Here is a 50,884-nt window from a genome sequence, read left to right as displayed (position 1 = left end):
TCCCTGAAAGTGGCCCGGGGGCATTCGAACATGGCTCTAGACCCCTGAATAGGGTTTGGAACAAAGATGTGCCTGGGGAGAGGAGAACGCAGTGCTGTGTATGAAACTTTGGGCACGTGCACACAAGAGCACACACAGCAACTTGAGCAGGTCATTCCTTTTGATAAGGATGACAAATACACATACCAAACCCTGTTCCCCTCACCCACGCCAAACCAGTACCCCCAGGATGATTCCGGATCAGCTCTGGAGTATTTGCATCAAGGGCCTGCAGACTCACAGGACCTACTAGAGCAAAATATCAGTGTCTCAGACCCCAGTTTTGGCCTCAAATACTGGGTTTCTTTGCCTGGAGAAGTAGCTGCTAGTCTGGGAAATGCTGGGCCTTGTCCAGAAAGATGAGGTTTGTGAATACGGGGTGTGGGGCTGGATGGGGAATTAAGGCTGATATATCTGGAGAAACTTCAGTTGGGCTGGAGGCAACTTCTGCCCTGTTGTATTCAACAGTTCCCTCCCCTCCACTACCCCATTTAATCTTGCCACAGCTCAGCTACCGGTGTATAAATCCTTGATCTCTCTCCTATTTCCTTTCTACCTTCCATGTTTTCACTTACTTGAAAACAGTTTCCCTCTCCTGTCTGTATTTTTTTTAATTGAAATATACCAGGCATTTAGGAAAGGAACACGAAACCTAAGTGTACAGGTCAACAAATGATGACACAGTGAACATCCCCCTATGACCACTATCCAGATCTAGAATGAGATCATTATTGGCATCCCAGATACCTTCCTTCTATCTGCTCCTGGTGACTATGCCACACTCCTTCTCAAAAGTAACGTTTACTAACACTACAGGTTGGTTTTGCTTGCTTCTGAACTTTATATAAATGGAACCATTCAGTAGGTATTATTTTGTGTCTGACTTCTCTCACTAAATACTATGTTTGTGAAACTCATCAAAAATATTGTAGTAGCAGTAGCTTATTTGTTTTCATTGCCGTATGGTGTGCCATTAAATAAATATACCACAATTTATCTGTTATTCTGTTGATGGACATTTGGGTTGTTCCTACTTTGGGGTTGTTATGAATAAGGCTGTGATAATGTTTTTGTTCATGTCCTTTGGTACACTTACGTTCATATTTATACTAGATATATACCTAGGAGTAGAATTACTGGGTCATAAAAGGATAGGCATATTTTTAACTTTAGCAAATGCGACTAAACAATTTTTTCAAAGTGCTCATATTAATTTACACTCCTGCCAGCAGCGTCTTAGTGTTCCAGTTGCTCTATATTCTCATTAACACTTGATATTGTCAATCTAGAAAAATTAAAAAATTTAGCCACTCTGGTGGGTGTATAGTGGTATTGCAATTTAAATTTACTTTGTCCTGATAACCAATGAAGTTGACCACCTTTACATACATTTATTTGACCCTTGGATATCTGTTCAAGTATTATGTCCATTTTCTATTATTCTATTCCTTCTGTCCTACTACTTTTTTTTTTTTTTTTTTTGAGATGGCATCTCGCTCTGTCGCCCAGGCTGGAACCTCTTGGGTTCAAGTGATTCTTCTGCCTCAGTCTCCGAAGTAGCTGGGACTACAGGCACATGCCATCATGACTGGCTAGTTTTTGTATTTTTGATAGAGACAGGGTTTCACCATGTTGGCCAGGCTGGTCTCTAACCCCTGACCTCAAGTGATCCGCCTGCCTTGGCCTCCCAAAGTGCTGGGATTACAGGTGTGAACCACTGAGCCTGGCCCTGTCTTATTACTTTGTAGGAGTTCTTCATGAATATCAGATATGAGTCCTTTGTTGGTTATAGGTATTGCAAATATTTCTATAGTAAATAAATATAAAAGCCCTTGGTTTTGGTGTCTTCTGAAGTATCAGGGCCACTGGAACAAGAATATAATCTCTATATCTATTTCGATCACTAGTGTAAACCCAGCTCCTGGCACATAGTAGGTACTTAATAAATACGTTGAATGAATGATGGATGAGGTGGATAAGACTGAGGTAGGTACCTTGCTCTATGTTGTGCTGATCCCTAGAGTCAAACACCAAGAGGACCTGGGGGAAGCCGATTTCCTCTGGCTTAGCCAGCTGTGACCTTGGGAAGAGGAAGACATCCTGGCCCTTCTCTACTGAAAGAGCAGAAATAGCTACAGTCGGTGAAATGACGAACACAGATGTAGGGAGCAGAGGTCACAGATGAAAAGACAGGAACTACCAGCAAGTAGCAGGCCAGCCAGATACTTCAGAAGGAGAGACTCAGTTGGGGGTGTCAAAAAGATAGTGAGGGTCTCTAAGCATCACTGTGGACCTTTGTATGACAAGAACTTCCAAAGGTCGTGTGGACTCTCTCTTGCCTCAAGACATGCCCAATCTTAGAGCTGGTTGGCCAAGTGAGCTCTTCCATGCCTAGAAACACATTTCTTTCTCCAAAGGAGGTCCCCTGAAACTTTGGTTGGAGGGTCTTATTCCTATCCCCCATTGGGCAATTCTTTTTTCAAAATCAGCTTAACTTCCTCATGGCCTGTAATGTCCATCCTGAATATGGAAGACCACTGAGTCAGCCTCTTCTCCATGCACTGTTTTCATAGGCCTGTTGCATTCTATAGCGTTTTTCTCTTGCTGTGTTTCTCTCCAGCATCCTTGACCAGGTCTGGTCAAGAGTCTCTCACTGATTCCTGTTACTCTGGGAGACAGAAATTTCTCCTTGCAGCACCCTAACAAACTCACAGCATCCCCTCCTCATGTCTTTCAGAATATAATGTGGCATTTACCTAGAAGCTGGTAGTAGCACCCCAAATTTTTATATAAACTGAGCTTGGGGATGCCATCTAGTTGGAGAGAGGCTGGGTGACTTGTCATGAAACAGCATTTGTATAGCAAGCACAGTGATTTCACTGAGAATATGAGCATATATTGGGTGTGGGGTGGGAAAGAGGGTTGTGGCAAAAGGAATTGTTGATCACTGGCAGGGCCCTATGAAGGAGCCTGTGTGGGAAGGTCCTCTGTGGGGCAGCATTCTTCAGTCTTCCTTGGCACTTGTCCTAATATGTGGGTAATTTAGCCTCTATCCTGAGGTTCTCTTAGCCCCATGGCCTTCCTTCTGGGCCAAGTACTGTCTACCAATGGCTTCTCCATAAACTACCTGAACACTCATCTTGAGACATCATAAAATTCCAGAGCCCCATAGATCCTGGACCCCCTAACCAGCATGGCTAGTCATAAGACTAGCCTGACATGGCTGGAAACTTTTCTGTGTTTTGTTCTGTGGGGGAGGGTGCCCCCTCCCATTTTTCCCCTTGCTGTGACTCCTCTGCTGCTCCCTCCCTCCCAGAGGTCAACTTCTTTCCTGCTGCCCAGAGCTGAGGTGACATCCCCTTCCGGCTTCATTCAGTTTTAGGAGGATGTAGTGATGGGGGTGGGATAGGGAAGTGTGGCCATCTGTGCTCAGCACTGTCATCATTCCCTTTGCTTCTCTAAAACTGAGTTCCCCTTCCCCAAAGCCCCCTGGATACCCACACCGGGATTCCCTTAGGCAAGATGGTTCCAGGTGTTTTGGAGCTGCAGCTCTGAATTTACTGAGTATAGCTGGGAAGCCTTGACAGCAAACAAAATGGTCTGGTGAACTATAACTGGGGATAGAAGTGCAATCTTTGAGAGGCAGTGCTGCAGAGTGGAATATGCCACAGCTTTGTAATCATATGGATTTGAATCCATGAATGGCTCAGCCATTCGTTAGGTACGTGACCTTGGGCCATGTCTATCAAATGGAGACATAATTCCCTTTCTGCAACATATATTCCATGATGAGCAGTTCTGTGCAAACCTACCCCCAAAGTCTGAGAAAGCTGAGAGGCCAAAGAGGCTGACAAATCTTGTTTCTTAGAAAGAAGCATTTAATAGGGACTTGTGAACAGAAGCCCTGTCTATATCTCGGACAGCAGTGAGACCAGGGCTTGTATATCTTGTAAGGAAGGAATACCTATACCTTACAGGGAAGGAATGTGTAGAGAAAGGCGAGAATGCTATGTGAAGCTGCCTAAGGGCAGGATTTATGGTCAATTGTTTTAACCTAAGAGCAGGATTTATGGTGGGTATGTGGTCTAACCAAGGAATAGTAGATAAAATAGAAATCTTAGAGGCATTTCCGGAACTGGGGTTAATCAGAAGTCAACACGGTGGATTAGCATCCAAGATGGGGTTGCATTAGCCTTCACAGATGATGAGAGGATTAGGATAATATGGCATTTGGAACATTCCCTGCACACAGTAGGACTGTTAAGATTTCACCAAAGAGAAAGAGCCATAAACAGGGATTAGGCATTTGGAATGGGCAGCTCAGGCTCTCTCTGGGCCTCACATGAAATTTTAGACTTCCCAGAGTGTGAGGGCATGCCTACCTGGAAAGGGTCAATGATGGACAGTCTCTTACATAGATGCAGGTGGGAGCTAATAGGGGCAGCATCCCCACAGTGGGTCACAAGCCAAAGATGAGCAAACTTTATCTTGCAAGAGCCAGGAGGCAAAAGGACTGTATCCTTGTAAACCAGATTACCTAGTTTCAAACTGCCCTCTGTGTTTACTGCCTACTGCTCTATGATTATCCTCTAGACCAGGGTTTCCTAAACTGGCCTGGTCATAGGAATCACCTGTTGGGAACTTCTTTTAAAATATAGATTTCCAGGCCTCTTTCCTGGAAATTCTGTTTCCAAATGTCTGGTGCTGGGCCAGGAAACCTACCCTTTTAAATAAGTGCCCCAGGTGACTCCCATGATCCTACCGGGTTGGGAAACATTGCCCTAGTCTGGTGGTTCTCAGTCTTGGCTGCATATTAGAATCTCCTGGGGAGCTTTAACAAAAATATACCTTTGTCACAGGAGGAAACATTGTGACAAAGGTATATTTTGTCACAGGAAGGCAAGGCTCAGGAAGTCTTCAAAGACATGGAGGTGCTTTGATTGACTCTGACTGTGTGGGTTTATATGCGAACTCATTTAATCCTAATAATTACCCTAGGAGGTAGGCTGTTGCAATATATCAGGTGGAAAATGAGGTCAGTGGGTTGGAGAATGGTAAATAGATTAAAAAGTTATTTAGGTTACTTGTTAGAGAATTGCAAATCAAAACCACAATGGGATACCCCTTCATATCCAATAGGTTGGCCATAAAAATAAAAAAAAAAAAGAGAAAATAACAGAAAATGACAAGTGTTGGTGAGAGTGTGGAGAAATTGGAACCTTGTCCATTTGCTGGTGAGAATATAATGTGGTGCAGCTGCTATAGGAAACAGTTTGATGTTTCTTCAGAAGGTTAAACACAGAATTACCATATCACTGAGCAATTTCACTCCTAAGTATATGCCTAAAAGAATTGGGAATGGGAAAGAATTATTCCAGTTAGAGAGAACAGCGTGAAATGGCAGGGAGGCAAGCGAGAATTTGGCATTTTCAAGGAACAGCAGGTTCTTTAACATGTGGTTGATGCATGTAGGGACGTGTAAAATGAAAGATGAAATGGTAGGCTTTGGTGATATGTTACACAGCTGAAGCCTTCTTTAACATGAACTTATTGTTTTATGCTTGATCACAAAGTCCTTGAACACAGAGACTTTATATTTTAAAATTTATATTAATTTCTAAATGCCTTATATTTAAAAATTTCTGTGAGGTTTGCTGACACCTTGTAATTTACACATCTGGGCCTTCTTTCTATCAGACCCTTACATATGGAGTCTCATTCACTTGTATAGTGTCCATTTATGGTGCTCTGTTGATGACGCCCAAATATCTTTGTCTTAGACTTCTCTTCTGAGCTCTGAACTTGGATGTCTCAGCACTTCCAACTTGTGATATCCAAAATGTGCTAGTTATCTTCCAGATGTATATTTCTTACTCTGTCTTCTCCATCCCAAAAAAGAGGATTCCCTCTCTCATTTGATTGTCAGCCATCTGGGAGTCATTCTTGACTCCTTCCTCTACTTCCCTGCCTCCTCGCCCACCACCCATCAATCACCACTTGCCATGCATCGACTCTACCTCCTAAATAACTTTTTTTTGGATTTATTTATTTTTTGAGGTAAAACTCACATAACATAAATTTAAAATGTACAATTCATCGGTGTTTATTATATTCACAGTGTTGGACAACCATCACCTCTGTCCAGTTTTAAGACATTTTCATCACCTCAAAAAGAAATCCTGTATCCATTAGCAGTCAGAACCCACTCTCCCCTTCCTTCCCCTCCCCTCCCTGATTAGTCAACCACTAGTCACTTTTCGTCTCTATAGATTTCCCTATTTTGGATATGTCATATAAATGGAACCATGCAATATGTAACTTTCTGCGAATGGATTTTTTACTTAACATAATTATGTTGTTGTTGTTGTTGTTTTATTTTTTGCCCTCAAATATTCTATCCAAATGTTTTCAAGGTTCAGCCACACTGCAGCATAGATCAATACTTCATTCCTTTTTATAAATAATATTTACTGTATGGATACAACATATTTTGTTTATCCATTCATCCATGGATGGACATTTGGGTTGTTTTCACCTTTTTTGATTGTGAATAGTCCTCTGTGAACATTCATATATAAGTTTCATTTGAGTATCTTTTGTTTTAATTTCTTTTGACTATATACCATTGCTGGGTGATATGGCAATTCTGTTTAACATTTTATTTTATTTTATTTTATTTTAGAGACAGAGTTTCACTCTTGTTGCCCAAGCTGGGGTACAATGGTATGATCTCAGCTCACTGCAACCTCTGCTTCCTAGGTTCAAGTAATTCTCCTGCCTCAGCCTCCTGAGTAGCTAGGATTACAGGCATGCACCACCATGCCTGGCTAATTTTTTGTATTTTTAGTGGAGATAGGGTTTCACCATGTTAGCTAGGCTGACCTCCAACTCCTGACCTCAGGTGATCTGCCTGCCTTGGCCTCCCAAAGTGCTGGTATTACAGGTGTGAGCCACTGTGCCTGGCCTTTTTTTTTTTTTTTTTTTTCTACCTAGGTTGGACTTGAACTCTTGAGCTCCAGCCATCCTTCTGCCTCAGCCTCTCAAGTAGCCAGGACGACAGGTACACACCACCGTGTCCAGCCTATGTTTAACTTTTTGAAGAAACACTAAACTGCTTTCGATAGCTGCTGCACCATTTTACATTCCTACTAGCAAGGTACAAGGGTTCCAGTTTCTCCACATCCTCACCAACATTTATTATTTTGCATTTTTGGATTATAGCCAACCTAGTGGATGTGAAGTGGTATCCCATTGTGATTTTGATTTGCATTTCCCAAATGACTAACCTAAGTAACCTTCTAATTTGCCTACTTCATAGGGTAATTATTAGGATTAAATGATTATATATATGTACATATAACTTAGAACAGTGCCTGGCATATAATAAATAATGTATAAGTATTAAAAAGGAAGTAGAAAAAGGAACAAAAGAACAGAAGGAAAGAAGGACCTCTTAGCTATACTTCCTTTCCCATTGTCCTAAGTCAAAGCCCACAATTCCACTCCTAATTTACAAGGCCCCAACTGGACTCCTTTCTTTTATTTTCTTTTCTTTTTTGGAGCCAGAGTTTTGCTCTCGTTGCCCAGGCTGGAGTGCAGTGGCGCAATCTCAGCTCATCACAACCTCCGTCTCCTGGGTAAAAGTGATTCTCCTGCCTCAGCCTCCAGAGTAGCTGGGATTACAGGCATGCGCCACCATGACCGGTTAATTTTGTATGTTTAGTAGAGATGGGGTTTCTCCATGTTGGTCAGGCTGGTCATGAACTCCTGACCTCAGGTGATCCCCCGCCTTGGCCTCCCAAAGTGCTGGGATCACAGGCTTGAGCCACCGTGGCTGGCCAACTCCTTTCATTTCATGAAGGTTTCAGGCTCTCATTTGCCTTACTATTTTACTTTTGCTTACTACTTTGCCTACTCTATTTCCTGTCTGGCACAATTCTCTCCCTCGCCCCCCCAACTCTTTGCCTAGCTAACTCACTGTTTTTTTGTTTTGTTTTTAAATTTAAGAGCTTTATTGAGGTATAATATGCAATAAACAGCACAGATTTAAGGTGTACAATTTGATGTTTTGACATATGTATACATCAGTAAAACATCACTACAATCAAGGTAAAGAGTGTATCCATAACCCCCTGCATTTCTTCCTGCTTCTTTTCATCTTTCTCTCTCAACCCATGCCTTGGGCCACCTGCCGTCTGTCACTACAGATGTTTTTTCATTTCTAGAATTTCATATAAATGGAATCATGTAGTAGATATCTTTTTTTGTCTGATTTCTCTCACTCAGCATACTTATTCTGAGATTTATCCATGTTATGTGTATCAACAGGTTGTTCCTTTCTGCTGTTGAGTAGTGTTCCGTCATATAGATGCACCTGTTTGCTTATTCATTCATCTGTTGATGGACATTTCAGTAGTTTCCAGTTTGGGGCTATTACAAAGAAGGCTGCTATATGCAATGTGTGCAAGCCTTTTTAGGGGTATATATTTTCATTTCTTTCTGTTTTTCAACTTTTGTTTTAGATTCAGGGGGTACCTGTGCAGGTTGGTTACCTGGGTATACTGTGTGATGCTGACGTTTGAGGTATGAATGATCTTGTTACCCAGGTACTGAGCATAGTATTCAATAGTTAGTTTTTCAACCTTGTCCCCCTTTCCTTGCTCCCCCACAACAGTCCCCAGTGTCTATTGTTGCCATCTTTATGTCCGTGAGTACCCAAACTTATAAGTGAGCACATATGCTATTTGGTTTTCTGTTCCTGTGTTAACTTGCTTAAGACAATAGCCTCTGGCTGCATCCATGTTGCTACAAAGGACACGATTTTGTTCTTTTTTATGGCTGCATAGTATTACATGGTATATATGTACATTTTCTTTATCCAAACCACCATTGATGGGCACCTAGGTTAATTCCATGTCTTTGCTATTGTGAATAGTGCTGTTATGAACATGTGAGTGTATGTGTCTTTTTGGCAGAATGATTTGTTTTCTTTTGGATGTATATCCAGTAGTGGGATTGCTGGGTCAAATGGTAGTTCTGTTTTAAGTTCTTTGAGAAATCTCCAAACTGATTTCCACAGTGGCTGAACTAATTTACATTCCCACCAAGAATGTGTAAGTGTTCCCTTCTCTGCAGCCTTTTCAACATCTGTTGTTTTTTGACTTTTTAATAACTTCCATTCTGATTGGTGTGAGATGGTATCACACTGTGGTTTTGATTTGCATTTCTCTGGTGATTAGTGATGTGGAGCATTTTTTTCATAAGTTTGTTGACTGCTTGTATATCCTGTTTTGAGGAGTGTTTGTTCATGTCTTTTGCCCATTTTTTAAATGGGGTTATTTGTTTTTTGCTTATTCAATTGTTTCAGTTCCTTATAGATTCTGAATATTAAACTTTTGTTGGATGCAAAGTTTGCAAATATTTTTTCCCATTCTGTGCTTTGCCTAGCTAACTCTTACTCAACCTTGAAATCTCAGCTTCAATCATGACTTCCTTACCAGAGGCCTTCCTGATTTTCCAGACCAGGCACCATGTGGTATATAAAATAACACCTTACCTCTCAGACCCAGGCAAGAAAGCCCCCTGCCCCAAACTTAATGCTTTAGAAGGCATCATATAATATAACCACAAAGGAAATAAATCCATTAAAAACACAGAGATGCCTCTGTCCCTTGGGATTCTGTGCTCAGCACTGGCACAGAACAACCAGTAACACTGAACACACATTACTGAGTCTAATACAGTTCAGACCCCGGGGGTCAATTCTTTATATATCTTGCCCTGTCTAATTCATTTAAGTTGATAGATAAACATTGTATGTATTTACTGTGTACTTGACATTTTGAAATACATATACATTAAAAATATGGAGTGCTTCACATATTTTTGTGTTATCCTTGTGTGGTTGTGTTGTTTTAATTGGAAATTTGTATTGTTCCAGTTTTAGTGTATGTGCTACCTAAGCAAACACACTCTATGTCTTTAAAAAAAGAAAGGTAACTGTGTCTGGATGCCCTGAAGGTTTGTGGGTTGTATCAGTGTGAACTTTGGAGGCCACTGTGGTTTTGGAGTGTAGGCAGGAGTTGAGCTGTCCAAGTGCTTAGCTAAGAGAAAAGAAAATTAACTTGTCAAATCCTTCCTTTTAGATAGCATGGCTGTAGTGGATTCCTTTTTTCTGAGACAGTCTCGCTCTATTGCCCAGCCTGGGGTGCAGTGGTGTGATCTCAGCACACTGCACACTGCACACTGCTTGAACCTCTGCCTCCCCGATTCAAGCAATTCTCGTGCCTCAGCCTCCTGAGTAGCTGGGATTACAGGCGCATGCCACCACACCCAGCTAATTTTTGTATTTTTATTAGAGATGGGGTTTCACCATGTTGGTCAGGCTGGTCTCAAACTCCTGACTTCAAGTGATTCATCCGCCTCAACCTCCCAAAATACTGGGATTACAAGCGTGAACCACTGCGCCCTGCCTGTAGTGGATTTTTTTTTTCTTTTTTTTCTGAGACAGAGTCTTGCTCTGTTGCCCAGTCTGGAGTACAGTGGTCATCTCGGCTCACCGCAACCTCTGCCTCCTGGGTTCAAGCGATTCTCCTGCCTCAGCCTCCCAAGTAGCTGGAATTAAAGGCGCCTGCTTACCACGCCCAGCTAATTTTTGTATTTTTAGTAGAGACAGGGTCTTGCTATGTTGGTGAGGCTGGTCTCAAACTCTGATCTCAGGTCAGATCCACCTGCCTTGGCCTCCCAAAGTGCTGGGACTACAGGCATAAGCCACCGCGCTTGGCTGTGTAGTGAATTCTCACGTGACATATTATCTACCAGTATTGCTGAGTCTCCATTTTCTTGCTCTGTTTTATGTTCCAATTTCTGGTTCTGGAGGTACCCATGAATTAGTGTAGTGTTTGCAACATTGCACGTTGGTGCTAAGAAACATTTTGTAGTAATAAATAATTTATATTATTTTTAAATTTTTATATTTGTACCTCTAGATACAACATGTTAAACATGATACTGATTCTTTTTATTGACATTAGATGGACACTGAATATTAGAATTGCAAGTAGGTTTTTATAAAATATTTAATTAGGCCAGGTGCAGTGGCTAAACCTGTAATCCCAGCACTTTGGGAGGCCTGAAGTAGGATGATCGCTTGAGCCCAGGAGTTTGAGACCAGTCTCAGCAACACAGTGAGACCCTATCTCTACAAAAAAAAATAGAAAAAAAAAAGCCAGGTGTGGTGACATGCACCAGTGGTCCTAGCTTTTCAGGAGGCTGAAGTGGGAGGATCTCTTAAGCCTGGGAAGTTGAGGCTGCAGTGAGTCATGATCTTGCCACTGCACTCCATCCTGGGTGACAGAGCAAGACCCCCTCTCAAGAAACAACAACAACAACAAAAACCAACCCTCTTTGATTAGATTTGAATTTTCAAAAAAAAAATTTAATGAAATGTTCAGCTCTCAAGTAGGAACTTTGTCTCCTATTATCTCCCTTGGATAAAAGGAATACCGGGTTTAGGATGGCCATATTTTTAGCAACCCAGATTCACAATCAAAGGATTCCAGCCAAACTTTCTTTTCCCATTCTCTTTGCATATGAATATTTTGTCTTCCTTCTCACCTCAGGCAGTGAGGTGTAAAAAGCTTGAGCTAAGTCCTTGATAAGGGTGTAGGATGTACCTATGATTATCTGTTGGAGCTCTTTCATTGCGGGATTTGGAAAGTGGTAGATGGATGGGGATGGGGTGGTGGAAAGTCACCGATTTGTTGCCTTATTCCATCCAGAGTCTTTTTGTTTGTTTTTTGAGCTGGTGGTCTCACCCTATCACTCAGGCTAGTCTTGAACTCCTGCCCTCAAGTGATCCTCCTGCCTCCACCTCCTAAAGTGCTGGGATTACAGGCGAGAGCTACTGCGCCAAGCCCCAACAAGTCTCGAGGCTGCTGTTGTTCCAGCCAGGCTGGGGACTTTGAACTGCTCTCTTGAGAAGCCTTCAGGGACCACTGGGCTGTAATGCATGCATTCTCAGAGCCAGGATTTGTATCAGTTCCCTCTCATGGGCTTCCTACCCGCTCTGGGGCTTTTTTTATCTACAGCCGGAAGAGGGTAGTGAGACTAGAGGAGGGGAGGGTCTGCTGTTCACTCTTCTCCCAGTTGCTGTATGATCATTAGAGACGTGGTTGTTCCCAAACTCAGAGAAAAGGGAAAAGAGCTGAACCCAGAAGCTGGGGGTGGGGCTGGTAAGAAATGCTGGCAGACAGTGGGAGAGGTGTGAATAGGGAGAGTTCAGCCAGAGGAGTACAGAGAGCTAGAGCTAAGAACCAAGTCCAACAGTAGAATAGCCTTTGTCCTTGACATCTCTCTGGGTCAGAATGAATCAGCCACATACCACAGGTTCTTGAGGCAGGCAGCACGGTGCAACTGAAGAAGTACTGGACTTGGGATTTTTGACCTGCATTTCAATTCTGGGGCTGCCCCATAAGAACGCTGTCAAATGACTTCTCTGAGTCTCAGTTTCGGTACTTTTAGCACAGGCTTTGGATTCAGATAGACTCAGCTCCTGGCACCTGCATGACCTTGGACAAGTTATTTAACCTAAGAGTCTCAGTGGCCTCATCTGTAAAATGAACAGTAACACCTTAGAGTTGTTGTGATGAGTAAATAAGATAATTTTTGGGAAGTAGATTCTATTGGTTACGTAGGATTGCAGAATAACAGTGAGTTTGGAGCCAGGTGACATAGACTTGAGCCAACTGCCTGCAGCTAGATGCGTAGCCTCTCTGAGAACCAATTCCTCCCCTGTAAGGAGTAACAATGCCTTCTTCGCAGGGTTCTTGTGGGGCTCTGCTGAGATAAGATGTATGAAAGCACTCTGTACAGCTCTGTACAAATGTGAAGGATTATTTTTGTTCTTCAGCTCGCCCTCTAACAAAGGCTGAATAAGTACTGAATTGGCCAAAAAAGGGAGGGCAAAGGAAGGAATGTGAATCTTAGGGGGAGTAGCAAAAAAGCTGGAATAATCCCCACACTGTGGTTCCAACACTTTTCATGAAGCCCGAGCTCCAAGGAACAGTACACATCCAGGGAGGGAGGTGAGAAACTGGGGGCTTGAGGGGGAAGGGGGTTATGAGGAGAGGGAGAAGGAGCCCGCTGCTGTCAAAGCCCAGGAGGACATGGAAGGTCCTTGCCTGGTGAGGAAAAGAAGAGGGTGTCCCTTGAGTCCCAGCTCCTCTCAAGAGGATCACAGACTCTCTTGTGATCCAGAAAGCACAGCTTCCAACTTTGAGCCAAGAAATGCTGCCTTCCAATGCCCCCCACCTGGCAGCTACTGAGCAGATTCAAACATGCTCAGGGTTGGAGCCCAGAGAAAAAAGACAGGAATTCTGCTGTCCCCAGTGGAGGCTAGTTTGTGCCTCCTCATACCCCACCAGACAGTGCAGAGCCCCTCAAGCCAGCCTCCCCCTCCTCCTCCACCCTAATGCCCTCTACTTTCCCTTGATCTGCCTGAATCAGGACATGATGCCAGGGCCACGGCCCTGCTGGTCCTTAGCTCCGAGCGCCCTTCCCTTGGGAGCTTAGCCCATCGGATGTGCCAGGGAAATGTTTCCACAGATTAGTGCCTCCTGGGGTGAGACAGTAGCAGCAGGTGGCAGGAACAGGGCAGGGAGGGAACAAAGCCTAGGGAGCCCTTGGGAGGAGCCCAAGGACAGAGGCTTTCTTTTCCAGTCTCTGGCCTCCAGAACCAGGAGGTTTGGGGTTTCTCCAAAGCCCCCGCCTCAGTTTCACCCCTCAGTAACCAGCTGGTGATGGACAGATCACTTTATTTGACTGATTGTGGTGACAATTATGGTAGTATCACAGTTTGGGTAAGTCCAGGTCCAGAAGTAGAATAAATTGGAGAGTAAGGGGAGAGATGCAGGGGAGAGAAGAGAGATGAAGATACAGCTCACAAGTCCAAGAAGAGAGGGGAATAAAAGGGGAAAGAAAGTTCTAGCAAGAAGAAATATATAAGCTCTGGAGAAAGCATCCCAGCAACAGTGCCCTAAATTAAAGACTCCTATCAGATAACACCTGGTTGAGATTTCTCAAATCTACATTTGCTAAGCCAAGCCTGGAGGGTGAAGCAGTGAAATAACCAGCATAAGACAGATAAGGGAAAAGAAGGCAGCAAATGCCAGTGGATCAAGGGATGCAGATATCAGGAGGAAGGGAGAAGCCAGATTTCTGCTGACTTTACCTTACCCCTGGCCTTGTTCTTGGGTGAGTTTAAGAGTGAGCAAGACAGATGGGCAATGTTTTACAATGTGGTTTTAATCAAAAGTTTCATCAACACTGGCTTTCCCCCTTGGGTTAGTCCTGGCCCGGGGTCGGGCATGCCTAACCCAGCAGGCCCCTTGACCTCACAGTTTATGCAGGTGAGAAACTGGCTCCTGGTCTGTGTCAGCATTCTGAATCAACTCAAAGATGAATTTCACTTGGTTCTCATAGCCTTGGACTGAGATTTTCTCATTGACTCCATGGAAGCTGAGGAAAGTAAGATGCATTTAGGGAAGGAGGGGAGGGTCAAGTGTCACAGCACAAGTGTTATTATAGAGCACTTTCCTTACTCCCCTCACCAACCCGGAAACTACTGGCCCTCCAGGGCTAGGAAAGGGAGGGACAAGGGAGGGGGCATCTGAGATTTCATATGACACATTGGTTGTTTCTCAGGGATCCATCCATGCTCATGACAAAGAACAGTGTGGAATAAACTCTTGGGGAGTCCAAAATAATCTCCTGCTGTGAAATCCACTCAATAATTTGTCCTCCAGGAGAATTATCTTTTTTTTTTTGAGACAGGTTCTCACTCTGTAGCCCAGGCTAGAGTGCAGGGGTACAATCACAGCTCACTGGAGCCTCAACCTCCTAGGTTCCAGTGATCCTCCCACCTCAGCTCCTGAGTAGCTGGGACCACAGGCGTGTGGCTAATTTTTTTATTTTTTAAATTTTTTTGAAGAGATGGAGTCTTGTTAGGTTGCCCAGGCTGGTCTCAAACTTCTGGGCTCAAGTGATCCTCCTGCCTCAGCCTCCCAAAGTATTGGGATTATAGTGTGAGCCACCACACTTGACTGAGAACTATCTTTCCAATTCTCTTTCTCTTAGGACAGAGTACCTAGCTAGACTATCTCTAAGCCAGTCCCCTACTCTCCCACTAGAGGGTAGAGAAGGCAACTGCCCAGGGTACCTACCCAGTTTTCTGTGGCACCTAGGAACTTTACTATCAGACCTTACACCCACCAACCTGCCTCCCCACAGTGAAACAAAACAGAGCAAAACAAAACAAACAACCACCAAACTACATATGTAATCTCAAAGATAAAAGGAAACAGAGTAGCTATCCATCTCCCATTTAAAAAACAAAAAAAGAAAGCTGTTCTTAAACTCTTATTCAAATATTTTCACTCTGTCTACAGAGGACTTAAGATGGGGAGACCAGGTCTGGATATGATAAGCAGCAGAGAGGTAAATGGAAATCGTCCTCCCATACCCCAGGATTAAAAATGTGCTGAAGAACCCACAAAAATAGTAATTCACACAGAGCAGTTAAAATTGGTGCTCACATCGTGGACTTCCATAGTGCTTTCTTCTGAGAAATCAAAACATGCACCCACCTTTGACCTCATGTGTGGTCTGCATTTCACAAAATGCTGAGGAGTCTCCCCATTTTGTAAGTGGAGGAAACGGGGTCCAGAGGATAAGCCCTCTCCCAAAGACAGGAAGAGCTGGGATTAGCACCCAAGGGTACCGATTCCACCAGCTTCTCCCCAATCACCCAATTATCTCCATCTTTATAAAAGAGGGGCCAATTTCCATAAATTCTAGGGGATGACAATGAGACTCTGGCAATAAGGACGGTAGATGGGTTAGGTTCTACAATGTGTCCATTTCATTTTGCCAAATCCCGGCTTCCCCCGGCCCTGATTCTGTGGACTGTCAGGAGCACGGGGTGGGAAAGAGACACGTCAAGTGTGTTTCTTTTCTCCCACCTGCTGCTCAAACCTGTTCCACTCACCGTTTTAAGTCTTCAGGCTGTAGATAGTAGGGATTGAACCTGTAGATGCCAGTGGTGAGGTTTGTAAAGAATCGGCTGTCTGTGTTGCCAAGAGAAGTACCTAGAGAGGGAAGATTAACAGGAAAGGGGCTTTACATGAGCAACCAAACCAACAAAGTGGCTGGGGTGTGGCCTGGCTGGAAAATTAGGATTACTGGGTCGTTACAGAGCAATGCCTGGGCTCTCTTGAAAGCCTATAGCTATTCTTACAAAACGCACCATTTCAGCCAGGAACATGGAATCTCCTTCCAAGGGCATTGTCTCTCCCTGTGATGACCAGGGAGGCCAATATCTTCATACCCAAGGCCATGGCCATTTGCTATTCCCCATGATGACCAGGGAGGCCAATATCTTCATTTCATACCCAAGGCCATGGCCATTTGCTATTTAAAAAACGAGAAACTAGACAGCACTTCTTTATCACCTGACCTTTATTCTGTATCACTCTAGGTCAAAAATAAATACCCTCTGGGAGAACTTTACTACTATAAAATATAACCCTCTTGAATTGGAACAAAATTTCCTATTTATTCTCATTCTCTGAAGGATGACTCTGTCTTCCTAGGGTCAAACCTTAGATCTGGAAAGTGCCAGGATACACTTTCCAGTTTCCCACTCTCCTGAAGGTGGTAGCAGGTCACCTGGCAGGGGCTGGGACTTGTGCCCCTAGGTGTGTTCTTTGGGAAAAGAACTCAAGTGTGTGGGGTGATTTGAGACAGTAATTTGTGTTTTCTTCCATCTTCCACTCCTGGTTTCAAATGGACATCCAGGCCCTTCACAGTTCCTTGCTTTGTGGTTGATTTCTGCCTGTCTTTTTTCTGTAAAAGCCTGGCCCCATTGGTGGATTACAGTAAGTGCTCCAGAAGAAAGAGAATAGAGTAGGTAGCCTTTAAGGGCCAAGGGAGGAGAATCTGGGACTGTGAAGGCCGGGTTCCTGGATGTTTGGAGGAATCTCAGATTAGACCAAGAGGAAAGAAAACTAGACACGGGTCTTAATATTAGAGCATTAATAATTGAGCAATATCATTATTATTGAGCAATGTCTTTTTTCCTTTTTTTTGACAGAGTCTTGCTCTGTCCCCCAGGCTGGAGTGCAGTGGTGCTGTCTCGGCTCACTGGAATCTCTGCCTCCTGGGTTCAAGTGATTCTCCTGCCTTATCCTCCCAAGTAGCTGGGACTACAGGTGCCCACCACCAGGCCCAGCTAATTTTTGTATTTTTAGTAGAGACGAGGTTTCACCATATTGGTCAGGCTGTTCTCGAACTCCTGACCTTGTGATCCACCCGCCTCAGCCTCCCAAAGTGCTGGGATTACACGTGTGAGCCACCACGCCCGGCCAAGCAATGTCTTAATATTAGAGCAATAACCATTGACCAGAGATTCTCAAACTATGGTTAGTCATCACCTTGTGTCAGAATCTCCTGTGGATATTTGTGAAAAAGGCAAATTCCAGGGTCCCTTCCAGATTTGGTTAACCCAAATCTTTGCAGTGAGTCCAGGTAATCTGCATTTTAATAGTTCCCTGGGGAGACCTCTTCCACTCTTAGATTGGAGAACCACTGTCTGCAAAGCATAGATTTGGATGGTGTGCTAGAAGGCTGCAGAAGAGGTACAGGTACAGAGGAGTGCTGCTGGGATTGATCTGGGCTGGGAAGCGTAAATTAGGTTAAGGCAAATGGTATGGGCTGGGAGGCTTTTCTGAGCTAAAGATTCTGAGCTTTGCTGCTGAGCTGTTATCCTAGAATGGATCAGAACCAGACTCTGGGAAAATCTTGGCCCCTTCTGTGACTCTTAGAGAGGAGGGAGTAGTCTAAGCCAATTCTCCCCTCTATGCCAGAGTGGCTGGCCTAGGTTAAGCAAGGACCCAGGCTTGACTGACCTAATTTATTGTTTCTGCTCCTTTCCTGTTTGCGTTTTCACTTCCACTCTGAAGGGAAAATACAGTTCTAGTCTCATCAGGAGGGGAAGCAGCCAGCTGTTTACAGGCTGAACATCTGGGGTAGGGGTGGGGAAGTAGACATTAGATAGGAAACAGTTCCAGCCCCCTCCTCCCTCCAGCCACAGCTGATGAAGTCATTACCTGGGATAGTAATATTGACTTCCGGGAAGACGGACTGTATGGTCTGGCGGAGCAGCTGGTAGCCCATGGCGTTGTCATCATAAGGGCTGATGGGGAGGGGGTCAAAGGCAGTCATCACATGGAACTGGACTCTGTTATCAGCCACAATGTTCTTTGTGAGTTCTAGGACCTCCAGGGTAGAAACAAAGGGGGTTTGATTTCTTATTGATTTCTATACATGTACAATATGAGCTTAAATATTCTGATTTCTTTCCAGCAAGGCAGAGCCCGGGGGTTTACAGACAGGACCCATTTTTTTAAACATTGGGACTTCAATTTCAGCTGACTGGCTAAAGGTGATGTAAGAGTTGGGTCTTCCTGGAAAGCAATCTATAGCATGATAGATTTAGGTTAAATGTTTTGGGAGACTTATCTTACAGTCATGAATCAGATCTTAAATAGGAACAAATTTACATGAGCAACCAAACTAACGAAGTGGCTGGCGGGTGGCCTGGCTGGAAAATTAGGATTACTGGGTCACTATAGAGCAATGCCTGGGCTCTCTTGAAAGCCTATAGCTATCCTTACAAAAAGCACCATTTCAGCCAGGAGCATGGAATCTCCTTCAGAGGGCATTGGTGAGACATCCCTTGGATGAAAAATTGGATGGGAATTGGAAAATCAGGAAGTTATGTATCTTTCCCCTTGGGTGGTGAGCCACAGGCTGGTTGAAAGTGTTGAAGAGACAGCAGAATGTCAATCATCCCCAGGCTGGGGAATAGATGTGATGACCTGGCTTCAGCCTCGGAGAACCTCAGACAGGTGATAAAAAGGTCACACACTTTTCTTTCCCCTCTCTGGGCATTCCTGCTTCCTGTTTGTAACCAGCTGCACTGGAGCCAGGAAGATGAGCTCAACACAGACAAAAAGTCAGAAGTTGTGATACGGGTATTCAAGTTTTCTCTTTGCCTCCTTTCCTCGGGAAAGAACCTGAGGAAACTCCTAGAAAATTCAGTCTGAAACGAATAGAGTAAATCCAGAAAAATTCCTGTCCCCAGTCAGGAAGTAGACCAGACCCCGAGGATTAGGTCACATAGAGCCATGTGGGAATGGACCAGGAGACTGACTTAGAGGGACCTTCGCTCTCCAAAGCTCCAGCACTAGTCCCAATCCATTTGTTCAGTAGTTGCTTTAAAACTGCCTCTGCTCTAGAAAGGGGGGGTTGTCCCATAGCTGCAGATCACCTGAACGTGGGACATTATCTTAAGAGTACCTCTTTTTTTTTTTTTTTTTTTTTTTTTTTGAGACAGAATCTCACTCTGTCACCCAGGCCAGAGTGCAGTGGCACAATCTTGGCTCACTGCAACCTCCACCTCCCAGGTTCAAGTGATTCTCCTGCCTCAGCCTCCTGAGTAGCTGGGATTATAGGCATGTATCACCACGTCTGGCTAATTTTTGTATTTTTAGTAGACACGGGGGTTTCACCATGTTGGTCAGGCTAGTCTTGAACTCCTGACCTCAAGTGATCTGCCCACCTTGGCCTCCCAAACTGTTGGGATTACAGGTGTGAGCCATCATGCCTGGCCAAGAGTACCTCTTTTTTTTTTGAGACAGAGTCTCACTGTGTCGCCCAGGCTGGAGTGCAGTGGCACCATCTCGGCTCACTGCAATCTCTACCTCCTGGATTCAAGCAATTCTTCTGTCTCAGCCTCCCAAGTAGCTGGGACTACAGGCATGCACCACTATGTGCAGCTAATTTTTGTACTTTTAGTAGAGACGGGGTTTTGCCATGTTGGCCAGGCTGGTCTTGAAACTCCTGACCTCAGGTGATCCACCTGCCTTGGTCTCCCAAAGTGCTAGGATTACAGGTGTGAGCCACCGTGCCCTGTCCCAAGAGTACCTCTTTTATGCCAGAAGAATGTTAGGAGTTGAGTCTGGAGAGGAAGTGAAGGTTCCCACTTCTGGCTTAGAAACCACCATTTGAATCAAAACAAGTATCCCGCTATTGGATGGGCAAAGGGGTCACCAAGGTGTATTCTCACTTCTCAGACCATATTTTCACTCCAGCACTTATAATACAAGTATTCTAATACAAGAATTAGTGCACGGTCTTGACATATTCTCAGCCCATTGGCAAGTTTCTGAAGTCAGCCTCCATGAGGTGGGTTGGGACTATGCCCACTGCTCCAAATTCCTTAGAGGGTCCTCCAGAAATCAAAGAAGGCATGCAGAATGGATCCCTTCAGTAAGAGGCTGCAAGAGCTCAGGTTTCCCACTAGCTGTTAGGCCAGGCAGGCACTGTGTCTGACTCAGGGGCAGGGACTGTCTATCTCATTTCCACATTTCCAGTAGCAAGCACATAAAAGGCATGCAATAAATCTTGGATACATAAAATTTAAAAGATGTGAACCAATAAAAATAAGAATAGGCGTTGATTCATTAAATAACTTGCCATGGGTTATATAGTCAGTTTTGTCAGGTCGGGTATCTGTCTGACTTTATGGGAATAATGCTTTACTGCTTCCTAAGTACATACAGTTAGAGATGGTGTGGAGTAGAACCTGAGAGGAGGCGTTCATCTGAGACGGACTCCTTAGTGGTATGAATGTTTAGCCCAAGTTTCAAGGAAGGATATGAAACTGACAGAGATGAGGAAACAGATCGTCTGAGCATGGAGAGGGGCAGGCACAAAAATTGAGATGTAACAACCAACTTTGTGCTTCAGACAGTCACTCACGGTTGTGTGAGCTTGGACAAGCTTCTTAACCTCTCTGTGCCTCAGCCTGCCTATCTGTTAACATGTAGATGATGGTAGCACCTACCTCATAAGTGGTGGTGACCGTTACTGGAGTTAATATGTGTAATGTGCTTAGGGCAGTGCCTGGCATATGGTAAGCACTCAAAAAATGCTAGCTGTTATTTGCTTGTTTAGAATAGAGGGACCACCTTGGGCAAGAATCAGAGGTACAAGAATGGAACTAGGAGGAGAGACTTGTCAATGGTGAGAGATCTCAAAGGTGACTTTAGAGCACACGAATCTCTCAATTCTCTGATCTCCTGTAGTTCTTTTTTTTTTGAGACAGAGTCTTGCTCTGTCACCCAGTCTGGAGTGCAATGACGTGATCTCGGCTCGCTGCAACCTCTGCCTCCTGGGTTCAGGTGATTCTCCTGCCTCAGCCTCCTGAGTAGCAGGATTACAGGTGCTCACCACCATGCCCAGCTAATTTTTGTATTTTTGTAGAGATGGGGTTTCACCATGTTGGTCAGGCTGGTCTCGAACTCCTGACCTTGTGATCCGCCCGGCTCAGCCTCCCAAAGTGCTGGGATTACAGGCGTGAGCCACCGCACCCGGCCCAGATCTCCTGTAGTTCTTACAGTGCATTCCCACAACCTTATGTTGCTCTCTGTTTTATGTGTAAAGATATTTTCCTGTAAGTGAATGGTACAGCTGTTGAAGGCAAGGACAATGGATACTTAAAAACAGGTAATGTCTTTAGAGTTAGCAAGTCCAGCTTCTATCCTGCTGTAAGGCTGCTCATTAGAAAACTCATGACAGGTTGTCATCCCATCTGCTGGAATATTTCCAGTGGCAGAAAGCTCATCACTGCATGCTATACACCATTCCATTTTTGAGCATTTCAGTTATAAATGCCTTCCTTATAATGAACTCAGATACGGTGTCTTGTAATATCTAACCCCTTTCCTTCTTTTTTGAGACAGGGTCTTGCTCTGTCACCTAGGTTGGAATGCAGTGGTGTGATCATAGCTCACTGTAACTTCCAACTTCTGAGATCAAGAGATCCTCCTGCCTCAGCCTCCTGTGAGTAGCTGGGAGTATAGGAGTGTGCCTGCTTAATATTTATTTTTATTTGTAGAGATAGGGTCTCGCTGTGTTGTCCAGGCTGGTCTTGAACTCCTGGCCTCAAGCAATCCTCTGGCCTCAGCCTCCCAAAGCACTGGGATTGCAGGTATGAGCCACTGTGCCTGGCCCTGCCTCTCCTTTTTTTGATAATGAATATACTCCAGCCTCATTCCAACTCCATGCCCTTTCCAAGGGCTGTTTTCCACCCAGCTGGGGCTTTCATCTCCCCAGGTCCTGGCACTCTTCCCTCCTCTCTATTCCCCTGCCACAGTGACCTTCCTTCCGGTCTCTCTGATGAAACCCCTGGAATCCCTAGGTCCATCCTGCCCACGTGCTGGAATGGAAAGCCTCCATATTCAGAAAGCTTGTGGGTGCATTTGTCCTGGTTATTCCTCTCCCTCGGGCCCCATTTCCATGCATCAGGAACACTCCCTGCTGCACACCCTGTACACAGAGCCTCGGGCTGCATCCAGCAGGAACACAGGCCGCCCCCAGAGTTCTCTTGCTCCATGGTGAGCACCTGTAATCCCACTACTCAGGAGACTGAGGCAGGAGAATCACCTGAACCCAGGAGGCGGACGTTGCAGCGAGCCGAGATCACACCATTGCACTCCAGCCTGGGTGACAGAGCGAGACTCTGTCTCAATATACTCTAGTAATATAGTACTAAACTCATCATAAACACTCAGCAGAATCCTACCTGTCGAAATTAGAGGGCATCTGTACTGTTCCCCACTTTGTGCTCTTGCTGCCTGGATGCTATTGCCAGGTCTTTGCTCCTCCTCAGAGAGGGCTTCACTGACCACTGCATTTAAAGGAGCTCACTGCTCTACCCCTGCCCCAAAATTACTCTGTGACACAGCATCCTATTATTTTCTTTGTGGCATTTACCACTTAAAAAAAATCTCCTTGCTTACTGCTGTCTCTTCACTGGAACGTAAGCACCATTAGAATGGGAATCTTGTCTGTCTTGTTCACCATTCTCCCAAATACTTAGAAGAATGTCCAGTCCACAGTAGCTACCAATAGACACTTGAATGAATAAATGAAGGAAGAAAGGAAAGAATCTTCTCTACCACACTCTTATTCCACCCTTTTAGTGATGAGGAGCACAATTACAGTCCAAGATAGCACATTCCAAAACTCTCCCTCAAGTGGAGACTCTCTTAAACATCTCCCACTGGCCTCTCTACACCTTCAGGCCCATTCAGGACACACCTTCCTTTCCACATGGCAACCTCTTGGATTTCTGAAGGTTCTGTTCCTCACAGCTAGGTGCTGGAGACCTACCTACAACTGAAGTTGAATATGGAGCAAGAGAACTCTGGGGGCGGCCTGTGTTCCTGCTGGATGCAGCCCGAGGCTCTGTGCACAGGGTGTGCAGCAGGGAGTGTTCCTGATGCATGGAAATGGGGCCCGAGGGAGAGGAGTAACCAGGACAAATGCACCCACAAGCTTTTTGAATATGGAGGCTTTCCATTCCTCACTGCAGCACGTGGGCAGGATGGACCTAGGGATTCCAGGGGTTTCATCAGAGAGACCGGAAGGAAGGTCACTGTGGCAGGGGAATAGAGAGGAGGGAAGAGTGCCAGGACCTGGGGAGATGAAAGCCCCAGCTGGGTGGAAAACAGCCCTTGGAAAGGGCATGGAGTTGGAATGAGGCTGGAAAAAAAACTGGTGGAAAGAAGCTCAATGAGGGGAATTCAGTGATTTCCTGGCCCCATGAGACCCCAGGGAGAGGACAAAGGTTGGCACCTGATGAAAGGCAGGAGAACCCAGGGCTCACATTGGTCTTAACTCCCCTGCACTCCCCCGACCCCCTTCAATGGTGTGTGGCTCCGGGCAGGATGTCAATCTGCTCCCCGCTCTACAATAGGGAGTGTGCCTCTCTCCTTGCATGAGGGCAAGTCAAGTCCTCTCTGGGGAAGAACTTAGGAGAAAGGACCGTAGAAGTCCAAGTGCCACTGACCCTTGATGATCTGTGCCACAGAACTGCCCCTAACCCTGGTGTATTCTGGAATATATAACTCATGTGATAGTCACTGGATTGCCTTTTTGGATCTTTTTTTTTTCTGAAGCATCAGGTTTACCTTTTGAATTCCATTTGCTCAGTCTGATGTTTAAATAAGCTGGCATTTACTGTGGATGTCAGACATTCTGTGTAACTTCTACTCACCCTTCGGCTTTCAGCTTAAACATCACTGCCTTAGGAAGTCCTGCCTGATTCCCAGATGGGGTCTGGTTCCTTGTTATATTCTCTAACAAGCACCAGGTTCCTCTTCATTATAGCACTCATCGTGATTTGCAATTATACATTCATTTTTAAATTGATGTTTATAGCAGACCATTGCAAGGCTCTGGCCTCAACTCTTTTCTCTCCTAGCTCTCTGCACCTTCTTCCCATGGGCTTTTATTCAATCTAGAGGTTCCCATGATGTGAGTGACACTCCAGCCGCATCTCTAGTTCATATCTCTCTCCAGACCTGAAGTATTTATAATTGCCTATTTCATATGTTACAAGTTTCTCAAACTTCCAAACTATGATATTCTTGAACTTGTTTTTATTCTGACTTTCCAATCTTAGTGAAAGGCATTAACTACTTGGTCAACTACCGAGGTGAAAAACCTTGGAGCCATCCTGCTTTTCTCTCACTCCACACCCATATACATACCACATCCTATTGAACCCACCTCTGTCCCACCTCTGGTGGGTGCCCTCTTCTCCACCCCATGACCATGGCCTCAGTCCAGACCTTCACTTGCACTACCTAAGATGCTGCAATAGCTCCCTGTCTCCTTCTCCTCCAGCACTCTCTCTTCAATGCTGCTAGCATGACCTCTCTAAAAGCAAATCTGAGTATTTGATTGAAGACCTCTAAAAGTTCTCTCCTGTCACAGATTTCACAGATTAGGGCCCAAACTCCTCAGCATAGCGTACAAGGCCCAGATCTCTAAACTACAACTTCATTTCCTATCAGTTTTCATCTCCTATTACTTGTCCCCAATTTATCCTATTCCTTAAGCCACAATGAATGTCTTACTTCTAGCCAAGTTCTGTTTGTCCTCTAAGGCTTGGTTCAAAATTTTGGTAGTCAGAAAAGACTTTTTTGACCCTAAGAAGTAGCATGAATTTCTTTCTTTGCAGTGGTCCTATGGCAATTTGTTCACCTCTAATTTTTTTTTTTTTTTTGAGACAGAGTCTCGCTCTGTTGCCTAGGCTGGAGTGCAGTGGCCGGATCTCAGCTCACTGCAAGCTCCGCCTCCCGGGTTCACGCCATTCTCCTGCCTTAGCCTCCCGAGTAGCTGGGACTACAGGCGCCCACCACCACGCCCGGCTAGTTTTTTGTATTTTTTAGTAGAGACAGGGTTTCACCGTGTTAGCCAGGATGGTCTCGATCTCCTGACCTCGTGATCCGCCCGTCTCGGCCTCCCAAAGTGCTGGGATTACAGGCTTGAGCCACCGCGCCTGGCCTGGCCCTCTAATTTTTATAATCATAGTTTAGGGTTGTGGCTAAAAGCACAAACTCTGGAACTAGACAGCTAGATGTATAATCTTGGGTATACTATTTGATTGCTGTGGTGCTCTGTACCTCAATTTTCACCAGTTAAATGCAGATTTAGGGTGGGTGGTTGTGAGGATTAAAATGTACGGGTATACCTTAGAAAGGTGCCAGATATGGCTGGGCATGGTGGCTCACACCTGTAACCCCAACACTTTGGAAGGCCAAGGCGAATGGATCACAAGGTCAGATCAAGACCACTCTGGCTAACACAGTGAAACCCCGTCAAATTAGCTGGGCACATGTGCCTGTAGTCCCAGCCACTCAGCAGTCTGAGAAAGGAGAATTGCTTGAACTCGGGAGGCAGAGGTTGCAGTGAGCCAAGATCATGCCACTGCACTCCAGCCTGGGCCACAGAGCGAGACTCCGACTCAAACAAACAAACAAAAAAATACACAGCAAACCTACTACATATATATAATGTTTGTTACTACAGGTATTGCTATCATTTATTCATACTTATCTTCAACTCCAGACCCCATGTATATCCAAACCCAGGATCTCCAATCCTATCGAAGTAACTGGTGCATAGGTTGACTTTGAAAAATGTTGGTTGAATACATGGGACACTGGACCAGCCCTAGGACTGTAGTTAAACCCGGGCCCTGAGGGCCACATCTCCCTGATGCTGCACGAACTGTCTGGAACATATGGTACATACCTCTTGGACTGTCTGTCCAGAGTGAATCCGGAAGTTGACTGTGGCCTTGGCCACTGAGGGGATGACATTCACCTAGAGAGAGAAGCACAAAACCCTGGCCTGAGTCAACCTCAAATCTTCTACATCTGCCTGCCCAGGAAATGCTAATTTCCTCAGCTCAGGCAGAGCTGGCTGATTTGACTTAAGGACCCAAGGCTTAGCTTTTCTAGTCTGCCTCTTGTCTTCTCTGAGCTAAGTGACATGTGGTTATATTCAGAGCTGAAGGGGTGTCTCTGCTTTAAGCCAGACCTTTGTGCTTCTTGGTGCTGGAGGGGGTCACAGGTATGTTCAGAGCAAGGCTGCTTTCTCTGATTGCCCAGATATCTCTGTTTTGGCCCCATGCTGTGCCATTAGAAGCCTTCTGCATGCACTTTCTTTCCCAGCACGCCCAGGACATTTCTGCAGCTGTTAACATTAGTGCTTACTCACAACGGGGCAGCCAGAGCCTCTGTTGGCCCCCATCATGGCATAGCACGGGGCTCACATCAGGTTTGATGCTTGAGGGGGATGAGAAGAACACATACTCCTCACATATTCCTGGTCAGGCAGGAACAAAAGAGTGACAGAAAAGTAACCTTCAGAGTGAGAAAAGGACCCTAGTGCTGGCCAGTGCTCTGCCTATTCTCACCTGTTCCCAGCCAGTGGCTGAGCCAAGACAGAGGGATCTGGCTTGTTCTCTATGGCTGTTAGTGTGTTTCTGAGACCCTAAGACCTAATATACCCTTTGGGAGCTGGTTCCCACTTATCCTTGAGGCTCCTGAGCAATTGTTCTAACCAATCAGATAAGCCAGTCAGGCAGTAATTGCCTCCCCATTCCTGACCCTCTAGCAGGGATTGGTGGTTTCCCAGGTCCTGTTGTAAAATCTGACTTTTTTGCCTGACCAGGAGGAATCCAGGACTAATTGGAGAAAAGAATTAGGCTAGGGAGGGATTGTTCCTTGGAGGCCGGGAGACTCCCCAAGTGCATATGTTTCTTTGAACTCGTATGGTGCAAAAAAGCACTACGTTGTTAGGGACAGAACTGGGCTGTTGAAAATTAGCTGTTGCAACCTCTTTGTGCATCTGTTTTCTCAACTGGTTATTGGGGTAATACTCATAGGGCTTTTAGAAGGGTCAGATGGAGTAACAGAGTATCCTGGGGGGATGAAAACACCACTCAAATGTCAGGACACAGTGCTATTATTCTGATGAACACTACAGCTGACACACTGGACACTCCAGGAAGTTATGCCAGGAATTAATTCAGGGGCATCATTCACTTATATACCTGATTACTAGAGTGCTTCAAGGTCACATTGTACTCTAGGTGAATGGTGCCCCCTGAAGTTGTGCTGGTGGTACCAGCAGTTACAAGAATGGTCTAACTCCCTTCAAGATTTCAGAAAGGCCTATGTCTTTGCATGGCTAGGCTTGGATCCAGCTGACACACAGAGAAGGAAGGAAGGGCCAGTAGATAGAGCCAAGGAAGGGAGGAGTGGAAGGTGGTAGGGAAAAGCTGTATGGGGAGGAACCAGAGATGTTACCTTGATCCCTGCTTCGAATATGGTGAGTGCCGTGGTGGTCCTGATTATTGCATTGGTTAAGGGATTTTTCTCCATAAACCTAAAACAAAAGGACCAAGGTCAGATGTTAGAAAGAACCGATGGGGTGAAGGAAAGGGCAGAAACATTACCCACTTTCCTGAACCCTGGAGATCTTTAAGACTGAGAGAGACATCTTAGAGATGTCTTAAATATACACACTTAGAGATGCAGTGTCTGGTGGCTGAGGGATGATTAGTCAGGTCCAGTTAAGCCAAGGAGAGGGGCCTGGGGGGTGGGTAGGTTTGAGGTGAGGGATATGAAAGAAGGAAGGATAATACTTTACCTGGTTATAAGGGGTTCAAATAGCCGTGGGTTGCTCAGGATTTTATCGACAGGGAAGGGAAACTGAGAAAGAACAAGGTCGGCAGGATTTCCAAGGGGTCAGCACCACAGGGTCACCTCTACTTTAGCCTGGGTCTCTGAGACCTGGATGTCCCTCTACTTTAGAACTGCCTCAGGAGCCCTTAGCAGTCAGGAGTGCTGCTAAATTCAGTTAGCTCAATCCCTGCTAGAGGGTCAGGAATGGGGAGGCAATTACTGTCTGGCTGGCTTATCTGATTGGTTGGAACAATTGCTCAGGAGCCTCAAGGATAAGCGGGAACCAGCTCCCAAAGGGTATATTAGGTCTTAGGGTCTCAGAAACACACTAACAGCCGTAGAGAACAAGTCAGATCCCTCTGTCTTGGCTCAGCCACTAGCTGGGAACAGGTGAGAATAGGCAGAGCACTGGGCAGCACTAGGGTCCTTTTCTCACTCTGTAGATTACTTTTCTGTCACTCTTTTGTTCCTGCCTGACCAGTAGTATGTGATACTTCTTCCCATACCTCATCTGCCATTTGCCGCAATACCGTCACCAGTGTCCCGCTTCCAAATATGATAGGCATTGGTGTCTGCTCCAGTCTGGAAGAGAAACAGAGTCCTCAAGACTTAGCGAACCCCAGCCAAAGATCAGTGGCTTGAAGAGGAGAAGAAGGGAAATAGGAGGAAGTTTCAACACTCCTGGCCAAGAGGTCTCCCATTCACCTCCCTCCCACCTCCACCAACTCAACATTCTGAAGATCTCAAAACACCCGCAGAAGCTTTCCCTGTCTACCAAGTCGGCATTAGGGTCCTTCTTTCCTTCCTCTGCTGTTCTCTAGAATCTTGTGTGTCCACTCTCATAGTCCATCCCATACTACAGCAGAATTGTCAGTCTCCTGACAGTCTGAATGAATATAGCACTCCTTCCCACTTTGCTAAGAAAACCCAGCCAGGGGTAAGCTCTGCTGTTACAGATTCTGCTGTCCTCATTCATAGCCAGTGGCTCTTATTTCTTTTTGTCCTCCTGCCAGGACAGGTGGAGAATTTTGACAGCTCTACCAGTCATTGCCAATTTGTGATTCTAAATGTCTGGACTCTGGACTACTCTAGTTGCCTGACCTAGCTTCTGCCTGTAGGTCCTTGCTTTCCATATGTATATACTGATAGATCCTCTTCTGACTCCAGCCCTTGCAGGATACTGGTGGCTCTGTCTCTCCTGTGTCTCCCTCAACCCCCACCTTGGAAGGAATTCTCACTCCATTTGAGATGACCCCAGTCTGGTATCTGTGAGCCATGCTGAAATAACTCTTTGTTTACACCTCTTGTATTAATCGCCTGGATCTTTAGTCTGTCCTGGGTTTCCCCTTCTGTTCTTCCTCTAGTGTCGATTTTTCAAAGCATAGCTTCCCAGCCCAACTTTAGGGCAGGAAGCTGAGCCTCCTCAAATTTAAAGTGGGAAAGTGCCAGGTCTTCCATCTTAAGTCTGGCATGGGAGCAGAGCCAGGAGTTGCTTACCGGCTGACAGCAGCTGCGAGGATGCCAATGCTCGTCTCCTTTGGAGGAGCTGAAGAGTGGCCTGAAGACATGTTTACTTGCAGCAAGAGGTTCATGGAACCCTTCTCTGAGACACCAATTCTGTAGAAGAGGATCGGAAACCACCCTCCTGACTTCTTGCCTCTCTGAATTCTCCCATAGGCCCATAGATCCATCTGTGCAATAGTCTGGTGGGCAAGGAGGTAGCTTCATGCAGTTTTAAAAATTTTATACTGGAGGAAGAATGGAGGGGGAAGCCTAGGAGAGGTTAAAGATTGGGGCGATTAATGCAAGAGGTGTAAACAAAAAGTTGTCTCAGCATGGCTCACAGATACCAGGCTGGGGTCATCTCAAATGGGGTGAGAATTCTTTCCAAGGTGGGGAGTGGGGTGCTTTACTCACAAGGCGATGGGCTTCTTGAAGTCGGGAATGAAATCATCCAAGATGAAGCCCCCCTCATCCACAACGAAGGCTAGCTGGACGCCCCTTGACTGTAGCAGGGCTGAGACCTTCTGAGCCCCTGTCCCTGACGACTGCAGACATGGAACACAGAGCTATAGTCCTTCTCAGTCAGAGACAGACCTCCAGCTAATGGGGACCCATTCAGCCTAGCTAGGGGCTCCAGAACCTTTCTACCTAGTCTCCTTCCTGGGAGCCAGGGCCCTAGAGAATTCTGCCTCACAGAATCCTGGAATGTCAGAGCTGGAAAGGTCCACCCTCCCTTATTTCACAAATGAAGAAACTGGAGCCAAAAGAGTGAAGTGACTTGCCCAGGGTCTAATTAAGTAGCATCACTGGAAATAAAATGCAGTTATCGCTCTCCCTTTTCAGTTCTTTTTCCATCACACCTATGTTTCTCAGGGTATAGGTGATGGACCCCCTGCCTGCCTCAGCTATTATGAAGGAGTTTGTTAAAAATTCAGATCTATGGCACAGGGCCCAGGAATCTGAATTTTGGTCAAAGTCCTTAGATAGTCCTGGCATACAGACACACAGAGAAGGTGGTAAACTACCATATCATGGAGACCTTGCCACTGTGGGCAAACTGGACTAGGGTTAAGCGCCCACTTCCCTACCCTCAACAGAGGACAGAGATAGGTATAAGATGAGGAGGTTCTACCTCCTCATCATGGCCCAGAGAAATGAAGAAAGATCTTCGGGGGATGTACTTCCTGATCAGCAGGAGCTCCAAGGCCTGCAGTAATGCCTGGGGTTCAGAAGCACAACGGAAGAGGAAAAAGACGTTATTTAGGTGGGTGTACCAGGGTATCAGAGACACTCAGTTGCCTGTTATCAAGTGATGGTGGGATAAGGATCTGATAGATTCTCTTGAAAGAGAACAGATTCAAATAGTATAGGGGACCTGATGTGGAGAAACATAACCTTTACCACCTGGAGAAGAGTATAAACATATCAATGACAGGACTGAAAGGGTCCCTGGGGACCATTTAATCCCATTTACAGCTGAGAAATCAAGGCCCAGAGAAGGGAAGTGACAAACTGATGGCTGGAACCCAGGTCTCCTGGAGCCAAGGTTCTTTTTACCATTATCGTCCACCTGCCAGGGTCAGTCAAGCACCCCCATCCTGAATTGATCTTTAGGGTCCCAAGTCAGAGGGAACATTGCATCTCAGACCATCACAGAGTTCTTGTCGTCCAGTGTGCCCCGACCATAGATGGCGCCATCACGCTCCAACCCAGAGAATGGGGGCACTTCCCAGCCTTCCTCAGGGGCAGGCACCACATCAAAGTGAGCCATCAGCAGGTAGGGCTGCAAGCTGGGGTCCGAGCCTTTGATAGTGAACAGGTGGCTATACTCTTCCACAACTTCATGCTGGATAAAGCTGGTGCTGAGCACTGTAGGAAAGACTAGAGGCAAAAAGGGCAGGCAGAGAGAACCAGGGTTAACAGTTTCCTTAGGTTTTCCTACCATGCTGTGCTTCCTGTTCCTTTATTTACTTGTTTTTTTAAACATGCATCCTTCTTTAGGAAGCCTTCTAGGACAAAGCTAGTCTGATTCCTGATCTACTTGGACAATCTTTGAAATTCGTCTTCCCCATATTTCAATGTGCTATTACTATATAATAACATGCAAATCAAGACCCACCATTAAGGCCAGGCGCAGTGGCTCACGTCTATAATCCCAGCACTTTGGGAGGCCGAGGCAGGTGGATCACCTGAGTTCAGGAGTTTGAGATTGGCCTGGCCAACATGGCGAAACTCCGTCTCTACTAAAAATACAAAAATCAGCCAGGTGTGGTGGCTCATGCCTGTAATCCCAGCTACCCAGGAGGCTGAGACAGGAGAATCATTTGAACCTGGGAGGCGGAGTTTGCAGTGAGCTGAGATTGCGCCGTTGCACTCCAGCATGGGTGATGAGAGCAAAACTCCATCTCAAAAAAAAAAGAGACTCGGCCAGGCGTGGTGGCTCATGCCTGTAATCCCAGCACTTTGGGAGGCCGAGGCAGGTGGATCACTAGAGGTCAGGAGTTTGAAACCAGCCTGGCCCACATGGTGAAACTCTGTCTCTGTTTTTTGTAAAAATACAAAAAACAGCCGGGCGTGGTGGCGCGTGCTTGTAATCCCAGCAACTTGGTAGGCTGAGGCAGAAGAACTGCTTGAATCCAGGAGCTGGAGGTTGCAGTGAGCTGAGATCACACCACTGTACTCCAGCCTAGCCAAAATAGCAAGACTCCATCTCAAAAAAGACTCACTATTAAGATGGTCAATATCTCAAGCTCAGGCTTGGTCAGACCCATAACATGCTATCACAGAATGCGTGTTAGAATCTTTGCAGATGAGGGATGCATTAAATTTTGACCATAGGAGGCCTCATTAATCAAATTATATTAAATTATTATATTAAATTAGTAGGCCCCATTAACCAAATTATATTTAAATATTATATTAAAATTCCAGAGACCTTTTTCTTTTTAAAAAGCCACACATCTAGTGTATGTGTTATGTGAACATAAAGATTATTCTGTTTAGCACAAGGTCGTACTTCTGTGTGCAGGGGTAGATGTTCCTAGGGTCAATTATTCAAGCGACCTTAGCTACATAGGAGAAATAGATTTTCTCTCTCTCTGGGCTTTTTGGAAGAATTCACATATACTTCTGTGGATACCCAAAAACTGAAGAAGAATATGGTTTTATCTTGTCACCTGGCTTATCTAGTTCACTGTCACTATACTTTTATTTTCCTGCGTTTATCTCCTACTTAGTAAAGACTTCCAGCCTTTCCAGCCTGGCCTCAGCTTAGCTACTGGGCATTAATCCCTGAGCCACTCATTTTTGTTTTTTCCTTCTTCTTTTTTTTTTTTTTTTTTTTCAGGGACAAGGTCTTGAACTCTCACTTATGCTTGAGCACAGTGGCACATTCATAGCTCACTGTAGCCTTGAACTCCCGGACTCAAGCGATCCTCCCACGTCAGCCTCCTGTATCTAGGACTACAGGTGCGAGCGACCATGTGGCTAATCCCAGAGCCATTTGTCTCAGGGTGTTAGAGAGGGGGCTACTTGCTGCTCCTAGACCAGCTTCTCCCACCTCCAACAACTGCGGAGGGGTTGTTTTTAATTAGATTTAGGAAGGTAATCTCATGAGATTTTCACAAGGAGAAGGAGGAGTTCAAGAATCCTTTTCCTCCTGACCCATCGTCCTCAGTTCTGTACTCAATGGGTGAGGTGGGGATGAGGGAAAAGGACTGATGTTATAGCTCAAAGTTGTTGACTGCTTAGAAGCCTAGAAATGTGTTAGTAATGAATCTGGAGTAGGCCTGAGTACATGGAGTGTATGTGTACAGGTGTGTGGGGGTGTGTAAGGAGGTAGGTAGGGGTGGGAGGAGCATGGAACATAGTTCTGGGCAGTTGCATAAGTAGAAGGAAACGCTAATTCTACAGCATGCGGTGGTTTAGCATTTATTGAATGACTTTGTCCCATTAGGGCAAAAGTTTGAGAGAGTTGACACTCTCACGCGATGGCTGGATGAACTCTCAATCTTTGCCCTACATATGGTGGCTTAGTCTTTCCAAGAGCAAATCTACAGTCTCTACTCTGTCCATGGGAATTAGATTGTTCTCTGATCAGTCGCAAAATAAACTCGTTATCACTTTGTAAAGAGCATGTCTCCATTGCTGGCTACCACCCACTTACCCTTTGGTTGCAGCTGACCTTTATAAATGTATTTTCCAAACTCAACCAGAGCTGTGGTATTGGCCTTCTCATAGCTAAAAGTCACTGTTGGAATCTGGATGGCACCTGTCAGAGTCAAATAGTGAGAGATGAAAGATTAAAAATGAATTAATCATTGTTTTTTTCTACAGTCCTCTGTGCATAAAAAGTTCTTTTGCATTTATTATCATATTGCAGAGGGCAAAACACTAATGTGAGGTAGACGCTATTGTTTCCCCTAATTCGAAGATAAGGGAAAAAGCTTGGAGAGGTTAGGTGAGCTGTGTGAGCAACAGGCAGACTAGAGATTTAAACCCATGTCTTCTGGGTTTGTTAGGCTGATACGGTTCTTAAAGGCAAATACAGTCTAAGATTGGGGGGACGTGGATTTTTGGACCCTGGTCTGGAAGGGAAGCTACTATAAATTACTTTCTAAGGCCTCCCTACCTGTGAAATCACCACTTCCTTTGATGAATCCAAGCTTCATCATTCTCAAGGCACCCACTGTCCTGGGTCCCTACATCAATGAGGCTTGTGTGTTTTTGTTTTTGTATGTAAAGGCTTATTCCTAATGTGGAGTCTCACTAGTCTGTCAACCAAGACCAGCTTTTTGGGCATATAATGCCCGGGAAGGGGTGGATTTAGAAGCCCCCAAACAAACTCCTCAGTCCTAAAATAATCTCATCCTCCTTACTCAGTTGTCTCAATTCCTGAAACTTCCCTGGGCTCCTCTCTTTGAGTCTTTAAGGCTTTACAGTTTTAAAGAGTTCCATGATCAAAGACAAACACCACTGGGAGGGAAAGCATGAGTCATGAGAATATTGAAGTAGACTGCTCTCCAAGAACACAGTGAGAGCAAATTCACCTGAGGCAGGAAGGGTCTCTGAAAGACAAACTTCATCAGTTTTGCGAAGGATCAACGCTACAATAGCATAGCCCACCAGATAGATGGGGAAGCCGAGGTTCAGAAAGATTCAAGTGCCTACTCAAGGGCAGACCCAAGGATCTGAGCTCAGGTGTTCTGTCCCCTGCTCAGAGTTCTAAGCTGTGTTGCTATAAGGTCCCTATTCTAGGTTCTTACATAGCTTTTGTTCTGTTCTCTGCAGACTGGGAGTGGCTGCCTAATGCCTTTTAGAGGACTATTTGTGCTTTGGGAAAGCCCTGCTCTGCCTCCCAGGCCTGTCAGTCTAGCATATGAACAATCTACGTCCAACCATTGGGGTTAGCTTTTGGTCCCTGCATCTGCTTCTATATGTTTATGCAGGCAGTCTCTCTTAATCCATTACTTAATGAAAGGGAAAAGACTGGAGCTAAGCTGAATGGTAAAGAAGGATTTCATCCCATAGGATCCAGCACTCTGAACAGAAACTTTCCTGTTTCCTGGAAAATGCAGATTCAGAACGGGAATGAGTTTTTGGCCTGGATTAGAGATCTAGGGGAGACATATTCTTCAATTAGGACTGAGAATTAGGAACATCCCACACCCCAGGAACACTCCACTCCCTTTCTTTAGAGCCATCTGATCCCAGAGAGTCCGGCACTAGATACTGAGACCCACTGCCCACTCTTTGCTGTGGGGCCCTGGGGAAGATCATTTAGCTGACCTAAGCCTCAATTTCTCTCCTTTGTAGATAAGACTAATATCATTTGTCTTATTTTACGACACCGCAGTAATTTATCAGGCATGCAAACTTTCAAAGGTTAAAAGTGATGTACAAATGAAAGTTCGTGTAATACTCGAGGCAAGCAGGGGAAAGAGTGGACGGTGGTCACGCCAAGAGGGGTGAAGTTGGAGTTTCCAGGTTAGGCAGGGCACACCAGAGTTCCAGGAGGCAGGGATGGGGGAAGTGTGACGTCCCCAGGCCGGGGCACGATGTGCTGGGAAGGGTGCTGGGGCCGGGCTGGGGTGCGTGTCGGGGCTCCGGCTGCAGTAGCTGATGCTTTGCGGCGGAAGCGGGGAGTCACGGGTTGACCTGGGGAGGGAAGGACCGACATCTGAGTATAGATGGGTGAAGGGGACCAGGGTTCACCTTTCAGCGCCTCTTTCATCGCGACGCGCTCCTCTTTGCTGAACTCAGCAGGGATTCGCGACGCCCTCTGATGCTCGTCGCTTCTCAGGCCCATCGATCTGGAGACGGTGGCGAAAACTAGGAGCAGCATAGCCGCCAGGGCCAGCACGCAAAGGCACCGCTGAGCCATGCTTCTCTCGAGCTCCTGCTGTCAGGCTGCCGGAGGAGTTCTGACCTAAACGCCCCGACTAGCGTTTCTGGGTCCCGGCTCTGTTCTTATTCCCGCAAACAGCCTTAGCCACACCCCATCTCCAGATCTGACCAGTCATCGATTCGCTAGGACTGCGGAACACCCAATCGACAGAATGACCCCGCCCAGGACCCTTAAGGCCTTTCGGGGGTTGTGGTTTTTCGTGCTGACGCCAGCAGATACAGTAGAGCACAGGTGAGGTCGGGCTCCAGGCTAGAGTCAGGTCTGGTCTGCACTTGATCTCTCACCCATAAATCCCTTCCTGTATGACAACAAATCAAATAAAGGAGGAAAAGCAAAATAAAACGCACGAAACTTATCAGACCATACTCTGCTGCTCCCTTTTTCCGAAGCTTAGGACCTGACCACCATTCCCTAGGTTCTGGCGGGGAGCTCTCTAGGTTTCCAGCCTGATTTCATCTAAAATTGGAACAAATTGCTCTGTTTGTAGATACTGCTTTGAAATACCAGCTCAGAGGGTTGGCTCCTGTTTAGAAATTTTATTGAAAGTGCTTTTAATATTAATGTTAACACGACATTTTTGCAACTCTAAACAGGTACAGTAAGACTGAAGGATTTTTAGAAAGATTACTGTAAAATATTTAAGAGAATTTTGATGTATAAAGAATTTTGATGTATTCAACCAAGTGAAATTTTATGGTTATTCAGAGTGGAGGATCTTTCTGGAAAAAAGAAAACCTGTCTTATGTCACAGAAATATAAAATTAGATTTCTTGAAGCCAGAAGAAACTGTTCCTTCCAGATGTCTTGATGCAATTTTATCTGGCACCACTGTCAAATTTTAGAATTCTCAAGAAAAATTCAGTAAGTGCTATACAGTCAGTAAGGTCATATTGCTACCTGTGACCAAAGCTACAAATTAACACTCCTGGCGTTTGCATTTCATTTAAGATTTGCTTAAAACAAACAAACAAAAAAAACTTCAGCCATGTAGTTACTTTTCTTTTCCTTTTTTCTTTTCTTTTTTTTTGGAGACAAAGTTTTCTCTCCTGTTGCCCAGGTTGGAGTGCAATGGGGCGATCTCGGCTCACGGCAACCTCCGCCTCCCAGTTTCAAGCAATTCTCTGGCCTCAGCCTCCCAAGTAGCTGGGATTACAGGCATGCACCACCACGCCTGGCTAATTTTGTATTTTTAGTAGAGATGGGGTTTCTCCATGTTGGTCAGGCTGGTCTCGGACTCCCGACCTCAGGTGATCTGCCCGCCTGGGCCTCCCAAAGTGCTGGGATTACAGGCGTCAGCCACCTCGCCCTGCCTAGTTACTTTTTAATAGCAACTTTAAAACAGTATCATTAAATACTTCACATATTATAAAGATATAAAGAATAGCATAATGAACATTTCTGGATTCACCACCTAGTTTAAGATTTAGAATGTTAAAAATAGAGTTGAAATTTAAACACGAACATTGACAGAAATTTTAGTAAAAAGTAGCTTAATCTCTACCAAACTTTAAAAATTTTTAAAAGACACTTTTTGTTTATGTATTTATTATTTTTTAAAATTATTATTATTTTTGTAGAGATAGGGTTTCACTATTTTGCCCAGGCTGCTCTTGAACTCCAGGACTCAAGCTTTTTCCCTCATCTTCGAATTAGGGGAAACAATAGCGCCTACCTCACATTAGTGTTTTGCCCTCTGCAATATGATAATAAATGCAAAAGAACTTTTTATGCACAGAGGACTGTAGAAAAAACAATGATAGTCGGTTTTGATCTTTCATCTCACTATTTGACTCTGACAGGTGCCATCCAGATTCCAACAGTGTCTTTTGGCTCTGAGAAGTCCAATACCACAACCCTGGTTGAGTTTGGAAAATACATTTATGAAGGTCAGCTGCAAATCAGGGGCAAGGGGTGGGTGGTAGAAATAGCAATGGAGACAGCGTTCTTTTACAAAGTGATAACGAGTTTATTTTGCGACTGATCAGAGGACAATCTAATTCCCATGGACAGAGTAGAGACTGTAGATTTGCTCTTGGAAAGACTAAGCCACCATATGTAGGGCAAAGATTGAGAGTTCATCCAGCCATCGCGTGAGAGTGTCAACTCTCTCAAACTTTGCCCTACGTATGTGTCATTCAATAAATGCTAAATCATCAAAAGGTAGAATTAGCGTTTCCTTCTACTTATGCAACTGCCCAGAACTATGTTCCATGCTCCTCCCACCCCTACCTACCTCCTTACACACCCCACACACCTGTACGCCACTCCATGTACTCAGGCCTACTCCAGATTCATTACTAACACATTTCTAGGCTTCTAAGCAGTCAACAACTTTGAGCTATAACATCAGTCCTTTTCCCTCATCCCCACCACCCATTGAGTACAGAACTGAGGACAGATGGGTCAGAGGAAAAAAGGATTCTTGGAACTCCTCCTCTCTCCTTGTGAAAATCTCATGGGGAGTAGTGAGATTACCTTCCTAAATCTAATTAAAACCAACCCCTCCGAAGTTGTTGGAGGTGGGAGAAGCTGGTCTAGGAGCAGCAAGTAGCCCCTCTCTAACACCCTGAGACAAATGACTCTGGGATTAGCCATGCATGGTCGCTCGCACCTGTAGTCCTAGTTACAGGAGGCTGAGGTGGGAGGATCGCTTGAGTCCGGGAGTTCAAGGCTACAGTGAGCTATGAATGTGCCACTGTGCTCAAGCATAAGTGAGAGTTCAAGACCTTGTCTCTGGAAAAAAAGAAGAAGAAGAAGGAAAAAACAAAAATGAATGGCTCAGGGATTAACGCCCAGTAGCCAAGCTGAGGCCAGGCTGGAAAGGCTGGAAGTCTTTACTAAAATAGAGTGCGCCCTTAGGAAAATAAAAGTATAGTGACAGTGAACTAGATAAGCTAGGTGACAAGATAAAACCATATTCTTCTTCAGTTTTTGGGTATCCACAGAAGTATATGTGAATTCTTCCAAAAAGCCCAGAGAGAGAGAAAATCTATTTCTCCTATGTAGCTAAAGTGCAGCAGATAATTGACCCTAGGAACATCTACCCCTGCACACAGAAGTACGACCTTGTGCTAAACAGAATAATCTTTATGTTCACATAACACATACACTAGATGTGTGGCTTTTTAAAAAGAAAAAGGGTCCTGGATTTTTAATATAATATTTAAATATAATTTGGTTAATGGGGCCTACTAATTTAACATAATAATTTAATATAATTTGGTTAATGAGGCCTCCTATGGTCAAAATTTAATGCATCCCTCATCTGCATAGCCCTTTAACACGTACTTGTGATAGCATGTTATGGGTCTGAGCAAGCCTGAGCTTGAGATATTGACCATCTTAATAGTGAGTCCTTTTTTTTTGAGATGGAGTTTTGCTCTTTTCACCCATGCTGGAGTGCAATGAACTTAAACTATACCCTAGAATAAATGTACTTAACTGATATTTACAGACCATTCTACCTAACAATTCAGAATATACATTTTTTTTCATCAGCACATGGAACATTCTCCAAGATAGACCATTTGATCGGCCACAAAACAAATCTCAATAAATTTAAGAAAATCAAAATTATATCAAATACTCTTTCAGGCTACAGTGGAATAAAATTGGAAATTAGCTCTAAAAGGAACCCCCAAAACTATACAAATATGTGGAAATTAAATAATCTGCTCCTGAATGATCTTTGGATCAACAATGAAATAAAAATGGAAATTAAAAAATTCTTTGAACTGAATGATAATAGTGACAGAACATGTTAAAACCTCTTGGATACAGCAAAAGCGATGCTAAGAGGAAAGTTCATAGCATTAAATGCCTACATCAAAAATGTGAAAGAACACAAATAGACAACCTAAGATCACACTTCAAGGAACTAGAGAAACAAGAACAAATCAAACCCAAACCCAGCAGAAGATAAGAAATAGCAAAAGTCAGAGCAGAACTAAATGAAATTGAAACAAACAAACAAAAAAGGTACAAAAGATAAATGAAACAAAAAGATGGTTCTTTGAAAAGATAAACAAAATTGACAGACCATTAGTGAGATTAACCAAGAACAGAGAGAAGATCCACATAAGCTCAATTAGAAACGAAACAGAAGATATTACAACTTATACCATAGAAACACAAAAGATCATTCAAGGCTACTATGAACAACTTTATGCACACAAACTAGAAAATCTAGAAGAGATGGATAAATTCCTGGGAATATACAACACTCCTAGGTTAAACTGGGAATAAATAGAAACTCTGAACAAACCAATAACAAGTAGTGACATTGAAATGGTAATTAAAAATTTGCCAACAAAACAAAGCCCAGGATCAGATGGATTCACAACTGCATTCTATCAGGCATTCAAAGAAGAATTGGTACCAATCTTACTGAAACTATTCCATAAGATAGAGAAAGACGGAATCCTCCCTAAATCATTCTACGAAGTCAGTATCACCCTAATACCAAAACAAGAAAAGGACATAACAAAAAAAGAAAACTACAGACCAATATCCCTGATGAACATAGATGTGAAAATCCTCAATAAAATACTAGCTAACTGAATCCAACAACATATCAAAAAGGTAATACACCATGATCAAGTGGGTTTCATGCCAGAAATGCAGGGATGGTTTAACATACACAAGTCAATAAATATAATACATCACATAAGAGAATTAAGAACAAAAATTATATAATCATCTCAATGGATGCAGAAAAAGCATTTGACAAAATCCAGCATCACTTTATGTTGAAAACCATCAGCAAAGTCAGCATAGAAGGGACATGACTCAAGGCAATAAAAGCCATCTATGAAAAACCCACAGCTGATGTTACAGCGAATGGGGAAAAGTGGAAAGCATTCCCTGTGAGAACTGGAACAAGAAAAGGATGCCTACTTTCACCAATGCTATTCAATATTGTACTGGAAGTCCTAGCCAGAGTAATCAGACTAGAGAAAGAAATAAAGGACATCCAAATTGCAAAATAGAAAGTCAAATTGTCACTATTCACTGATATAATGACATGATATGATGACATAATTGTATACCTAGAAAACCCTAAAGACCCATCCATAAAGCTCCTAGATGTGATAAACGAATTCAGTAAAGTTTCAGGATACAAAATCAATGTATACAAATCAGCAGTACTGCTAGACAACACCAACAACCAAACTAATAATCAAATAAAGAACTCAACTCCTTTTACAGCAGCTGCAACAAAATTAAATACTTAGGAATATACCTAACCAAGGAGGTGGAAGATCTCTACAATGAAAACTACAAAAAAACTCCTGAAAGAAATCATAGATGACACAAACAAATGGAAACATATCCTATGCTCACAAATGGGTAGAAACAATATTATGAAAATGAGCATACTACCAAAAGCAATCTACCAATTCAATGCAATTCCCATCAAAATACCATCATCATTCTTCACAGAACTAAAACAAATATTAAAATTCATGTGGAACCAAAAATGAGCCTGCATAGCCAAAGCAAGACTAAATGAAAAGAAGAAATCTGGAAGCATCACATTACCAGACTGAAGTAGGACTAACTTGTCTGTCATAACGTAAAAGAGTCTTGGAAGATGTCCGGGGTCCGGGGTCTAAAACCCCTCGTGGCCTTTGGAACAGCAAGCTCTATGCCAAAGAGTGGAAGGCTGCCCTGACATGCCAAACTCTAAGCCCAGGGCATAAAACCATAAAACCCCTTGTGGCTTGTATGGAATCTGGGGCTCAGGGCATAAACCCCCTTGTAGCCTCTGGAATGTGCACAGACTTGTTGGTTCCTTGCTTCTTACTCGTAAACATGTCCTCCATTATCTCTAGCAGCAGAGCATATTCTATATGCGTCAAAGAAAATGCTAAACCATCACAGCTATGCTTAATGCACCACTACCTTTCTACCCCCATGTCCTCATGCCCTCACCTGTTTACTCCCACATCTGCACGTCCTCACCACCTGCTTCTTTTCTTGGTCACCAATAAATAGTGTGGGCTCCCAGAGCTTGGGGCCTTCACAGCCTCCAATCTAGCGTTGGCCATCTGGACCCACTTTATGCACTTTTAACTTGTCTTTTCTCATTCCTTTGACCCTGCTGGACTTTGTAGTCCCCGCAGCCTGGTGTTGGGCCTGATCACCCCAACATTACTGGCACCCAACATGGGGCTACGAAGACCCCAGTAAAGGAATGCTAGAGTGTGTGGAAGTGGAGGACACATCAACAAAGGACACCCAAGGATGACTGAAAGAAGCTTGGTGGGTAAGCTGGGCACTCTGAAGAACAAGGGTAACAATGGGACAAAAAGAAAGTAAACATTCTGCTTATTTAAACTTTCTAAGGCATTTATTACTGAGAGGGGGTGTGAAAGTTAGTACTCAGAATTTATTAACACTCTTTAATACAGTGTAGCAGTTTTGCCCATGGTTCTCAGAACAAGAGACAATGGAGTTAGATGAATAGGAAAGAATTGGCAGAGGTCTAAAATAGGTGCATAAAGAAGGAGCCAAAATTCCAGTTTCTGTTTGGTCAGTGTTGTTGTTGATAAAGGCAGGTCTTGAGCCATTTCAAACAGATGACGAGGCAGATTCAGATGAGGAAGAGGCAGTCAAGTGTAAAAAATTAACTTCAGATTCTGAATGTGAGGAACAGTGACCAGAGGAAATTAAAGAAAAGAAAGGGAAACTAAAACAGATATATTTTAGTAGCCCGTTGGTTCCACCTGCTGAATTAAGTGAATGGCCATCTCCTTCCTCTCCCTCTAATGGGCGAGAAGATGAATTAGCTGCAAAACTTACTACTCTGGTAGCTGCAACATTAAAACCTGGAGGAAGTGGTGATGCTATACAAAATTATATTTAGAAGGTTAGAGCTGAAGGAGACCTAGAAGCATGGCAATTTCCCATTACTATAATCCAGCAAGGAGGACAGAATATAGTTAATTGGGCCCAACTTTCCTTTTAAGTCGTTAAAGGAATTAAAGCAAGCCATTAGTCAATATGGGCCAAATTCTCCTTTTGTACAAACTTTACTAAAAAATGTGACTCTTGATAATAGATTAATACCATATGACTGGGTACTTTAACAAAGTCTCTTCTCCCTCCATCTCAGCACTTGCAGTTTAAAACCTGGTGGGTTGATGAAGCTCAAACTCAGACAAGAGAAAACACACAAACACAGCCACCTGTGCCTGTTTCCTTTGAACGGTTAATGGGGTTGGGCCCTAACTGGGGCTGATTAGACACTTAAGCAGTAATGGAAGATGTTGCTATTGTTCAGTTATGCACCGTGTGTTTACGGGCATGGGAAAAAATAAATGTTACAGGAGAAATATGTCCTTCTTTCAGTTCTGTCCAACAAGGACCTAAAGAACCATATACTGACTTTATTGCTCAGCTCCAAGAGGCTATGCATAAAGCTGTAACTGATAAAACAGCTCAAGACATGGTAATACAACTTCTTGCATATGATAATGCTAACGCAGAGTTATTATAGAGTGAAGCTGCTATTAGACCTATGCGAGGGAAGGCTCATTTGACTGAATATATTAAGGCTTGTGATGGCACTGGAGTAATTTACATAAGGCTACTACTCTTTTAGCTCAAACTATGGCTGGATTAAAGGTGGGAAAAAATATGCCCCATTTCTCAGGCTCTTATTTTAATTGTGGGTAATTTGGACACACAAAAAAGGAATGTAGAAAAGGAAATCAAAAGGCAAAAACTGTTACCATCAATCAATAGAATAGTCCTGGTGTATGCCCTGGTGTAAGAAAGGCAATCACTGGGCAAAGCAGTGTCATTATAAATTTAGCAAAGATGGGCAACCTCTTTCAGGAAATGGGAAGAGGGACCCACCTTGGGCCCCTCAACAAACCGAGGCATATCCAGCACAGCCAGTGCCCTTACAAAAGTACAACAATTGTATTCCGCCACAGCAGGCAGTGCTGCGTAGATCTTTGTAGCACAGTTCCCATTTCCTTACTTCCTGGGGAGCCACCAAAGAAGGTCCCCAGGGGAGTTAGGGGCCCTTTACCCTCAGGAACAGTTGGTCTATTGCTTGGAAGGTCTAGTTTAAATTTAAGAAGTGTCACTGTACATACAAGAAGAATTGATTCTGATTATACTGGAGAGATTCAATTAGTTATTAGTTCCTCAATTCCATGGTCTGCTTCCCCAGGAGAAAGAATTGCTCAATTTTTACTGTTACCTTATACAAAGCTAGGAAGTAGTACAGTAAAAGGAACAGGAGGTTTTGGTAGTAGTAACCTAGCAGGAAAAGCTATATATTGGGATAATCAAGTGTCAGACAAAAGACCTATTTGTACAGTAACCATTCAAGGAAAAGATTTTGAGGGGCTAGTACATACTGGAGCTGATGTTTCTATTATTGGTTTAAATCAATGGCCCCAGCATTGGCCAAAACAAAAGGCATCCATTGGTATTGTTGGAGTAGGGGCTACCTCAGAAAATTTTTGAAGTTCTTTAATTTTGCCATGCCAGGGGCTGGATGGCCAAGAAGGGATAATTCAACCTATTATTACACCTATTCCTGTCAATCTATGGGGTAGAGACTTATTACAACAATGGGGTGCTGAAATAGGTATTCCTATGGATCAGTATAATAATAAGAGTAAACAAATGATGATAAAAATGGGATATCTCCCAGGGAAAGGACTGGGAAAAAATGAAAATGGCCAACCAGAACATTTAGAACTAAAAGGGCAAACAGATAGAACTGGACTAGGGTGTCATTTTTCGGAGTGGCCATTGCTGAGCCTTTGGCTCCCATTCCTCTTGTTTGGTTAACTGACAAACGAGTTTGGGTGGAGCAATGGCCACTGAAACAGGGAAAACTGGAGGTTTTAAAAGAATTGATACAGGAACAGGTGCAAAAGGGACATATAGAGCCTACTTTCTCCCCTTGGAATTCTCCTGTGTTTGTTATTAAGAAAAAATCAAGGAAATGGAGAATGTTAACAGATTTGAGGGCTGTTAATGCTGTAATTCAACCCATGGGCACATTGCAACCAGGGCTGCCTTCTCCAACAATGATCCCAAAATACTGGCCTCTGATAGTGATAGATTTAAAAGATTGCTTCTTTACCAATCCTTTAGCTGCCCAAGATTATGAAAAATTTGCTTTTACTGTTCCTGCTATAAAGAACAAAGAACAAGCGGACAGATACCATTGGAAAGTACTACCACAAGACATGTTAAATAGCCCAACTATTTGTCAAACTTATGTTGGAAAAGCTATTAAGCTAGTTAGAGAACAATTTAAAGAATGTTGTATCATACATTACATGGATAATATTTTATGTGCAGCTGAAACTAGAAAGGAGTTAATGCTATGCTACAAACAGTTAGAAAAGGCTCTGACTGCAACAGGGTTAATCATAGCCCCTGATAAAATCCAAACTTCTACTCTCTTTCAATATTTAGGAATGAAAGTAGAACAAAGTACTATTAAGCCTCAAAAAGTTCAAATTAGAAGAGATAATTCAAAAACTCTAAATGATTTTCAAAAATCATTAAGAGACATTAATTGGATTCATCCCACTTTAGGCATTCCTACTTACGCTATGTCTCACCTCTTTTCTACCTTATGAGTTGATTCTGATCTTAACAGTAAACACTCCCTGTCCAAAGAGGCATTAGAGGCACTTCAATTAGTTGAAGAAAAAATTCAACAGGCACAAGTGACTCGAATTAACCCTATGCAGCCATAACTGTTTTTAGTTTTTCCTACTAAACATTCACCAACAGGTGTTATTGTTCAACAAGATAATTTGGTTGAGTGGCTTTTTCTATCTCACAGTACAACTAAAATGCTCACTCTGTACTTAAATCAAATCGCTGTACTAGTAGGACAAGCAAGGCTGTGCACAACAAAGTTAATGGGATATAATCCAAATCAAATTATAGTTCCATTAAACAAACAACAAATTCAGCAGGCTTGTATTAATTCCCAGGAATGGCAAATTAATGTGGCAGATTTTATTGGTGGTCTTGATAATCATTATCCTAAATCCAAAATATTCCAATTTCTTAAATTAACATCATGGATATTGCCTTCCATTACTCAAAAAACCCCTATTGAAGGGGCCATCACTGTTTTTACTGGTGGATCTAGTAATGGAAAGGCCTCATTTGTGGGACCTCAACAACAAGTTTTTCAAACTGACTTTGCTTCTGCTCAAAGGGCTGAACTTATGACTGTGATAACAGTGTTAAAAACTTTTAAACAGCCAGTAAACATTGTTTCTGATTCAGCCTATGTAGTGCAAGCCACACAAAATATTGAATGTGCCTTAATTCAAAATGTGACTAATGACCAACTTAATGTTTTATTTCATTCTTTACAGCAAGCAGTACAACAAAGGCATTCCCCTTTCTATAGCACTCATATGAGAGCACATACTAACCTCCCTGGCCCTTTAACTAAACTTAATCAAAGGGCAGATAATTATATGGGGAAGAGGATTTGCTTGTGTCTCTCCAGATAACAATCAGGCACCTGTGTGGGTGCCCACCAAACATCTGAAGATCTACCATGAGCCACACCAGGAAGAGAGGACTCTGGGAAGAGCCAGAGCTCCTGATATGAGTGATGGCACAAATGAACATCTCAGAGACAAAGGAGATGACCAAGTATACTCGTCAAGCAGATCCTCCAACATGGGTGCAAATAAAAAAACTGGCACAGATGGCAGAGGGCAACTTGATGGCACAAAACAAACCAAAGACAACTAGTAATTTAATGGTGGCTTTGATGGCTGTGCTCACCATTGCCGCGAGTATTCCCCCAGTAACAGCTGAAACAAAAAACAATTATACTTATTGGGCATATATTCCTTTCCACTACTTCTATGGCCAGTAACATGGTTAGACCCCCCCAATGGAGGTATACACTAATGATAGTTTTTGGACGCCTGCTTCTACTGTTGATAGAGGCCCATCTCACCCCCAAGAGGAAGGAACAATTATGAATATCTCATTGGGATTTGAGCATTTACCTATTTGCTTGGGAAAAGCCAATGGGTGTTCACCTCCTAGTCATCAATCTTTGCTGGCAATAATGCCTGAATGTAACATCTCCATAGCACAATTGCATATGCTTTCTGGTCTTAGTATTTATCACAATGATTATGCTTTTGTAACTGAAGTTACCGCCCTCAAAAACCTATCTGTAAAGTGGATTGGACATGGTCAGAAAAAATGAAGGCATTTGCTTTGGAAGATTGTATCACATGGAAAGCAAAGGTGTTGCATAATGATTCATATGGCGTCATTATTGATTGGTCCCCTAAAGGGGCATTTATGGGGCTCAACTCTCAATCTGTAAGTAATGGTCACCCTGCATCTAAACAAAATAATCAGATGGTGGACACTATAAGAAGTATAGCAAGAGATCCTATTATTTGGGCATATGGTGGTATAGTGGTCCCTCAACCCCAAATGATATGGCCTGCTGTAGGAGCAGAACATAAGGAGTTATGGAAAATATTAACAGCACTAAAAAAAGATAAAGATTTGGAAAGGGAAATATACCAAACCAACCCAATATAGTCCTAATTACATGTTAGAATTGGCTCACAATGATTCAGTCTGGATACAGAGTTGTGTCCATCCACCTTTCCTGTTTGTAGTGGGGGATTTAAAACTTGATCTCCTTAATCATCATGTGACTTGTCAATAATGTAGATTGTTTTCTTGTGTGAATTCTTCCGTGTATAACACTGATCATTCTATTTTAGTGGTAAGAGCCCGAGAAGGAGTATGGATACCTGTGAAGTTTTCCCATCCCTGGGAAGCCTCTCCTTCTGTGCATATTATTACTGAAATTCTTCAAAAGATTTTGAGGTGCTCTCAGCATTTCATTGCTACTTTAATTTTCATTATTATGGGATTGATTGCTATGTAAATAATTGGCAGAAAAATTCTACTCTGCTGTGGAATTACCAAAGTAATATAGACCAGAAACTAGCTGATCAAATTAATGATCTCCAACAAACTGTAATGTGGCTAGGAGACAGTGTAGTTAGTTTAGAATATAAAATGCAGTTACAATGTGATTGGAATACCTCTGATTTTTGCTTTACTCCTCATCTGTATAATGAAACAGAGCATGAGTGGGAAGAAGTTAAGAAAGATTTAAAAGATCATACTAGAAATTTATCTTTGGATATTACAAAACCAAAGGAGCAAATATTTGAAGCCTCTCAGGCACATCTGACACTAACACCAGGAGCTGAACTGCTTGAAGGAGCTGCAGACGGATTAGCAGCTATTAACCCGCTTAAATGGATCAAGACACGGGGAGGCTCTGTGATTTCAATGATTGTGCTTTTAATCTATGTTGTTTGTCTTTATATAGTCTGTAGATGTGGAAGCCACCTCTGGAGAGAAAGCTGCCACCGAGGACAAGCAATGATAGCTGTGGTGGTTTTGCAAAAATGAAAAGGGAGACAAGCGCCCAGCTATAGTTACCAAAAAAGCATGGCACTGTATTAAAATAGGTGTGTGTTCTGTCCCAGTGGAACAGAATAGAGAACCCAGAAACAAAGCCAAATATTTACAGCCAACTGATCTCTGACAAAGCAAACAAAAACAAAGTGGGGAAAGGACACCCCATTCCACAAATGGTGCAGGGATAATTGGCCAACCACATGTAGAAAAATGAAGCTGGGTCCTAATCTCTCACTTTATACAAAAATCAACTCAAAATGGGTCAAAGTCTTAACTCTAAGACCTGAAAACATAACAATTCTAGAGAATAACAATGGAAAAACTCTTCTAGACATTGGTTTAGGCAAAGAGTTCATGACCAAGAACCCAAAAGCAAATGCAATAAAAATGAAGATAAATAGATGGGACCTAATTAAACTAAAAAGCTTCTGCAAGGCAAAAGAAATAATCAGCAGAGCAAACAGACAACCCACAGAGTGGGAGAAAATATTTGCAAACTGTTCTTCTGACAATGGGCTAATATCCAGAATCTACAAGGAACTCAAACAAATTAGCAAGAAAAAACACTTGTTTTGTGTTTGTTCTGTAAATCAGCAAGGAAAACAATCACATAATTTCATTAAAAAGTGGGTAAAGGACATGAATAGACAATTCATAAGAAGATATACAAATGGCCAACAAACATATGAAAAAATGCTCAACATCACTAATTATTAGGGAAATGTAAATCTAAACCACAAGGAGATACCATTTTACTTTTGCAAGAATGGTCATAATTTAAAAAAACAAACAGATGTTGGCATAGATGTGGTGAAAAGGGAACACTTTTATATGGCTGGTAGGAATGTAAACTAGTACAACCACTATGGAAATCAGTATGGAGATTCCTTAAAGAATGAAAAGTAGGCCGGGCACGGTGGCTCAAGCCTGTAATCCCAGCACTTTGGGAGGCTGAGACAGGTGGATCACGAGGTCAGGAGATCGAGACCATCCTGGCTAACATGGTGAAACCCCGTCTCTACTAAAAAATACAAAAAACTAGCCAGGTGAGGTGGCGGGCGCCTGTAGTCCCAGCTACTCGGGAGGCTGAGGCAGGAGAATGGTGTGAACCCGGGAGGCGGAGCTTGCAGTGAGCTGAGATCTGGTCACTACACTCCAGCCTGGGCGACAGAGTGAGACTCCATCTCAAAAAAAAAAAAAAAAAAAAAAAGAATGAAAAGTAGATCTACCATTTGATCCAGCAATCCCACTCCTGGGTATCTACCCAAAGGAAAATAAGTCATTATATGAAAAAGACATCTGCACACGTATGTTTATAGTGGCACAATTCACAATTGCAAAAATATGGAACCAATCTAAATGCCCATCAAACAATGAGTGGATAAAGAAAATGTGGTATATATATACCATGGAATACTACTTAGGCATAAAAAGGAACAAAATAATGGCATTAGCAGCAACCTGGATGGAGTTGGAGACCGTTATTCTTTTTTTTTTTTTTTTTTGAGACAGAATCTCCCTCTGTCACCCAGGCTGGAGTGCAGTGGCACAATCTCAGCTCACTGCAACCTCTGCCTCCCAGGTTCAAGTGATTCTCCTGCCTCATTCTCCCAAGTGGCTGGGACTACAGGCACATACCACCACACATGGCTAACTTTTGTATTTTCAGTAGAGATTTCTGCAATGTTGCCCAGGCTGGCCTTGAACTCCTGACCTCAAGAGATCCGCCTGCCTTAGCCTCCCAAAGTGCTGGAATTATAGGTGTGAGCCACTGTGCCCAGCCACATAGTGAAGTTTTGATACATATAATGTATAGTGATCAGATCAGGGATATTAGCATATCCATAATCTCAAACATTTGTCATTTCTTTGTGTTGGGAACATTCAATATCCTCCTTTTAGCTACTTGAAACCATATAGTGCGTTATTGTTAACTATAGTCTTCCCACAGTGGTATAGAACAGTGGTCTCCAACCTTGTTGGCATCAGGGACTAGTTTGGTGGAAGACAAACATGGGTGGGGGAGGGGGAATGGTTTCGGGATGAAACTGTTCCACCTTGGATCATCAGTTAGATTCTTACAAGCAGCATGCAACCTAGATCCCTTGCATGCACAGTTCACTATAGGGTTCGCACTCCTATAAGAATCTCATGACCCTGCTGATCTGACAGGGTGCTGCTCTCTCGCCTGCTGCTCACCTCCTGCTGTGTGGTCTGATTCCTAACGGGCCACATACCAGTACCAGCCTGTGGTCCGGGGGCTGGGGATCCTTGGTATCAAATACTAGTACTT

The 50,884-nt window shown here is 43.8% G+C and overlaps 1 protein-coding gene across 1 annotated transcript; it reads right to left on the bottom strand.

Annotated features, from left to right (window-relative positions):
- Positions 1–13,836: 13,836 nt before the first annotated feature.
- Positions 13,837–37,060, bottom strand: PM20D1 (peptidase M20 domain containing 1). The gene is made up of 13 exons (XM_003893213.3): positions 35,922–37,060; positions 33,892–33,978; positions 31,357–31,589; positions 30,841–30,927; positions 30,123–30,253; positions 29,703–29,822; positions 28,712–28,787; positions 28,171–28,232; positions 27,828–27,906; positions 26,266–26,337; positions 18,204–18,372; positions 16,085–16,184; positions 13,837–14,556 (listed from the first exon to the last, which is right to left on the bottom strand). Exons 1-13 carry the CDS (start codon positions 36,088–36,090, stop codon positions 14,433–14,435), a joined length of 1,509 nt encoding a protein of 502 aa, XP_003893262.1. The 5' UTR covers positions 36,091–37,060; the 3' UTR covers positions 13,837–14,432.
- Between the last annotated feature and the right edge of the window lie 13,824 nt (positions 37,061–50,884).

This window comes from Papio anubis, chromosome 1 (genome assembly GCF_008728515.1).
Source record: "Papio anubis isolate 15944 chromosome 1, Panubis1.0, whole genome shotgun sequence".
In the NCBI taxonomy this organism is placed as follows: domain Eukaryota; kingdom Metazoa; phylum Chordata; class Mammalia; order Primates; family Cercopithecidae; genus Papio; species Papio anubis.
Note: the sequence above shows the minus strand (reverse complement) of the source record. Positions and strands in the feature narration are given on the sequence as shown.

Excerpts from the sequence above, each read along its gene's own strand:
- PM20D1 (XM_003893213.3), bottom strand. The coding sequence starts at position 36,090 with ATGGCTCAGCGGTGCCTTTGCGTGCTGGCCCTGGCGGCTATGCTGCTC. Across the intron at positions 31,590-33,891 it reads TGGAAAATACATTTATAAAG|TCTTTCCTACAGTGCTCAGC; the intron begins GTCAGCTGCAAC and ends TTTTGCCTCTAG. Across the intron at positions 28,233-28,711 it reads TGCGGCAAATGGCAGATGAG|TTTCCCTTCCCTGTCGATAA; the intron begins GTATGGGAAGAA and ends GTTCTTTCTCAG.